The sequence below is a fragment of the Eumetopias jubatus genome, unplaced genomic scaffold, assembly GCF_037043125.1.
Source record: "Eumetopias jubatus isolate StellerSeaLion01/CBP00866 unplaced genomic scaffold, mEumJub1_p1.0 scaffold_9, whole genome shotgun sequence".
In the NCBI taxonomy this organism is placed as follows: Eukaryota; Metazoa; Chordata; class Mammalia; order Carnivora; family Otariidae; genus Eumetopias; species Eumetopias jubatus.
In genome coordinates this window covers 112,716,544-112,787,700 of record NW_028274815.1, presented here as the reverse complement: position 1 = coordinate 112,787,700, position 71,157 = coordinate 112,716,544, and the positions used below count along the sequence as shown (strand labels likewise).

General features: G+C 44.4%; 3 protein-coding genes across 4 annotated transcripts; 2 read left to right on the top strand and 1 right to left on the bottom strand.

The window, feature by feature from the left end:
- Nucleotides 1–3,125: 3,125 nt before the first annotated feature.
- TMEM74B (transmembrane protein 74B) lies at nucleotides 3,126–8,137 on the bottom strand. The gene is made up of 2 exons (XM_028118920.1): nucleotides 8,086–8,137; nucleotides 3,126–4,117 (listed from the first exon to the last, which is right to left on the bottom strand). Exon 2 carries the CDS (start codon nucleotides 4,074–4,076, stop codon nucleotides 3,375–3,377), a length of 702 nt encoding a protein of 233 aa, XP_027974721.1. The 5' UTR covers nucleotides 4,077–4,117; nucleotides 8,086–8,137; the 3' UTR covers nucleotides 3,126–3,374.
- Nucleotides 8,138–22,493: 14,356 nt separating this feature from the next.
- CUNH20orf202 (chromosome unknown C20orf202 homolog) lies at nucleotides 22,494–26,256 on the top strand. The gene is made up of 2 exons (XM_028118840.2): nucleotides 22,494–22,619; nucleotides 26,023–26,256. The coding sequence occupies exons 1-2, from the start codon at nucleotides 22,557–22,559 to the stop codon at nucleotides 26,254–26,256; spliced, it is 297 nt and encodes a 98-aa protein (XP_027974641.2). The 5' UTR covers nucleotides 22,494–22,556.
- Nucleotides 26,257–42,073: 15,817 nt separating this feature from the next.
- On the top strand, nucleotides 42,074–66,571 carry RAD21L1 (RAD21 cohesin complex component like 1). 2 transcript variants are annotated; one of them, XM_088026260.1, is made up of 13 exons: nucleotides 42,074–42,217; nucleotides 43,365–43,494; nucleotides 44,943–45,036; nucleotides 47,138–47,244; nucleotides 50,507–50,677; nucleotides 51,575–51,670; nucleotides 52,653–52,760; nucleotides 54,354–54,580; nucleotides 54,818–54,917; nucleotides 55,757–55,881; nucleotides 57,808–57,900; nucleotides 61,388–61,465; nucleotides 66,383–66,571. In XM_088026260.1, the coding sequence occupies exons 1-13, from the start codon at nucleotides 42,074–42,076 to the stop codon at nucleotides 66,569–66,571; spliced, it is 1,662 nt and encodes a 553-aa protein (XP_087882386.1). The 2 variants fall into 2 exon arrangements, with proteins under 2 accessions (XP_087882386.1, XP_027974362.1); XM_028118561.1 differs by having other exon boundaries at nucleotides 57,805–57,900.
- Nucleotides 66,572–71,157: the final 4,586 nt, after the last annotated feature.

Below are 71,157 nucleotides of genomic sequence, written 5' to 3'. Positions count from 1 at the left end.
GACACGGAACACCTACCAGGTGTCAAGCACTGTTCTAGCCCTGGGCCCTCCTGTGGCTTGCAATCCAGTGGGGGAGGTGGTGGGAGAGAGAGACAGTAAGTATAAAACACAGCAGTGGTGATGAGTGCTCTGGAGAGAGATAAAGCAGGGAAGGAAACGTGAAAATGAGGTTGAGATGAGGGAAGGGTGCAATTTTAAACAGGCGGTCAGCAGAGGAATCACTGAAAAGGTGGTATGTGAATAAAGCCCCTAAGGAGATGAGCGAGTGGGCCTTGCACATATTAAGGGGAAATGCCTTCCTGGTAGAAGGAGCAGCAAGTACAAAGGCCCTGAGGTGGGGGGTGTGCCTGGCAGGGTTGAGGAACGGCAAGGAGACAAGTGTGGCTGTAGTGAGCAGAGAGGCAAGGAAGGGGTGAGAAATAAGGTCAGAGAGCCACAGGGGCCGGATCGTGTAGGGTTTCATGGGCCACCATGGGGGACGGACCCACATCTAGGGGGACCTGAATTTATGCAATTTAAGGGGCCGTCCTTTAAAAAAAAATCAAAATTACAAATAAAATTTTGACTCAGGACTTTGGAAGGCGCCTGGGGCAAGTGAAGGGCCTCGACAGGACATCCACTTCTGGTCAGAAGGAGAATTTTGGCTTTTGCCCAGAGTAAGAGGGAGCCATAGGAGTGTTTTGAGCAGCGGAGTGACCTGACCCAATTAAATCTGTCTGGCTGCAAAGTGGGAGATGAACTGGGCACAGAGGGTGGACAGGAGAGAAATTAGAATAGCAATGTGCAATGTGGAGCAGGTAATTGTGGCCGAGGACTGGGCAGGGAGCAGATTCCTAATGTAGAACCAACCAGATGTGCTCATGGGTAGGATGAGAGGTATGAGAGAAGGCGGGCAGGATATGGGCCCCGAGGTTTCAGGTCTAATCCAGTTATCCCTAACTGAAGTGGGGAAGGAGGGATCTTAGTGACTGGACCTCATACCTCTCCCGCTTCGCAGAGAAGACAATAGAGGTGAAGCAGCTTGCCCAAGGTCACAGAGCCCGGTTTCAACGCCAGGTTTACCAACTCCAAAGTGGATATCGAACACACTAGGGAAGCAAGGTTTGGGGGGCCCCAGTAGCATGTCGGGTAGGAGAGGCAGTTCCTGCACGTGAGGCACGTTCCAGTGACCACAGGGTCCCCTGGGACCCCATCACACCTACCCCCCCAAAAAAAACCTACAAAGAAAGTTCTCGGCACCCTGCGCCATGCTCCTCCCTGATTCCTTCCTAAATCTGTTTCCGCCCCACTGGCTGGGAGAGCTCAGCTGTAGTCTTGGGGAAATGTTTTTGGCACCACTCAAGTTTTCTTAATTTACTGACAAGGTAATCACTGCCTCTAAAGGAGTTTCTGCAGGAAGATGCAAAGCAGGCTTCTCTGGCTTCGAGCAAACCTGGGATTCCCAGGGTTCCACTTCCAACAGATTTAGCCCCTAAGTACAATTCACTGCCTTTAAACTGATAGGCACCGATGGTCCCAGATGCATCTACTCAACAGTTTGGAGTCAAATGAGCCCCCGCCGTCTTGGTAGTCTATATGGCTTGGACCAGTATTTGTATTATCATCACTGTAGGGTTGGAACAGCCCATCATTTGGGATGTTCAACTCGACTTTGTGGTTTACCTAGAACGGCTCCTGTCACTCTGTGCACCCACTCCTCCTCTGGAGCACGGGTGGGGGCAAGCGACACATCAGGGAAGCCCCTGACTTGTGCATCTTTTACCCACTTGAGGCTTTGTTCTTTTCAAACCGCACCCCTTCAACGCCAGGAACGGAACCCCGCAGGCCACGCTGAACAGCCCTTGTCCCCTCCAGTCCTCCCCCAACCCCTCTGCTCCTGGTAAAACCTGCCAGGAGCAGATATTTGATCTGTCCTAGAAGCTGTGCTGTTACATTGCCCAGATGTTCAGCTCGCCGGAGCAAAGGCTCAGGTTACAGCTAATCAGGACTGCTCTAGCCTACAGACCCCATTCCCACCCTACCCTCTACCTCCAAAGAACAGTCAGGATCCAGGGCCCACCTGGCCAACTGAGATGGAGTGAGTAGGACCTGCGTGGGGTCAGGGGGCTCATGGAAATGACCCCTTTAGAGTCTTCACACCAGTGGGGCCTAGAAGGCACGTACTCTCCAAGCCCCCTAGGGCCGTTCACACTGGGCCGTTCACACTGGGCCGTTCACACTGGGCGATGCCTCCCCCAGTCCTCAAGCACCTTTATCTCCCTGCCCCCTAGGGCCCACTTCCTTTCCTTGTCAGTAGTTTGAGTCTGGACTGAGCCTACAAACATGCCACAGGAAAAAACGGAACACACAGTGGTCAATAGGAGCTTCCAGGCCACCAGAACGTGCCTGATTTCTCCCCACATACACTGGGGCTCGCTTTACTGCTAAGGGGGAGAAGGGAGATTACAAATTCAGCATTAAAAAAATTTTTTTCCTGCTACCTGAATAAGGTGAGGCCCAGAGACATAATATTGAGAAGGGGGAGGTATTGGAAGCCCACATCATGTCCACGGAAATACAACAAAGCCCTCACCCTTTCTTGTATGAAAGAGCCCTCTTGTCTGTGCACTTGACCTTGCAAGATAATGTGGACTTGAACCCAGCCTAACCAGGGGACTTAGGGGGCTCTTTGGCAGGACTGTGTGGGCTGCTACATGTATGACAGTGGGGGCCACCAGAGCCGGGCCAGAAAATGGCACCGAGAACGGTGAGCAGCTGCCGGACACCCTCCCTTCCTGTAGGAGTGGCCAGAAGCAGAGATTTACTGGGCTCCCAGTCCTAAGGCAGAACTGGAGGGGCCCCAGGGATCATCCAGTCCAACCCTCTCACTTCCCAGGCAGGGGGACTGAGGCCTGGAAAGGGGATGGTCACCTCAGTGCAGATTTCTCCTCTCGTCAGGAAGCCACCTCCCAACAGACGGTCAGGGCTGAAAGGGGGTCCCTCCAAGGTCGCCCAACACCCACACTTGGCTGATGAGGACCGCAGAGATCCCGGAATTCCCCAAGGCATGAGGAACAGGATGGGCAGCCTTTCAAAGGGCTCTCAATCCTCGGAAATGCCAAGAAGCCTCATCCTCCAAGGGCAGTGGTTTCCAAACTTTTGTATTTTCAGCAGCAGAAGCCATCCTCCAAACAAACCTTAGGCAAAACCTCAAGCTGCAAACAGATCAGGGGGCCGCTCTCCCACGTGCCACCTGGGCCTGGCCCTGGCCCTGGCCCTGGGACTCCCCCCTTCCAGCACCCACCCAAGGCTCCTTCCGCAGGGCCCTCCGCGGAGCTCAGTCTGCAACCCCAGGCTCTTGGGGGCCCAAGCAGCCACACAGGGTGGGCTCTTACTTAAGACCCTTGGAGGGTGTGGCTGGTCTCTGAGACCTGGACAACTTCGTTCTCCACCAGGGCCTGGCCCCCGTCCCCACCGAGCTGCCTCATGCGCAGGTTAATGGAGCCGTAGGTCTTCCTGGAGCCCCTGCCGGGGACGAAGGTGGGCCGGCGGTACAGCCCGCCCTCGCACAGGGAGACTGTCAGCAGCACTGACAGAAGCATGCCGCCCGCGGTGAGCAGCCCCAGGCCCGCGATGATGCACTTGTCCAGGTGGGAGCCCAGGCGGGCATAGTACATCTCTAGCCGCTCCATCTCCCGTGCTGTCACTGTGTCAGGGTTGACGCGGGCCTCACGTGGGATGGCGTATGCTGTCACCACCAGGAGGATCCCACTCACCAGAAAAACGAGAGCAGAAACAAAGCCATAATCCACTGGGCGGCTCACGGGCTCTAGGCCTGGCCCCTCTTCTGAACGCAGGGATAGATCGTCCCGCTGGGACCGGGGCCGTGAGGGGACCCCCCCTCCGGGGGGGCTGGGGGATCTGCCCAGTCTGGTGTCCCCCGGGTTCTGGAAATGGGTCTCGCGCTCCTCTGAGGAAAAGCAGACATTCTCCACACCCTCCCTGGGCAGAGCCGCCGGGCCCAGAGGAGCTGGTCTCCTTGGGATCTGGGGGCCATTGCGCAGTGTCTTCAGTTCCAGACCGGGGGGAGATGCCATTGGGAAGGAGGGCCCCCGCTCATCCCTTGGCCCCTTGGCAGCTATAAGAGAAAAGAGAAAGTCAGTCGAGTTTAACAAACCTCTACCAGGAGCCTGCTGGTGCCGGACCTCATGCTCGGCCCGGAGCGATGTGAGGGTGGCCAGGCATAGTTCCCACCTGGGGGAGCCTGCCAGATGGAGGTGGAGATAGATGGGGAATCAGACAATGACAGAGTGGTGCCATCCAATCCAGGCCAGGACCCTGCTTCACCACTGGCTGGCACACGGCTTTGGGCAATTTACTTATCCTCTCTGGCCTCAGTTTCCCTGTCTATTAAGTGACAATAACACTACTCCTCCCTACTTAATGGGACTGGCATAGGAATTGAGATCATCCATACAAAGGACTCAGAACAGTAGGTGCTCAGTAAGTTATCATTCAGACAGTGGACATCAGGTTCAAATCCCAGCTTCACCACTCGAACTTGGACAAGCGATGTGACCCCTCCAGATTCAATGTTCTCATCTGTTAAATGGGAGTAAGTGAAATGCCTCCTTCCTAGGGTTGATGCGGGGATTTCATAAAATAATGTGAGGCCGCAGCCAGTTCAATTAATGGCCACTGTCATGATGAAAGGAGGGTGACTGCGGGCACGGGGAGGGGCAGAGGTGAGGACGATGGTGTGGGGACAAAGAGGAGAAAGTCAAGGAAGTTTCTAGGAGTCGGTGGCATTTGAACCAGACCTCCGAGGATGAGTGGGAAATCCCCCAGCTGGGAGGGGCTGGGGAGGTGGGGGGCGAGGGCATTCTAGAGAGGGGTGCCTCAGAGGCCAGCGGGGACCAGCTTTCAAAGGACTCTGGAAGCCAGGCCAAGGAGCCAGGGAGGCAAGGTGTGGGCGCAGAGAGGGCTGATCTGCCTAGGTTTCAGGAAGCTCTCTCGGCCTCCTTCCGGCACGGAAGACAGGATTGGAAGGAGGAGAGCGGAGGTCAGGGGTCCAGGGAGGGATCTGCTGTGGTCAGGGGTGGAGGGATGGTGGCTGAGAGGGCAAAGAGGAAGGAGCCCATTTGAGAGCCGTGACTGAGGTCAAAGCCGAATGCCTTTATGGAAGTAGAAGATGGCGGGGGGGGGGGGGGGACCTGGATGGGAACCACGGAAGGGGAGCTGAGGCGGCAGGGGGAAGGGGGCAGTGTCTGCTCAAAGAGGAGATACCCCACCCAAGTATCCGGACACACCTACCCACACCCAGACGGCACACGTGCATTCCCGCCAGAGAATGCCAGTTTCAGCCAATGGACCATATTTGGCTTGTCGAAGTTTTGCTTTTTTGCTGTTTTTGGTCTGTTCACTTGTTTTTGAAGTAGTTGCCCAATATATAAAAAGCAAAAGATTTTACATTTTAAACTCTGGATTCCTGGCTTCGCTTGCAAAATGGAAGAATCTGGCCAACATAGGCCCTCATTCCCTCACAACCACCCTCAGCTAGAGTGGATGATGCGTCCTCCCTTTGGTAGATCCAGTGCTGCCCCCGCTCCCAGCTCCCACCTCAGGCCCCTTTCCCACCTGGCATCTAGAACTCCTGACCTTCTCTGTACACACCGACATCCTGGGGGCACACATACCCAGGGCCCAGGCACACAGACCCAAGTCCCCGTGCTTACAGAGACCCCCAGATACAGAGTGGCTCGCACACCCTGGTTATGTCTACACACACATATACAAGTGATTCTAGATGTTTCTCTGCATTCCCACACCTGAGTGTATTCTCCTGTGTTCTGTGTGTGTGCGTGCATGCGTGTGTGTGTGAGAGAGAGAGCGAGAGAAAGAATATGAGCAAATGAAGTGCAAATGAATGGAACGAATGAATGAATGAAACTCAGAGAGCCTCAGTGCAAGAAGGCACGTTCTTCAATCTTTCTGATCTTCCCTCCAACGTGGACTTTGCAGCAGATACCTCCTCTTAGCACACGCAGGGCCTTTCATGTGAGTACAAAGCCTGTTTCCACTTACAACCCATTCCTACCACCACGTCCCTCTTTCCCGAGTTCCAATTTAATAAACGTTTGCTGAGCACCCGCCCGCCCTATAGCAGGCACTTCATTCGGGAGTCTCTCCTGTAACCTTTACCAGCCCCATGAGCAGGAATTAGTATCTCTGCTTTACAAACCATGGCAGGACCCCTGGCATGCATGTGGGGGCCAGAGTTGAATACGGTTTCCCTAAGAATTGTTATCACCTACAAACCTGCAAACCCGCATTCTCTGCACCTGTGGCATCATTCCACCCTCCCTCCCTGGCTCTTCCAGCCCCCACTGGTAGACTCTACTTTGTCCCACTGTTTAAGACCACAGTGAGCAGCTTGAGGGCAGGATGTGTCTGAATTCCGTCTGGGTCCCAGACCGCTTGCTTGGAACACAGCCGGCCCTCAGGAAGGGCTTGGCAACCGGCCCAGGCAGACAATCCCTCTCCCAACCCGGGGCAGCGGGCAACCTACTCAGAGCCAGGCTCTGCCCAGGCTGTCCTCACTTTCCAGTAAATGGAGAGGAGAGGTATGGTGTGCTCTGCTGCCTGGCTTTTCTACTCGTGGCACCGAAAGCATTTTCCTGAGTGCCACCACAAACAGGGAGGGGCGGTGACCATTCCTGCCCAATGGGTGTCCAGATGTGCACCCCTCCACCCAGATCTTCAGAACCCTCCACAGAACTCAGCTCCTGGAGTGGCCCAAAGACCTCCCCTCCCAGACCAGCATGCTGATGCCTCCATATCCCAAGGAAACTCAGGACACCCAAATTCTGGGAGCAGGGCTTTCTTTCACCTAGCAGGAACCCAAAACTTTTTCTTAGGATGCCAGAGTTAGGAAAAGGGCAGAGAAAAAAGAGGCTCCCTGTCACCCAGAGTTGTGATGTCTCCACACAGATTCAGAGATCCCCACCAGTCCCCACCAGTTATACAAGGGCATGCCCAATTACCTGCCCCCCCCACACACACACACAAGCAGAAACAAACTGACAAAGACGCTGGTGTCCACTGCTCACCGCACCAGTAACACTCCAATCACTCATTTCATCTGCAGTCCAACAGGACCCGAAAGACACAGCCCAGATCCACACGCACACCCCCAGGAACCTTTACCACAGGCAGCGCCCAGACATGGGAAGCCGCGCAGTGTGACCCCAAGATCCGCAGACCACGCTGGGACTCACACCCCGGGAAGGGGCAGAGCTGGTTACGCACACACAGTGAACTACCCCCCCGCCCCGGACGACACCCACCGAGACCCGCCTGGGGCCCAGCACCCCACCCCACCCCACACCCCGCGCGCACTAACACGCGGGGAGACAGACGCACAGCGGCCGTGGGTGAAGCTTCACAAAACCCCATCCATACACACACGCACGAGTTGTACACAAAGCCTCGGGGCGCGCACAAACGCACACGCAGGTCCACGCTGTTATACCCAAAGTTCCGCGCAGAAAACCCCAGCACCCCGGCTGCCCGCCGCACCGCGCGCCCGCCTGCCCGCAGCTCACACCCCCTGTTCCTGCCCTTGACCACAAACGCGGCGGGGCCGGCCCAGGCCGGAGCCGGCCGGGCGGCGCCGGTAGCAGGGCGGCCAGGCGGCCCAGGGAGGCCCGACTCCTCGCGGACTCCCGTGCGCCCGGGTTCCCCTCGCCGCGTGTCCTTCGGCCGGGCCGCGAGGTCAGGCTAGCTCTCCCTTGCCGGCCCTCCGCGCCCGGGGCCCTCGGCCTCCTGCCGGCCCCCGCCGTTCCCGGTCCGCGTGCGTACCTGCGCGGGGCCTCCCTCCCCGTCTCCGCGCGCGGGAGACGCGGGTGCCGGCGGCCCGCGGCCCGGGGCAGGGGCGCGTCCTCCCCGGGCGCCCGCCCGCCTCCCCGCACCGGCGCCCGCCCGCCCGCCGGTGTCTCCGCTGCGGCGCAGCCCGGACGCGCGCGGGCCCGGCCGCCACCGCCTCGCCCTCCCCGGCTCCCGCCCCCTCCCCGGCCCGGCCCGGAGCCGCTGCGGAGGCGCACGTACCTGCTCGCGCCGCGCGGGGCTCTACGGCGGCGGCCGCAGGGGGCTCCGAGGAGGGAGGGGCAGGGGCGGGGGCCGGGGAGCTCCGAGCGCCGCCGATCGAGCTCCGCCCGCGGCCAGCGAGGGCGCCCAGAGAGTTAGCGCGGGGAGGGACCGGGAGGCGGGTAGCAGGCTGGGTGTCGTGCCGGCGGGGGATCGGGCTCCTGCCCCTCCCCGTCCCCGGAGGGCTTATCTGTTTCGCCAGCGCCCCAGCTCGGGGAATTGAAGCTCTGAGCCCGCGGGGCCGGGTGCAGGGGCGGGGCGCGGGGGTGGGTGCTGAGGGCGACCCCTCCCCCGCCGCCTGCCTCCCCCCCTCCCCCCCCAAATCCCCCGCTGGGATGTCCCTGCCGCACGGAGCCGCGTCGCTCCCTCCGCCCCCACCCCCTCCAACACGCACAGCCCCCAGGTGGGACCCGAGTCCTCTCCCAGGTCCTTAGATCGGGACAGTCTTCCCAGGCGCGAGCGGCTCCGTGGCTCAAGGGCGCCACCTGAAGGCTGAAAGGAAGCTTCTGACGAACACCCCCCCCTCCCTTTCCCGGCTCTTCTTTGTGGGACAGTGGGGTGTACAGTCCAAGGTGGGTGTTCTCTTGGGGAATTGCCAATGGCTGCACACATGGTCGCCCTCCAAGGCCCCGCTGCAGTGCCTCCTCCCCTGGGAAGCCTACCTCGGGCCCCTTCAGCTGGGCTGGCCCTTTGCCTGCATTATCGCTCTGATCTCTGAAAGTTATTTTCTTTGCGGGTCAGCCTCCCTCATCCGACTGGCCGCTCCTGGAGGCCAGCGCAGTGTGCGAGGATGAAAGGTGGGTAGGCGCTCACTGTTTCTTCCCTTTGCAGGGCCCAGATTAAGGTGGAATCAGGGGAGGTGCCCGGAGCGCAAAAGTGAGGGTGACACTCCGTCTCTGGAGGCCCAGGACCAGCCCCGAGAGAAGTTCGGTCCGAAGATCATGGGGTTTCCACGAAGACTTGGAGGCCAGCTCACTTGCTTGTCCTCAGCTAAGTCATCTCACCTTTGTGAGCCTCAGCGTTCACCTCTGTCGGTGGGATCATGAAAATGCGGGCCCTGGGGGGCTTTCAGAAGACCAGCCGGGTCCGGCCACCTGGAAGGGTAGGCAGAAGAGGGTGCCCTGTCCTGACTCCTCAGCCACCTCATGGGAGAGCCTGACACGTCCTGCTCCGAAGGCCTGTGCCGTCCTTGTCAACCAGGATGGCCTGGAAACCGGGTGCCTGCGCCTTTGAGGCTGGAGTGCTGGAGCCCTGGGTGGGACCTCGGGGGTGGGGAGGCTTCAGTCTCTCCCTGCCTTCAGAGGCTGGCCTCTTGCTCAGGACTTTGAGGGGAAGCTAGCTGTGACCCCAGACTCCCGTGTGCCTGCCGGCACTGCCACTCCCAGCCGTATGTCACCTGGAGCCCAGCTTCTCATCTGTGAAATGGACGTAGTAGGGGCTCCGGTGATTGGCTGAGACCTCTGTGTAAAGCGCTCCCTGTTCCCTCCGGAGTGCGCAGTCCTGCTTCAGAGCCTTTGCCTGTGCTGTTCCTTCTTCCCGGGACACTCTTCTGCCTGATATCCCCAGGGCTCGCTCCTGTCCTTCCTTCAAGTCCTTGGTCAGATGCCCCCTTCTTGGAGACACCTTCCCAGACCATCCTTTTAAAACTAGCAGTGTCCCAACACCCTTTACTCCTATTCATCCTTTGGATGAATTTTTTTCCATAGCATTTATCAAACTCCTGACATGACTGTGTATGCACACAGGTTAGTATACACATGTACATTTCCTCTGAATTTTTCTCCATAGCATTTATCAACTCCTGTGTATGCACACAGGTTAGTATACGCATGTACATTTCCTCTGAATTTTTCTCCATAGCATTTATCAACTCCTGTGTATGCACACAGGTTAGTATACGCATGTACATTTCCTCTGAATTTTTCTCCATTGCATTTATCAACTCCTGTGTATGCACACAGGTTAGTATACGCATGTACATTTCCTCTGAATTTTTCTCCATTGCATTTATCAACTCCTGTGTATGCACACAGGTTAGTATACACATGTACATTTCCTCTGAATTTTTCTCCATAGCATTTATCAACTCCTGACATGAGCTTATTTCTTTGTTTTTGTCACGCCCACTAAAAAGTAAGTACCAAGAGGCAGAAGCTTTTCCTGTCTCCCTCCCTTCTGTATCCCCAGAGACTAGAAAAGGGGCCAACCCATAGAAGGCCCTTGATAAATATTTATTAACTGGGGAATGAAGCAAATGAGCCAATATTTACTGAGCACCTGTCATACACTGGTTAACTAGGTAAACTGCAGCCCTACCTTTAAGAAGCTCGTATTCTAGTGGGAGGAAGGGGCGAGAAAATGTAACACTGCTTCCGCAGTAAAGGCCATAAAGCAAAAGTATGCAGTGCTGTGCCGAGACTGCGGCAGGGTGCTGACCTAGTCCGGGGGATGGGGATGGCTCCCCTGCCCAAGCAAGGATTGGGCTGAGGTCCAAAGGATGAATAGGGGCAGCCAGATAAAGAGGGCAGGGAAAAGAGGCCTACCCAGCAGAGGGACTGGCATGCGCAAAGACCCTGGGAGAGAAGGACTGTGTGAGGCTTGGCAGAGGTGGCTGCGTGGAGGAACATGGGAGGAGATGAGACTGGACTGTCGGCAAGCCAGGTGGCTGCAGAGCTCGCCACGGAGTTTGTTCTTACCCACAGAGCCGTGGGAGCCACTGATGCGTGTGAGTAAAGGGTTAACAAAACCTCTTCCGCTTTTGCATGAGAATTTGACCTTTGGTTAACTATCTAGCTCTGTTTCCTTGGAAACAGATAAACATATGTCCACTATGTTACTAGGCAACATTGCTATAATAAAAATGACCCCTGAGGAAGAGACTGGAATGATCCATATGGTAATTGATTAGAAGCGGAGATATCAGGGTTGCCTGGGTGGCTCAGACGGTTAAGTGGTTAAGCTGGTTAAGCGTCTGACTTCAGCTCAGGTCAAGATCTCAGGGTCCTGGGATCTAGCCCTCCACTGGGCTCCCTGCTCAGCAAGGAGTCTGCTTGTTCCTCTCCCTCCCCTTCTGCCCCTCCCCCTGCTTGTGCTCTCTCTCTCTCTCTCTCAGATAAATAAAAATCTTAAAAAAAAAAAACTGGAGATATCAGTATGAACTCATGTTTAGCTTAATTTAAATGCAGAAGATTACATACAGAAATATTTATAGATATGTGTATGCACACAGGTTAGTATACACATGTACATTTCCTTTCTCTATCAGCTCAGAGAGCCTAGACAATGATACTGGACAGCAGCAAGCACACGTGGTATCCAAACTTGGTTTCTAATACCATCCACCAACACAAGAAACCAGGGAGAAACAGCTGATTCTGGAACTGGAGCAGGACATATACAAGATGAGCATGGAGTGCCTTAGGGTTCCAGGAAGGAAGGAAGTCCTCCAATACACACACACACACACACACGCACGCACACACGCACGCACGCACACACACAGGAGGATGGAGGTGTGTCAAAGGCCATTGGGAGCACCTGAAAGAGCTTTCAAAAGCTGGACAATTTTGGGCAAATAAAATAATATTGGATTGTAACCTAAAGTATGATAAATGAAAAAGAGGGGGAGAAAAGATAAATCTCCCATGCATAATTCCAAATATATAGATACTTCATCCTCAAGGAGAGGGGAACAATAACTCCCCAGTTCTTAACAGTGGGCTGAGCATAGTGATCTTCAGGGAGCACAGTATGAAGAGGGAGTAACTTTACAAGGAGAGATACGTGACAAACCTGACTACCTCAGCCACGTGGTCAAGGTCAACATCAACAGTCAGATTATGTTGATAGCATGTACCCTTGATAGGCTATCATGAGGACGGCACTTTACCTCTGTGGTCTTCCTCCCAAAACCCACAACCCCAGTCTAATTATGAGATAAACATCAGACAAATCCCAATTGAGGGATATTATACAAAATGCCTGACCAGTTCTCCTCAAGACTGTCAAGGTCATCAAAAACAGGGCAAGTCTGAGAAACTGTCACAGCCAAGAGGAGCCTAAAGGGACGTGACAACTAAATGTAGTGTGGTATCCCCAGTGGGATCCTGGACAGAAAAAGGACATTAGGTAAATACTAAGGAACTCTGAATAAGTAGGGCTTTAGCTAATAATAATGTATCCATTTTGGTTCATTAATTGTAACAAATGTCCTGTACTAACGTAAGATGTTAATAATAGGGGAAACTGGGTGCCAGGTCTATGGGAACTCTCTGTACTACCTTCCCAATTTTTCTATAAATCTAGAATTGTTCTAAAAAATAATTTTTTAAAAAACAAGGATCGAGAGATTGGTAACCTACATCTGGACTGGAAGGAACAATAAATACCTGGTGGAAAATCATACTTTGGGCTTCCTGAGCACGGTGACTCATGTAACTGGGCAGGTCCAAAGATGTAAGCTCCCATGGGGCATGAAGCTTTTAAGCTAGGGTGGCTCCTGCACCCACTGATGGGATCCCATCTCCTTGAACCCATGCTTTACTCTGCTGGCCAGCAGGAAGGACCCCCCCCTGAGAGAAGTGCCTGGTGCTAGCATTCATTGAGGGCCATGCTAGCAAGCTAAGGTTCCTGTCCTATAGCCTTCAGAGTAGGTCAACGCCAAGTGTGGCTTATGGTCATCTGTTGAGTGTGAGTGTATAGTTGAACCTGAGGAGACCCCTCGTGCACACTGCAGTGGGTGATAAGCAGGGGAGTGATGTGATCAGATGTGCATTTTGCAAACGTTCTCTCTTTAGCTGCTCCCAGGTACAAGGGGACAAGAGAAAAACAGAGACCATTTGGGAGGTTATCGTGGTCATGTTGGCAAAAGCCACAAGCCTTCAATCAATTTCCTGCTTGTGCATCTATCCGGTGATGTCTGAGTCTGTGTGCGTGTGAGAGAGAGAGAGAGAGAGAGAGAGAGAGAGCTCATACTCTTCTAGAACATTAGAGCATCACTTAATCCAGAATTTTCCAAGAGTAATGATGCATAACATGATTTTAGTTGTTATACAGATAAATGTGCTTTGGTTATATATTGCTGCATAACACGCCACCCCAAAACTTAACAGCCTAAAAGAAAATCACCATTTATTTGCTCAGTTTGCAGTTTGGGCTGGACTCACCGGGGACAGCTCAGTTCTGCTCTCCACGGCATCAGCTGGAGTGGTCCATAGTGCTGGGAGTTGGCTGGAAAAGCTCAGACATGGCCAATGTATCTGGGACCTGGTTCTCACTGTCAGTTGTCAGCTGGGTTTTTCTGTTTTCTTCCACGTGGTCTCTAGGTAATTAGCTTGGGCTTCCTCACACAATGATGGTCTTGAGGTGGTCAGAGTCTTTATATAGCACTCAACTTTCCCCAGGATACAAAAGAAGGAGCTGTGGGAGCTTCTTAAAGCTGGGGCTTGACGGGCGCCTGGGGGGCTCAGTCAGTTAAGCATCCGACTTTTGATTTCGGCTCAGGTCATGATCTCAGGGTTGTGAGATGGAGCCCTGTGTTGGGCTCCGTGCTCATCACAGGGTCTGCTTGGGATTCTTTCTCTCCCTCTCCCTCTGACCCTCCCCCTGCTCTCTCTCTCTCTCTCTAAAATAAATAAATAAGGGGCGCCTGGGTGGTGAGGTCGTTAAGCATCTGCCTTTGGCTCAGGTCATGCTCCCAGGGTGCTGGGATCGAGCCCCACATCAGGCTCCCTGCTCAGCGGGAAGCCCGCTTCTCCCTCTCCCACTCCCCCTGCTTGTGTTCCCTCTTTTGTTGTGTCTCTCTCTGTCAAATAAATAAATAAAATCTTTTAAAAAATAAATAAAATAAAATAAATAAAATCTTTAAGAAGAAAAAAAGGCTGGGGGTTGAAACAGGCATAGTGTCACTTCTGCTGCATTCTGTTGCTTTACTGCAGGTCACAGTTCAGTCCAGATTCAAGGGGAGGGGTCTACATAAGGGTATGAACAACCAGAGGCCTGGGTCTCTGGGGACCGTAACAGTCTCCCACCCTCTAGCGTATATATACACACACACCTATATGTATATATGTATTTATTTTAATGATTATTTATTTTAATGTATTTTAGAAAAACATATAACTAGCTCGTGAAATCAGAGATATCATGGATAATATTGCTTAGAGTGAGAGAGAAAACTATATGAATCTCTATAAAGTTGGGGCAATGTAATCTGCTGGTTTCCTCTAATATTTCCTCTCCCTTTCTCCCACTGGGATAGAACACTTGATCAGTAACCTAGCACAGTGCCCTTGAAATAAGGATTCCATTTCCCAGCCTCCCTTGCAGTTAGGTGTGACCAAGTATAACAGTAAGCCGTTAGACTGACAGAGGAGGTGGTGTGTGGGCAAAATGTATTGAGTGTTCTTAAAGGAAGGGGATATGTTCTCCTTCTCTTCTTTTGTTATTCCTGCTGCCAGGATGCAGACCTGATGGCTGGAGCTTGTGCAGCCATCTTGGACCATGAGGTGGAAGCATGTTAGGATGGAGGAGCAACAAAATTGAAGGAATCTGGATCCCAGATGACCACGGGACAACCAGCTTAGGATAGTTTCCCATACTTTTATTTGTGAGAGAAATAAACTCCTATGTTATATATATATATAAGCTATTATTACTTGGGATTTTCCGTCACTCAGAGGAACTATTCCTATCTAATATGGTCAGTTTAAAGACAAACATAAGTAAATCAAAGTAGAGGTGGTAGGCAAAAATTGAGAAAGAGGTATGTGAGTGGCTGAAGTTTGAAAAATACAGATCCAATCTACCCCCCTGTATTCCAAGTGAGAAAACTCTGGAAACAGTGTGTCCAGGAGGGTGATATGAAAGAATAACCCAGGTAAGACTGAGGTTTTGCTACATGAAGGAGGATGGAGAAAGGAAAAGTGTTCCTGGAAGAGGTAACAACACTTAAACAGAGATGAAGTAATAGTAACAAATTGTGTGTTTATTTGACAAACACTTATATAAACTTCCCCATATGCCAGACACTATTCTAAGTGCTTTACCAATATCAGCCGACTTAATCACCTTAACCACCTTATCATATAGGTGCTATTAGCCCCATTTTAAGCTGAGGAAACTGAGGCACAGAGAAGTTAATTACTCGCCCACAGTCAGTATATCACAGACCTCGGATTCAAATCCAAACCTCAGGAGCACCTGGGTGGCTCAGTCGGTTGTGTCCAACTCTTGGTTCCGGCTCAGGTCATGATCTCAGGGTCATGATCTTACGGTCATGAGATCAAGCTCTCCGTCAAACTCAAGGCTCAGCACAGAATCTGCTTGAGGTTCTCTTCTCCCACCCCCTCTACTTCTCTCACCACCCCCCACCACCACCACTCTGGAGTGAGCGTGCACTCTCCTCTCTCTCTAAAATAAATAAATAAATAAATAAATAAATAAATAAATAAATAAATAAAACCTTCAAAAAAAAAAAAAATCCAAACCTCAGCTCAGCGCCCATAACCACCATGCTGGGTCCCATCATAATTTTCAAAGCACATGTAAAATTTCTGAGTTATTGACATTATTCCCATTTTTACATTTGGAAAAATTGAGTGCCAAAGAGAAAAGAGATTGATGTATGGCTACAGTGAGGGTTAGTAGAAGTGCAAGCAGAGCCAAGGGCCTTTGACTTCCAGGCTGATTCGGGGACGTCAGGCAGACCTAAATTTCCAGCGCTGATCGGCCACACGCCCGCTGTCCCCCACCCCATTCACTTTCATCTGTCTCTGGGCATCCTGCTGAGTTCTGGTGTTTGGGTATGTTCACTTGTTTTATATTTACCCTCGGGTCCCAACCTGGCTCATCTGGTTTTCCTGGCGCTCTGATGCTCTTATGGAGAGGCTCTAATGTCACAGTAACAGGACATGGTTCAGGGATTAGAGGAAATGAATTGGCACAGGGTTCCCTGGATTTAAAGCACCCCCTGGGAGATGGTGGGCGCACGAAGAAAGGAGGTGGCGGCTTGCTGGAGTCCCTCCCATGTGCCACCTCTCCCCATGCTGCACACCACGTGGGTTAGCTCCCCTACGCCCATGACAGCTTAGTCACGTGCAGCTCATCCCCCAGGGGAGGGAACTGGAGCTGCCTCAGAGTCACATCCATGTCTAACTGGGGTCCAGGACATTCTTCCCATTGTCCCATTTGGCTTCACCAGAGTCTCTACCGCCTCATCGGGGGCAGGGGCTACACCTGTCTGACCTAGGATGTAGGACTGTGTACTGGATACCTGGCCGAGGACAAGTATGTGTAGGACACCTGTGTACCACGGGGCTAGTGCACCATGGACAGGACGCTCACGTGTAGCACAGGTGGGCTCAGAAAGAGGTGCATGGGACTCGTGTGTATAGGGCACGTGAGGATAGGGCTTGTTGTAGGTTTGGTTCCCCCAGAAGTAGACGTGAGACAAGAATTTGAGGGCAAGTGGCTTTTTCGGGAGGTGGTCCCAGGAAGCACAGTAGAGGAGTGGGAAGGCGAGGCCGAAAAGGGAAGGCCTCCCACACACTGCAGGTGCACTGACGAGCATGTGACTGCTGTGGGCACCTGGGCCCCATCCTGCTGGATTCCTGAGAGCCAAGGGAAAGGAGGTATTCATTCACCCACTGGCCCCTGTTTGTCATTGCTGAGGGCTACTCCTGTGCTCCAGCCCGTCCTCTGCATGGGTCAAGTGTGTTTCCTAAGCAGAGAGTCAGATGTGCTTTGCAGTAGGAGGCCTGGACACATATGGAGAAGGTGGGTGTTGAGGGGCTATGGATGGGGCTCTCGCAGCATTCGCTACAGAATACAGGGGTATGGGGCAGGTGCTCAGGACCTACAAGTGCAGAGATGCAGGGCAGGGGAGCAGACAAGTGATTGGATTACTGGCCTTGTTGTCTGGGCTGAAGGGGGGCCTGCTGAAAGGGGATAAGCAGCCACAGAAGGAGAGGTGGTGTTGGGCCCCCCCATGCCAGCTGGACTCCATCCTTGTGCCCCCTGTGGTTGATGTGTTAGTGTGTGCTTGCACACTTACACACGGGAGGCTGGGAGGGCTCAAGCCTGTCACAATGCAGAGGCTTCTCTCTGCTAAACTTCCACCTCACTTGTATTTTGAGAAGTGGCGATGAGGGCAAAGGTGCTCAGGGTACAAGAAGGGACAGCACCAAAGGCTGGGTAGGACCCTAGACTAGGAGTCAGACATGGAGGCAGAACTAAGTGACATCTCTGAGCCCACTTGCCCCATCCAAGAGATGGGAATAACTCTGCCCATGTGCCTCAGGGCAGGTCACCTATGATTCTTGCCTCCTGGGTTCCCTCTCTGCCCAGTGAACATCATGGACATCCTGTCTCTGCTATGGACTTCACAGAGCTGTTGTGAGGAACAGATCAGGTCATGAACAAGAAAACATGTGGGAGAAAATAAAATATATGGGGGGACTGGATTACGGAAAGGGCCCGAGTGGGGAAAATCAAGGAGCCTGGCTTCTGCTGCTGGCTCTGCTGCTGTATTTTTAGGACATTGGCTTGACACCTGTAATAGAGTCCCAAAACAATAGTGTTTTCAATAAAACAGAACTTATTTCTCCCTCACGTTAAAGTATACTTGGCAGTTAAGGCTGGCGTGGTGGCTTCACCAATCACAAGAGACCCAGGTTCCTTCTATCTTGTTGCTCTGCCATCTTCCCCCTTGTGGCCCAAGATGGCTGCTCCACCTCCAGCCCTTCTGTCTATGTTCCAATCAGCAGAAGGAGGACAAGGGGAAGGGGCAGGAACCCTTCTCCTTCCTTTTAAAAGCACAACCCAGAAATTGGTCACATCACTTCCATTCATATCCCATCAGCCAGGATTTAATCACATGGCCACACCTACCTGCAAGGGAGTCTGGGAATGTAGTCTTTTGCCATGTGTGAAAGGGCGAAGAGATATTGAGGGACAACCTGCAATTTTTTCCACAGTTGCTGACTTGTGTGGGCAATTCACATCTGTAGTGGAGCCATAGTTTCTTTGTTTGCAAATTCATTCATTCATTATAATATAATATAATGTAATATAATGTAATATAATATAATATAATATAATATATAGTATATTTATATATAATATAATAATATATAAAATAATATAATAATATCATATATAATTATTTAATATATACATTATATATTATATAGTATATTTTGGCATATATATTATATAATATGACACATATATATTATATGTTTTGGCATATATATTATATAATATAACATATATTATATATATATGCCATGCTTGTAGTATAAAGAACGATCTTTGAACCACTTGATTGCTAATGGATCCTCTCACTAGCTGGACCATAGGCCCCAGAGGTCTCGTGTGAGGTTCTGTCTTGCTCACCACTGTATACCTGCAGCATCCAGTGTAGGGACTGACACGCAGAAGCCATGTTATTAGCTGCCCATGGATGATGAATGGATGGCTGTTCTGGCTTTTGTATTTGGTGAGGACATCTTTCTTCACTCAAGGGTTTAAGTTTTTCCCTTTTCAGGCCTCCTGGCTCCACCACCCCGTATCCCTGTGTGCCAAGCCTTGCTGAGCCTGTGAAGTATAAAATGTGCTGTGAGCCAGAGTCTTGAGAGTGGGATTAAAAATAAATGAAATGGCATGAAAACAAGTTAACCACAAGCAATGGCTTTCCAGGGTAATTCCAGGGTAATTAGGCATCAGTGGTAGAGGCAAGGACAGAGCGCAGACTCTAACTGCCAAGAGTTCCTATCAACACCACTACTGTGTCAGGCAGAGAATGCACTGGGCCTGGCTTGAGCCTTTCCATGACCCTCCATTCCTGGGAGACATCAAGCAAGACCGTCCCGGTCAGGGACAGGTCAGGGAGGACAGGTTCTAGTTCCAGCCCTGCTGCTCACCTGCTGGGTGGATCCTAGGAAAATCCTTGCCCCTTTGAGCCTCAGTCTCTTCATCCGTGAAAGAGGTTAATAATAGGATCTATCTATTATCAACTATCAAGCACGGAAAACAAGGGTACCCACCTTATGGGCAGAAGTAAGCACCCTTAGCATCTCTGCAATTTTTTCACAGTGTGCCAGGCTCAAAGAAATACCAGAGGGTTGGGGCGCCTGGGTGGCTCAGTCGGTTAAGTGTCTGCCTTCAATTCAGGTCATGATCCTAGGGTCCTGGGATGGAGCCCCGTGTCAGGCTCCTGGCCCAGCAGGGAGCCTGCTTCTCCCTTTCCCTCTGCCCCTCCTCTCTGCCTGTTCTCTCTCTTTCTCTCTCTCTCTCTGTCAAATAAATGAATAAAATCTTAAAAAAAAAAAAAAAGAAAGAAATATCAGAGGGTTGTTCTTTAAGCAATTAGGTTCGAACAACTTAATAGTAGTTTGCCCAGCACCCAGCATATGTCATTGTACCTCCCTCAAAATTGTAAAATATTTTGCAGTGTCTCTGTGAGTTTTCTGCAGGGCCTCGGGGGTGCCAGGGCACATGGTTTGGGAACTGCAGCCCTAAGGTTTTGAGGCTGAAACAGGGTTATGTGTGTTGGGGGCTTAGCATGATGCCTGGTCTAGAGTAGGTCAATCAATGTTGGTGGTCCTAAATTATCCTTCAACTGTCATTCTGAAATCAGCATCTCTCTCGTTCTTTCTGCGTCTCCCACCAACGCCACGGCAATTCCTTCTGCCTCGGGCTCCTGCCACCTCCTGGTTTCTGCTTGCCACCTTCCCCCTGGGCCCCTCCACACCCAGGGCCCCTCCTCACCAAACTTCCTTCCGGGTCTAGAGTTGGGGTTCCCACTTCTCCACTCCTCCCTGACTCCACATGCTGGCAGGATCTCTTTGCGGGCAGAGCGGGTGTCCCTGCCTCTTCACTTTGGGCTGGGCCATGTGATTCTCTCTGTCCAGTGGTACCTGGCAAAGTGACAGCGCGGCAGTCTTGAGTCTCGGCCGTAAGAGGCGTTGCAAGGTTTCACTTGCTCTCCCATCCTTTGCCACTGGCAAGAGAAAAACCCGCTTAGTGATTCCAGTGGCCCACGGAGCAGGCTCAGAGCTGCACCCTTGCAGACCATCCCAGTCAAGAGCGAAAAGAAGTGATTGGTGTTGGAAGGTACGGCATTTTGGAGAGCTGTGTCACACAGTGTTCCGTGACAATCTGACCTCTCCATCGGTGGCAAATTCCCCTTCTCTGAGAGAAAACCTGATTGAGTCATTTGGTCACCACGCAGGACCCAGCTCCTTTCATACCATTTCATACCTGCAAACTGTCCTGTCCTGTCCGCAGACAGCTGCCTCGGGCTGCGGCACCCACCTCTGACCCAGACAATTGCCCTGTAATTACAGGGTCATGGGACACACAGCCTGGCGACTTGCCTGGAAGAAATCATTTCTGGCCCCTGTGGTTAGGAGGTGTGTGAATGTGGCAGACAAGAGTTTCTTGGACCCTCTCTGGTTCTAAAGAGTGACCGCAGAACCAGGAGAAATTGCACCTAAAATTTTCTCTGCATGTGGCAGAATACATCTCAGGCTGTAAACCCCGGGGCACAAGAAAGGTGACATTTCTTACAACTCAATTTGGTAACTGTTTTGAGTCTCATTCTACCTAAGATGGAAAAGATGAGGCCCAAGTTCACATAGGAAGTTTGGTAGAGCTGGGGGTTAGATCCCAGGTGTCCTGGCTTCCAGTAGGGACCCCTTTTCTTGCCTGGTGGATCAGGGGCTTGCCAGGAGCCCCAGGTCCCGCCTTCAAGACAGTGGAGGCCCCCCTCCCCATCACTCAGGCTGTGTGCCTCCTCACTCCACTGAGTGCCTGCTGGGGAGAATTCTGCACAGCACTTTCCTCCCGCTGCATCCCGGTCTGCCTCCCTAGGTCCTCTACCCACCGCCCTAGCTCTGAATCCAGGACTACTCTAAAGGTACACTCTTTTTTTCTTTAATTTATAAACATTTGCTTTCATTTTTACTTCTATGAATTTGATTTAGTTCTTTTTTGAATCTGCCTTTTTTAGTAATCTTTTCTGTTTTTTATTCCTTTTTGTAATGAATTTAATTCTTTCCAAAATACTTTGTTGTTACCTTCATCTGAAGTTGTTGGGAGAAGAGGGGCCTAACCCTGCTGTTGACGGTGTCTGCTAACTCTCACTTATGGTGGCTGGTTCCCTTGTAATTCTGAATTCTGAATTCCTCTGTAGGGGAGCTTTGGCTCTGGGCAGCTTGTGCAGCCTGGGTTGAGGGCAAGTCCCTCCAAAATGGGTTGAGTTGGTTTTGCTGGTCCCCTCAGCTCTTTGTCTGGGATCACCATGTTAGTTCTTAGTTTGGGGTTCCTAGTTCATGTGGCTAGAATAAATTATTTTAAACTCCATGTGAGAATATATCTTATTTATTTCCATCATAATATTAATTTGATTATTGTTTGTTTCCATCCACTCCCATGTCCTCCAGAAAAGTGGGACCTATGTCTCTCTGATTTGGGGTCATATCCCCAGTGCCTAGAGCAGAACTTTGGCACATGGCAGACACTCAATAAGTGTTAACTGAAAGAAACAACTAAAAAATACCCACTTGATAGTGTGTTGTGAAGAATAAATGGTGTGTCTGTAAGCTTGTGTTTGCCCAATTAAAAATGAGGTTTTATTGTCTCACATAACAGGCCGATGCTGTTGGTGATGCTGTGACTCAGTGGTTTCTAATGTCTCTGCAATTTTTTTGGTCTTTGTCTTAAGGTGGCAAGATGATTACTGTAGCTCCAGGCATCACATCCACGTTCCAGGCCAAAGGAAGGAGAAGAAAGTTGGAGTTTAGGGGGAGCTTCATTGACATTTTTCCTTTTATCAGGAAGGTAAGTTTCCCTAGAAGTCTAACAGCAAATTTCTGCTTTGATCTCCTTTTCTAGAAATGGGTCGCAAGGACACCCCAGAAGCTAGGGAACCTGGAAAGTGACTCTATGGAGAGGTGAGGAAGGAGGGAGGGGATTAGGGACACAGGTGCAGTATCTGCCCCAAATGGGGTCCTATCTATGTAAGGCACTTGGAGAAAACTAAGCCTTCAGAAAGGGACAACTATTCTCATAATTATTAATTCATAATTCATAATATATTGATAATTATTATCATTGAAAGCTTTACAGTCACTATGATCCTGTTGGCATCAGACTTTGGACTCTGGAACCCCTGGGTACTGAAGTGCCCATACCCCAGTGGTCTCCCTCCCTCCCTCCTTATTCTGTTCAGAACACTGAAGCCCTTTAAAAAAAAAAAAGCCAACTACATTTTTCCAACGTAAGCCACGTCCTGCTCTCATTTACTCCATCCTCAGTGACTTAGCCAGACCCTGCTCCCTGCCGGAAGCAGGTAGGAGAGACTGTACAAATCAAAGGTCCCTCGGGCCCATCAGCAGGTTAGTGTCAACATTCCCTCCAAGGACGCTGCGATGAAAACAGAAGAGCCAACCCCAAGTCTTGGGCAGACCCTGGAGTGGCTGCGAAAGGAGCTGGTAAGGATTTGCATTTCTTTTCACCTGATGACTCCACCCCATATCTTCTCAGATTCCCTGGGACCCCCTCGCAGGAGCCCCCTGGCTGGGGCAGAGGCTGCAGCTAGGGTGTAGGTCCTGCGGGCTCCCCCCACCCACCTCTGATACCAGCCGTAAAGGGCACAATCGCTGTCTCGGGTGCCTGGATAAGTAGGTCGTGGCCTACATACGAGGAGGCTCTGGGTGCAGTGCCGGCCAGACTGGCCTTAGAATTACACCGAGTCTTGGGAGTGTGCCCAGCTCTGTACTGTGTGGCCCCTGCCAGCGACTTTACTTCTGTGAGCCTCAGTTTCCTTACCATACAATGGGGGATGATAATGGTACCAACATTGCTGGGGCTATTGTACTAGTTTGGGAAGGAGACAAGTGTAATCCACTTTGTGTCTGCTTGGCTGTCACCACTGTTGCCCAGCACACCCACTGTCCTGGCCCCGACCCTCTAGAAAGCAGAAGCCCACACAAGGATTGGGGTCCTAATGATTTATTTGGAGATGCAGCTCAGAGCAGTGAGAGCAAAGGAAACAGGGAGCGGTGGCAAAGGGCGATGCTATGTGAGATGACTCCCCTTGTCACCAAGCAGGCCACCACTTTGCAAGGGGCCTCGAGAGGCCCAGTGCTCTCTCAGCAGCTGGTTTTCTTGGCTGCAGGCTTCTCTGCAGGAGGGCAAGGGGAGCTGCACCCTGGGGGGAGGGAAGAAGTGGAACTCAGCCTGCCCAGCTCACTGCTGTCTCCTGTTTGCTGTGGTAAAGATCCACTCTGGAGGCATTAACTCTCCTGAATTTATGGATTATGTTACTTGGTCCCTTGGGGGCTGCTCAAGAAGCCAGGCCTTATGCCCCTCTTTGTGCTGTTTTCTCCAAGTCCAAAAATAGAAGGATGCCCCCAAAGTGCATGCCCCCTCTCTCAGGCAAGAGGGAGAAAGAAGTGGTTCGGGGAACCTCAAAAAGCACCCAAGGTTTGGATCCCAATAGGCCAGCTTCTCAGTCAGGGGAGAGACACATGGGATTATCCAAAAATGACCTTTCTGGGTTGCCAGGTAACAGACCAGCTGGGACCTAATCCTGTCCTCACCCTAGTGGGTAGGGCTGACCCAATAGGGCCTCTCATGGACCAGGGGACTCCAGCAGCAGGAGAGGCAGCTTCTCACGGTCCACAGGGATCCAGAGGCTGGGCAGGGGCCTTCCCTATGCCCCCCTAAACACTGGGCTCCCACACTGAGTCTGCTTGGTGCCTAAACCCAAAAGGCCAATATCCACCTGATAAGGTAACTCTCTCTCACCACATAAAGAGGGAAAACAAGGCAGGGCTGGGGGAAGCCCACCCGGGGCACAGCCTCCCAGGCCCAAGCACCTCCCTCCACATGATGCCAAGAGACGGAACTCTTGAGTCTCCATTTACGGATGCCAGACTTGTAAATTTCCCAGGCGAGCCTGTTTTATCCTTGATCACGTGGAATTTACATGACTCCAAAAGGGCACCTAAGTTCAGCCAAGAGGCTCCATTTGACGGTCAGGGAAGGATCAGTCCTGGACAGTGACTTCATGCAGCAGAAGGAACAAATTGGTAACATGACTACCATGGACAATAGTCCGGTGCTCTCCCCTCCCTTTATGGCCCTTACGTGATGAGGATCATGGAAGCCCCAAAGATCTGGTGGGATCTAAAAGAGGGGAGAGAACTGCCGCCATCTTGTGACAGGGCAAACCAGCCTGATGACCAAGGGCATTCAGAGGCAGGAAAGAGCTTTCAGTGTGGAACTTGAGCAAACTGAGCCCAGAGCATGCCTTATCACCGCAGGACCTCTCGCCCCATGAGATGGGACACCTCCCTCCTGTGGAAGCCAGTTTGCTCAGGATTCCCGGCCCTCAACTCCAAGGGCATGGAGTCTTCCACCTCCCTTACCACTGCTTCCCTGCTGGGTGCCTCACTGCGCTCTCCCGAGCATGGACCCAGAGCAGCGCTAAAGGTTGAATGATAAAAATGTGTGGGAGGAAAACCCTAAAATTGAGAACACACAGACTTAAAGTTTTCCCAAGAATTTGGGAAGGCATGGCAAGGGTGGCCCTGCTACTACTCGCACTGCAACCTGGGGAGCCCCAGTGTTCTCAGGAGGTGGTTCTCCCTCCTTCCATCTACTCTCTTGGAAGGACAGCTACTGCTGGAGTGCGGGAGTTGGGCTTTATCTTCACACCTGTGAAGTAATTAGTTTGTCATGAAAATAAAAGGCTATTCTAGCGGAGAAATAATGTTAATAATTATCTCTTAGAGAGACAGACAGATGGGAGGGGTACTGTTCCCAGTGACGCCTCTGGGGGAGCAGACTGAGTTGCGGGAGGTGGGGGATGAGATGCGGGAAACTTCCTCACATGCCCTTTTGTAGCTTCTCAATTTTGTATCATGTGTGAGAATTACCTAGTCAGAAAAGGAAAGTTTTAACGTCTTATTAAGTGAGTTATATCTACCAATGTGGACAAAGGAGAAATCTTTAGTGTTTACTTAATGCATTTAAAAAGAACAATAGTAAACTCCTTAATTGTAGAAAACTGCTGGGTTCTCCTATCTGCTTCTGCATGCAATCATATACCATATCATGCATCACGTAGCTTCTGGAAAACTCCACTGTAGGCTCATAAGAGGATGAAAGGGCAGACAATATCTTAGTATTGTAATGAAAGTCGTTTTGACCTTCCTGAACCCCTGAAAGGGTTTCTGGGATCCAAGGGTTCCCTGGACCTTACATTGAAGATCATTGTTCCAAATGGCTCCTGCCTGCCTATAGGGTGCACTCCACTTTGCTTTAATATGAAGTCACTTTCACCTTAATACCTATAAAGTGATTTGTTTGTTGCAGTGAGGATTAAAGCATACAGAGAGGTTGTAAGTAAGAATAACATTTGATAATGATGATGATGACGAAGATGATCACAGAGCTTGGTTAGTTGAGCATCTCGTATTTTAAAGATTTATTTATTTATTTGAGAGACAGAGCATGAGTATGGGGGCAGAGGGAGAGGGAGAGAAAGAATCTCAAGCAGACTTCCTGCTGAGCGCAGAGGAGGATGCAGGGCTCAATCCCTTGACTCTGAGATCATGACCTGAGCCCAAATTAAGAGTCTGAGGCCCAACTTACTGAGCCACCCAGGCGCCCCAAGCATCTCGTATGTTAGAGCACGGGCTAACTCATTCAGTCCTCCTAAGGGCCTTGAAAGGTAAGTAATTTGCTTTCCACTTGGCAGATGAAGAAACTGAGGCTTGGGTGGGCACGGCTTCTGCGAGCCTGTGGATTTGTCTCCAATGAGACAGTGATGTGGGAATAAGCTTTCTGGGGAACGCCCAGCCCCCTCACACTGATTCTCTCTCCCAGGCTGAGATGCAAGTTCAAGACCAGAGACTCCTGCTCACACTGAGGCATCTTCACAGTGTCCTGCAGGAGCTGCGCACTGAGAGTGCCCCCTGGGAGGACGCCAGGTCCAGCAGAGGGACGTCCCCGATCAGAGCTCGAGCAGGCTCGGAAAGCAGGGGCCGCCCCCCCATCTCCTCCCAGGGGCTCGCCCAGCTCCTCCAAGGGACAGACAGCAGACGAAGCTCCCTCCCTTAACTGGTCAGGCCTGACCCCGGTGCTTGAACCCTCCCACCACCTGTCCAAACTTTGTGATGTTGCTGGGGGAGAGCACTACAATGGGAGTCAGGGAGCCAGGGCTCTGGGTTCTTCTCCGCCCTCATCCGCGGCGTGTCCCTAAACCCGTCACTCGACTCCTTTTCTGCTGTTCCTCAGGGTTTTTGGTGAGGCACAAATAAGATATCAGATGCGGACATACTTCTTCAACACTGGCCTCTGGCCAGTGCCATGACAGCAATCCTGCCCTCCGGCATTTCCCTCCAGGAGATCGTCAGGACAAAGAACTCAGTGTGCGCCCAGGATGTTTCGAGTTGCTATGGTGAAAAACAGATTCCCCCGCCCCCCTCAGAGTGACTCCGCAATTCTTCTCTGTCTTCCCCGCACACCTGCCCTTTCCTCTGTCTGAAAGCCATAGGCCACCACTCTGGCGGAGGGATAACCATGTGACCAGGCCTGGCCAATAATAACTCACGATCACCCTAACAACATGATTGGCCCAATAGGGGACCACGTGACTCAACAGAGCAGCCAATCACAGCCCTTCTCTGGGATCCCTCTCTGGATTGTCTTGCCGCTGGAGTTGCAAAGCGGGGGACAGCCAAGGGCCACGTGCCCTGCCAGGTGAAGGACACCTGAGCGCAGTAGGAAAGGAAGAGAGGTAGAGGGAGGGCCACAGAGCTGTGCAGAGAGGAAGGTGCTAGCTCCTTTTAGTCCCTGGCTTCAGGCCCTAGTTTTGTGAGTTACTCCTGCATTCTTTCCATGACAGAAACCAGTAAATCCCACCACCGCCATCCTCCACCACATACACCAATTTGGTTTTGCTTAAGCTGACTTGAGGAGGGTTTCCCTCCCGGGCAACCGACGCGATCCTGAGGAACGCAATCCAGATGTTCCAAGAAGCAAAGAGGAATGCTGAAGAAAAGGGCATTTCGCTCACTCAGGGTTGGCAACAGCCAGCCCTGCGGCCGCAGACCGAGGTCTGTGATGTGGCAGAACGCTCAGTTGTACGGGGTGCTGGCCTCATCACTTTGACAGATTATATCTGCCTATAAGAAAGACTTTAAATAAGACAGCGGAAAATTTAAAAGGCCTCATGTTGAGATGGCCCAATTCTCGGGGCGCCTAGGTGGCTCAGTCGTTGGGCGTCTGCCTTCGGCTCAGGTCGTGATCCCAGGACCATGGGATCGAGCCCCGCATCGGGCTCCCTGCTCGGCGGGAAGCCTGTTTCTCCCTCTCCCACTCCCCCCGCTTGTGTTCCCTCCCTCGCTATGTCTCTCTCTGTCAAATAAATTAAAAAAAAAAAAAAAAAAAGATGGCCCAATTCTTGGTAGGACTTTTTAATTTTGGAAATCCACTTGCATGTTGTTGGAATATCATTCTTATGGCTTTGAAAAAGTAAACCTATTGTATACAGAGGCAAAGGGGGGAAAGTGTGTTATATGTACAATGTTTATAGTCAGACTAACCTGGGATCTTAATACAATATTTGATAGTATAAAAAATACTTGTCTAGCAACAGCTGAATGGGTAAACAAAATGTGGTACATACATAAAATAGAATATCGGTCAGCCTTAAAAAGGAAGGAAATTCTGGCATGTGCTACAACATGGGTGACCCTTGAAGACATGATGCTAAGTGACATGAGCCAGTTACAGAAGGACACTGTATGATTCCATTTACATGAGGCACCTGGAGTAGTCAAATCCGCAGAGACAGAGAGTAGAAGGGTGGCTGCCAGGAGCTTAGGGAGGGGGCAATGGGGTGTTAGTGTCTAAAGGGTACAGAGTTTCAGTTTTGCAAGATGAAAAAAGTTCTACGGATAAATGCTGGTGGTGGTGGTATAACAGTGTGAATATACTTGATGCCACTGAACTGCATGCTTAAAAATGGTTAAAATGGGGGCATCTGAGTGGCTCAGTCGGTTAAGCACCTGCCTTCAGCTCAGGTCATAATCTCGGGGTCCTGGGATGGAGCCCTGCTCAGTGGGAAGTCTGCTTCTCCCTCTTCCTCTGCCCCTCCCCCTGCTCATGTGCACTCTCTCTCTCTCTCTAATGAATAAATAAAATCTTTTAAAAAATGGTTAAAATGGTAACTTTTATGTTGTTATATTTTACCACAATTAAAAATAAATACTTAAAAAAATACCTGTACTGTGATGCTGGGGCTGGAACCCCGAAAACAACATTTCTGTGTTACCACCTGCTCCGGGTTCAACTTTGAGAGGCTTTGCCAACAAGCAGGGTGAGCCTGGAGGGACACCACAGGGCTAGAGCAGAGAGAACGAGCTTGCTTCTTTATCTCTGTTCTCTGCAGCTGCCCATGGGCCCCAGTTCCTGGGAGCACCAGCCAGCAGGGCTGCTTCTCACAGGAGCATTTCTCTTCTCAAGGTTCTAGGTCCCTGACCCGAGGGGCCCTTCTCCCAAAGCCAGAGACACCAGCTCCAGATGACTGGAGCCTCCTCCCCTAAAGCCCAGTTGCTGCCCCATCTGGACCTTCTTGGGTGGGTGAGACGTGAGCCCCAGCTGAGCAGAGCTCCCTTCTCAAATTTCTGAAGTTTACTCCCCAGGGCTCCTCCTCTGTTTCTAAATTTTAATAATTTTTACCCTCAGCGCTGGGAGTGGTAAATGCTTCCTGGAAGCACTACCTTCATTATATCTTAGAGTTCTTTTTATAACCCTTCAGTCACCCAGTTAACAACTTTATACCTACTTAGCAATTCTTTTTTTTTTTTTTTTTTTTAGAGAGAGTGAGGGTGCAAATATGTGGGAGCTGTGGGCAGAGAATCTCAAGCAGACTCCCCTCTGAGCATGGAACCCCAACACAGGGCTCGATCTCATGACTCTAAGGTCATGACCTGAGCCAAAACCAAGAGTTGTATGCTTAACCGACTGAGCCACCCAGGCGCCCCAGCAATTCTTTATGTTAAATTCTCTCCCTTAAATAACGGGGGTGGCTTCTGTCTCCTGCCTGTCTCTGACTGATACAGTTCTGGCTAGTCCTACCAGTGCTGCTGGAATCACTGGTGTCTAAGTCCATGGGTGCACAAGAACAAGAGTTTCTCCAGGGCGTGTAATGGAGGGTTGAATTGGAGGTAGGTGAATGCTCAAGTTTATGAGAAACCCGTTTTCCATGGTGGGCCACTTACACTCCCAAAAGCAGTGTCTCCGAGTCCCTGTTGCTCCACATTCTCACCAACACTTGGTATTATCGGTCTTCATTGTTGCCAAGAGATTGGGTGCAAAATGATATTACATCGTGATCTTAACGTGCATGCTCCTGATTACAAACATGGTTGTTAATCTGAGTTCTCATTCCAGCTCCACCATTAACTTACTTTTTTTTGTTAGGATTTTATTTATTTATTTTTGAGAGAGAGAGAGAGAGAGCATGCACAAGCAGGGGGAGTGGCAGGCAGAGGGTGAAGCAGGCTCCCCACTGATCAAGGAGTCCAATGCAGGACTCCATCCCAGGACCCCAGGATCGTGACCTGAGCTGAAGGCAGATGCTTAACTGACTGAGTCACCCAGGCGTCCCTTCTTACTTTTTTCAATTAGTTACTCAACCTCTCTGAGCCTCAGTTATCTTATCTGAAAAAAAAAAAGGATAATATCTACCTCCTAGGATGATTGTACAGATTAAATGAGATAATGCATAGAAATCACTTGACCCAGCACTGGGCATCAGAAAGGCTAATAAATGGCAACTTTGTTGTTCCTGTCTTGTGATTATGTGCTAATTCATGAAACTGTGACTATTACATTTAGACAAGCTTGTTAGCAAGCATCATGGATCGAGACATCTGCCTGGCTGTGCAAAGCAGAAGGACACTGGTCTGCCATGCCCAGTGTCAACCACCAGCACCCACTGCCCCTCCCAGCTTCCCACAGCTGGGCCCCAAGACCAAAAACCCCTGCCAAGTGTCCCTCTACCAATCTAGGAAGATAGACCCCTGGCCTGTCTTCTCTGCTGGGGTATTTGTTGTTCTCCAAGACCCCACATCTGGAACCAAGGTTCAGTTCCTGATCCCCGGTCAGAGCAAACTCAGCCCAAGCCTAGAGGCTGGGGCACGGGGACTTGGAGTATAAGTGGCATCTTCAACATGGGCTCCTAGAGGGCTGGGCTGGAAATCACTATGTCCAGAACAGACGGTACGCACCAGAGGGAGCAAGCAGTCGTGGTCTCAGAAAGGAAAATCCAGTGTTTTCTCTGCTAAAGCAGCAAAACAAGACTATACACCCAAGCCTTGCATCCAAGGGTGAGGAGAGGATGGGACAGAGATGTGAAAAAGGAAGATGAGGTTGGAAGCTAAAAAATGAGGAGCAGGAAGAAGAGCCATTCAAGATGTAATAACCAGAGTGGGTTAGGGTAGGCAGCTCAGGACTTAGACTGTGACTAATGAGAAATGATCAGAGGCTCACTTTTGCATGGCGCCAGCTTCTAGGCCTGGGCCAGGCGGGACACCTTGCAGGGCCCCCTGTTCTGGCTGTCTAGTGTGTCACAGACTGTCCCCAAACTTAAAACGACAATCATTTTACTATTGCAACCACCCATCATTATTGTAGTAGATCATATTTCCCACATTTCTGGGGATTGGCGAGGCTCAGCTGGCGGCTCTTGCTGCAGGTCCCTGAGGTGCTGCAGTCATGTGGTGGCTGTGTGTGTGGCTTATTCGTGTCTGGTAGCGGATGCTGGCTGTTGCTGGGGACCTCAGCTGAGGCTGTCACCTGCAATGCTTACAGATGCCCCCTCTGTGTGGCCTCATAGAGTGGTGGCTGGTGCCAAGAATGTAGCTTTGGAAGTCACACGGTGTCACTACACTGCATTCCATGCAGTAGAAGTCAGGCACCAAGACAGCTCATATTCAAGAGGAAGAGAATTAGACTCCACCTCTTGAGGGAGGATGTAAAGAGTTTACAGGCATGTTATAAGGCCAGCACACCAGAAGGACCAGAGATCTTTCTGGTGGGGCACATGGGCTGCGAGGAATAGGCGCTAACTCAAGCAGGGCTTGCTGCAGACAGGCAGCTTGATAAGAGAGGTAGAATGTCATCACCATCCAGGGGCAGAAACTCTTAGTGGTGAAGGACACGTCTGGATCTACAAGAGTTTACTCTGCTGTCCCAGCTTTCCAGTGTCACAACGTGGTATCGATAGGTGGGCTCAGCTCTGCTGCTGTGACAAACCCTGGCATCTCAGTGCCTCGACACAACCAAGGTCTACTTCTTGCTCACACCATGTGTGCAGGTTGGTTGGGGAATATGCTCTTGCTCAGGGACCCAGTCACCATCCAGAATGTCACCAGATGCCACAGCAGGGAAGATACATCTGGAGAGTCACTCGCTGGCTCTTTGACATGTCAGCCAAGAAGGAATGTATGTCCCTTCTGCCCCCAGCCCTTTGGCTAGACTTAGTCATGTGGTCTGTGCCAGCAAAAGGCTGGGACGGGTGGGGAGTGAATGGGGAGCACCCTCACCCCAGACACATGTCCCTTCTCTCTGCGCAGATCAGCTGTCCACCCTGTCAGAGCGGGTCCTCATCAGTCTCTCATCAGAAGCTCCTCGGGCACACATTAGAAATGCTGGCACCTGGGTACCACCCAGGCCTGCTGAATCCGAGCTGCTGGGTGAGGGCCTGGGGACCAAGTCTGCATGACCCTACCCTACCCACCCCCCCCACCCCCTGCAAGGGGAAGTCTGAGAACCAGGGCTGCAGCCTGTTCCGCATAGTCTGCCCTACCCTGCGGCTTCTGCTTCTGGTGACTATGCCTCCTGGGCTTTACGTTCTGGTCTTCTTTCTGCATCTTTTCAGTCTCCACTCCTGTGGCAAAAGGTTTTGCCCTCCTGCTATCTCTCTACATCAAAGTCTGTACAGAAGGAACCTGATGGATCCGCTCAAATTTTGACACCTGGACACACTGTAGGTTGTTAGTGTAAGGTAGGTTTATTCTCCCCTCATCCCCCTCCTCCTCTGGCTCCTCCTCCCTCCTCTCCTTCTCATTCATCATCAAATACACAGGTAATATGATGTAGAGATTAAGAGTGAGGGCTCTGACTCCAGGCTGCCTGGGTTTGAATCCCGGGTCTGCTCCTCACTAGCTCTGTGACTTGAGGCAAATCACTTTTCTTGCCTCAGTTTGCTCCAACATCAAGTGGGGTAATAACAGAAGTTACCTCATAGGACTACTGAGCAAATGAAATGAGTCAACATGATCTTGGCACATAAATTTTTTCATAATAGCTACCATATGGAGCACCTGGGTGGCTCAGTCGGTTAAGCACCTGACTCTTCATTTCAGCACAGGTCAAGATTTTAGAGTCGTGAGATTGAGCCCCACACCTCGGGCTCTGCGCTAGGTTGAAGCCTGCTTGAGATTCTTTCTCTCCCTCTGCCACTCCCCCTGCCCTCGTGTGCAAACGCGCTCTCTCTCTCGTAAATAAATAACCTTAAAAAGAAAAGTAACAGTTACCATTTTTAAAGGCAGCACAGTGTAGTGGTTGTAAGAACAGCCTGGAGCCTCACTGCCTCTGTTCAAATCCCAGTCACTAATTATGTGCCCTTGGGCCAGTCATTAGACTCTCTGTGCCTCAGTTTCACCATCTGTAGAATGGGAACAATAATATTTCCTACCTCCTGAGGTTGTGGTGAGGAACAAATGAGTTAATAGCTCCAAACGTTTACAATGTCTGTCATCTAATAAGGGCTGTGAATGAGCCACGAAAGCTATTCATTTTCATTGTTCATCACTCACCCTAACTACCAGCACCATGTGAAACACTGTCAAGATTTTATTGCACTGAACCCACTCGATGGCCCTGCAAAGTGATGTTACATCTCCATTTTATGGATGAAGGAACTGAGGTTTAGTGGAGCTAAGTTGACCGAAACAACACAATGAGTCAAGGTCAGCAGTGGCATTGAATATTTAGGCAGACGTGTCTCCTGCCGGAGCAGAGCTCTTACCGGTGGGATGATGCGCTCTTCTGATCAGCAACAGTTGCAGGAGGGCTGCCCTGGGAGAGAGGAGGCAAAAACGTTGGGCTCATGTGCCCCATCTTCCTCCTGCAAGGGCTGGGCGAGAGGGTCTGTGTGGGGGAGGGGAACTCAGACGCATCCCTAGGACAACCCCCGCCCCAGTGCAGTCGCCGCGGTTAGTAAGCTGACGCAGAATCTGGTGTTCCCAGTCAGGTACCTGTTCTCTGTCCCCAGCGTCTCTTGAGCCCCGGCTCTTAGGTGGAGTTCTGCCCTTCCTCTGCCTGTCCTGCCTCTGCCCCGTGGGCCCCAGCAAGTGTCAGCGGGCCAAAATCAAGGTGTGGGCCAGGCCTGCACTCCCTCCGGGGGCCCTAGGGGAGAGTGCGTTCCTGGCCTCTCCCAGCTCCTGGCGGCCGCCATCAAGCACTCCTTGACTTGAGGCCGCATCACTCCCATCTCTCCTCTGTCTCCACATTGTCCTCTCCTCTGTGTGAGAACTCTCCTTCCGCCTTCCTCTGACAGAGGATATATGTGAGTGCCTCTAGGGCCCACCTGGATAATCCAGGATAATCTTATCTCAAGATCCTTAACTCAGTCACATCTCTGAAGTCACGCTCCCTTTTCTTGTTTCCATGTAAAGTAACATTCACAAATGCCAGGGATTAGGGTGTGGGGGTCGCTTTTCAGCTACCACCATAGGTAATCAACAGAAGGGAATTTCCCCTCATTCCTTCTGGAAATCATACTCTGGCCAATGTGCAGGACTGAGAAGAATTCTGTATAGCTGGGGAGTGCCTTGGGCCCTGTCAGAAGGAGGACACATGCTTATTGAATATCTACTATGCACAGGCACCAAAACATATCACCTGGCTAGGGACCACATATTAATATTCCAATTTGACAGAGGAGAAAACTGAGGCTCTGTGAGATAATAGAAAATATATATTGATCTCTGCCCTTGGTTCCTGGTAGAGAGCTTCTCAGTCCCTTGTAATCTCTTCAGTGATAAGAGCACTAGGAGCATCTCTTGCTCTAATATTTATCTTTGACCCTGTCCCTGACACAGAGCACCTAAAACCCCTTGTAAATTCCTAAGTGATAAGAGCACTAAAGGCATCTTTTGTTCTAATGAGACGACTCCGGTCGGCTCCTGGATGGAGATTGGTCACCAGAAAGACTAAGCCATGAATAAAGCTCAGAATTTTCAGTGCCCTTCTCCCATCCTCCAGAGTGGGGAGAGGGGCTGGAAATGGAGCTCAAAATTGATGGTGCCTACGTGAGGAAACCTCCATGAAATCCCAGTATTAGGGGGTTGAGGGTCTTCCAGATTGGTGAACACAACCATGTACCAGAGGGTGACATACCCCAACTCCACAGGCACAGAAGCTCCTGTCCTCGGGACCCTCCCAGACCTCATCCAGTGTATCTCTTCCTCTGGCTGTTCATCTGCATCCTTTAATAAACTGGTAAAGGTAAGTAAGTGTTTCCTGACTTCTGTGAGCCATGCTACCAAATTAATTGAACCAGGGAGGGGGTAATGGGAACCTTCGATTTGTAGCCAAACCAGACGGAAGTTCTAAGGGCATCTGAAATGGGGAAGAGAAGTCTATGGGACTGAGCCCTTCACCGGTGGGATCTCCAAGTAGATAATGTCAATACTGAGTTAAATTGTAGGACACCCAGCTAGTATCATGGATAATTGCTTGGAGTGGGGAAAAAAACCACACCTTTGGTGACCAGAAGTGCCAGAAGTTCTATGTATAAATAAAGGAGAAACACACAGGTGTGGAGAACTGGGTTTTTCCCCACTCGGGAGGAAAAGACCACGTTTTTCTATCCAGGACCAAAGAGCATAGCCAAGGAAGCAAATGCAGGACAGTTGAGAGCAAATTAAAGGGGCGATTCAAAGTTTGATTTTTGACAAACGTTTTTTTGCGTTCCTTCCCAAGGACTGTTAGACTGGGGGAACTACTCTGTGCACGGGCGCCACCTGGTGTCCATGCAGAGTAATTCCTCCGGAAGCTGCCTGCTCTGGGTTGTAGGACTGGCTCCTTCACCATCTGCTTTCTTGTGCAACAGTTTACTGGGAGGCTTTCTGGTCCTCGAGCTCTGGGTTTGAATTTCAGCTCTGCCACTGACTGAGTGACCTAGGGCAAGTCACATTGCCTCTGATCTTTAACTCTGAAATGAAAATGACACCGCACCGAGCTGTGGAGAGGGTCTTGAGAAAGTGCTTTGTAAACTGGGAATAATTGGAGGCATTGGAAAGAAGCATTATCTGCAGTCGATAGGCCTGGATTCAGTTTTTAAAAATATGAATTGTGCACTTGCTATACGCCAGGCAATATTCTGGATTTGGGAATGTAGCAATGAATCAATAGACAAAATGTATGTTTTCATGTACTTAACATTCTAGCATCCCAGTTTCTGAGTCATTCATTCATCTACAGATATTTTTCGGATATTACTATGTGCCAGACACTCTCCTAAGCAGTGGGCATGGAGGGAATCCAATATGGCTAAGTACAAGCAGCAAGGGGAATGGGGTTGAACAGGGACAGGACCAGGTTTTGTGGGGCCTGAAGCTTTTAAAATCTAGGGTACTCTTTTCTTAAACAGAATACAAGCCATAAATACAGAACTAGTTTAGAAAGGGAATTTTTAAAAGAATGACAGAAGAAATAACAAATTACAGTTTATAAAGCTGACAATCATCACAAACATCATACATTCTAGAGACATTGAATATTATTTTTAAAAATCAGCTCCATGATATAGCTCTACAATAATTTTTCTCTACATTTTTTGCTGTGTATTCTTTGATCATCCAGTCATAGAACAATGATTTTTTTATCTTTCTATAAAGATAAGGAAAATAATTCAGTTTTATAAGATTGATTAACATTTTTGTGGCTAGTTTGAACAATTTTCTTTAAGTTGTAAAGCTTAATGTCATGTAAAATTTTCAGAATATTGTCAAATTTGGGAAAACTTCTAAATTTCTTTTATGTATGAGCTGTGAGTCTTCTTATGTACAGTAGGGACTAATTAATGTTAAGTTGACAGCACCTTAACCATTTGGTCGGAATCAACCCCCAAAAGATGAAATCTTTATCCATGTCAGTATTTCATGTCAAATAAGGGAGAAATTTTAATCTTTTCCCAATGAATTTTCTAATTCACTCCTTTAAATTAACTAGACTATTAAACAATCCAAGTCTATTTATTACTTTGATTTGAAATAATGTACCTGCTATTCTTAATGAATCACTGCTTTTGTGATGATCTGCAGGCCATTTTATCAGTAAGCGCCAGACATTGCTAGGACAGAAATGCTAAGAAAGACATGACATGATACAATGAGGTCATGAAACATGCGACTTCCCAGACAAATGTACTAGCTGTTTGTAATCCTGCCAAGTGTTTGCCACATGGCCTATAAACCCAGGACTCCAATATTTCTAGTTTGTGCAAGTCCTATTAGAAAGGAAGAAAAAACATGCAGTGCATTTTTAATTGCATATGCTGCACTGCCCAATATATTTCTGCCGGGCAAGAACGTCTGCTTTAACTAAGCTTTGGGCTGAGAACCAAATCTTCTGCTTATAGTTTAATATGTCTGATGATTGCGAGCATTATTTGTAGACTGGCTTCTGGCTCTGTATGTTTCAAATCTTATTTCCCACCCACTATGTACTTACTCTTGATGCTGGGCCCTAAATATGACGGATGGCTTGCACCTTCATGTCAAAGAGCAGGATGAGTCAGCAGTGGGCAGTAGGAATATTCCTGGGAGAATTCCCACACTCACATGGACAGCAGTGACCTTACTATAGAGGAAAACAACTGTGAACCATATAAATGGATCCCTCTTGCCTTAGTCTTTTGGGGTTGTTATAACAAACTACCACAGACTGGGTGGCTTAATCAACAAACATTTGTTTCTCACACTTCTAGAGGCTGGGAAGTCCAAGATTCAGGTGCTAACACATTCCACATCTGGTGAGACCCTGCTTCATAGACACCTCTTCTTGATGTGTCCCCACTTGGTGGAAGGGGTGAGGGAGCTCAGCAGGGTCTCTTTTATAAGGACACTAATCTCATTCATGAGGACTCCACCCTCATGACCTAATCAACTCCCAAAGCCCCACCTCCTAATACCATCACACTGGGGGTTAAGATTTCAACCTATGAATTTGGGGGGGACACAAACATTCAGTCCAAAACATCTCTGAACCAAAATTAGATGTACGCCCAACTCAACTCTGCCTTAGTTGTGTGAAAATTAATAACAGGGAACCTCACTAAAATGGAGTGGGTAGGTTTTGGCAGGAGCTCTCACACCCTACTATTCATAGTCAATTGCAGACCCAGCAGGAAAAGCCAGACTTGACCTTTCACGAACTTGACCTTGGACGTGGATACTAATCTACTCTTCCAGCGGGAGGAAGAGATGATGTTTTTTTTCCCCTTATCTCCCCAGCAACGGCTCAGCCAATAAAAAGCCACCATACTTCAAACTCCCAGTTTACTCCAATGGACTTTTAGTTCATAACAGCCTTCCCAACTTAACCCCTTTCTCCTTAAAAAAGCGTGCCCCTCACCTGTTCCCCGGCACACCTACAGTTCTGCTGCAGCTTATTCATTCTGGATTGCAATTTTCTTTTATTCCCTAATAAACCCATCTTTGGCGGGTAAAATTACTGGCAGTTTTTATTTTTAAGGTTAAGAGCTACATTCTTCAGGTACTCCACTGCCACCACCATGCTGTGATGGATAAGGAGCTGGGGTGGAAGGAGACATCAACCTTAAAAGGATTACATGTCTTACTTGTGCAATGTTTTCAAAAACATACACCCAGATGAACACATTGCTATGTTTCATCCAGGCCCTTGGGGGGACCCATGCAAGCACAAGGGCCATGAACCTGAAGATTCACTCTTGTCAAGATAAATCCACCTGCATGAAATGAAGCGAGAATAATAAGTAAGGGGGAGACTATGCAGGACCCTGCAGTTGTTAGGAGGGAGTTTGGATTTTATTTTAAGAGCAACAGGAAAACTAAAGGGCTTTAAGGGAGGAAGACAGGGTGTAATGTGATTTGATTTATATTTTTCAAAGACTGATCTGGCTTCGGTGTGGACAGTGGGCTTAAGGGAGGCAAGTGACATGAGGGACACTGCTGAGGAAGCCGGGGGGGGCCTTCTCCAGGAGGGAGGTGGCTTAGACTAGGGTGGGTTGGGGAGGTGGTGAGAAGTGGTAGTGTGAAGGTGAGTGAGTGGTGGGCTTGCTGATGGACTGACATTAAGCAGAGGTGAGGTGGGCATCAAGGCTGTCTCCCAGATATTCTCTTGAGTGCTGGCAGTGACACCACCCTGAGGTGGGAAAATGGGAGCTAGTCCTGAGTTTGAATACTGTCTCTACTATTCCCAGCTCTGTGACCCAGGACAGGTCACTAGTTCTCTTTGGGTCATCTTCTTATTGCAAACTGGGGAAAACTAACAACTACTTTGTGAGGTTGTTTAAAGAGAGAGAGTATTAAAAAGAAAACCACAGGCCCAAAATGATGTCACTTAGGCCGAGTCCCCAAATTGGGGCTTAATACATAAGCTAAGTGCAGTTCAACGTCCCCCAGAAATGTAGTCTTAACTGGTCAGTCAGGAATTTTCTGATGGGCACCAATGAGTCAGCCACAGGGGCCCTCTCTAATCCCCCCAAAAGATGAGTTAATCTGCACAGTAAGACCCCTTGCTCTTGCCCCTAAGTGAAAGCAAGCTTGCCTGAAACAATCCTTTTCTTTTACTAACTCTCATGCCACGCTGCTCTTCCATAAAAACCTACTTTGTACTTTTCCCTCTACTTCCTAGATGGGGTACCGCCTGATTCACTAATCCTTTAATAAAGACAATTAGATCTTTAAAATATACCTGGTTGAATATGTGTTATTTAACATGAGTAAATGAAGAGCCTGGGACCTTATCAATAACCTACATATTGGATGCCATTGTTCTTCCAGGGTTTATTAGCATTTACTATGAATCTCAAGGGGGGAAACCAGCCTTGGATCCTTATTCTGTGGAAGGATTTTTCTTAGGTTCTAGCAATTGGGTCTTTGGCTATTCAAAGCTGTGATGTTCCCAGGCAGGAAAATAATTGCTGTCCCCAAAGGTTGATTCAATGTGATTGATCTTTTTAATACTGACAGTAATAAGAGCTAATGTTTCTTGAGCATTTATTATTGCCAGGTTCTTTACATGCTTTGTCTCATTTCTCTCTTACAATACCTATGGCACAGGTACTTTTATTAGAATCATTTCCATTTCACAGATGAGAAAACCTGAGGTTCAAGTGATTAAATAACTTCTCCAGGGACCCCTTAGGTAGTTAGCGGAAGAGAGAATCGCAGGGGGGTCAGATTACCTTTCACAATTGTTCTGCAGGACCCGGACCCGCCCCTGTCATACTCTTTTTAGGCCCGGTTCGCCCCCACCCCCGCACCACTCACTGCTTAAGTCCTGGGTTAGAGCTCTGACGGCGCAAGCACCACGCCGAGACTGCAAGCCAGGACGCCCCGCCTCCGCCCTACTGCCCCGCCCCTCTCTCCGCCCCATCCCTGCCGCCCCGCCCATCGCCCCACCCCATCCCCGGTCAACTGCCCCGCCCCGTCCCCTGCAGCCCCGCCCATCGCTCCGCCACGCACCCCTGACGCCTGGCAGCCCCGGGAGCGAGGCGCGTCTGACTCCACGCGTGGACCCCGGCGACTAGTCTTCCAGCCCCTGCTCCGGCACGCCTCTCCTCACACCCGGCGCCGAAAGTAGGGCGCAGCCTGAGGGGCTGGGCGGGACCCGGGGGCTGAAGGCGGCCTAAGAGATGGGGGCGGAGGCCACTCACATCCCCACACTCGCCCCGCCAGCTTCTCAGCGGCGCGAGCCCGGCGGACCACGCCTGAGGGAGGAATGCAGCCGCCCTCAGCCCTCCGAGGCTGGAGGCGCGACCCGGCGCACTTTCCCTTCTCGGGGAGGAACGGGCGCCTGCGGTCACGTCTCTGGCTTTAGTTACCCTCTCTGAACAGGCGGCCTTGAAGTCTGAGCAATCGTTTGTGGAGGAAGCCCCTGGCGTCCTTGCCCTGCGTTCGCCGTCTTTCCCTCACAGCCGCGGACCCCCCCACCCCGCCTCCCGCGCCTGTTCCTTCTCGCCCCTCACCCGGTTTTGCCCTCCTGAAGGAGCCCTCTGGCTCTCCCCACGCCCCTGCCCCGGAGCGGCCCGCCCGCTCGGCTGTGCGCCCCTCACTCCCCGCTGCCGGCGGCCGGCCTCCCCCTCCCCCTCCTCCCTCCCCCAAACCCCCCGCCCCCCTTGCCGGGGGCCCTCTCCCAGCAGCGGCCCCTCCTTGACTCCCGGCTCCCGGTTCTCGTCCTCTCCGCTTTGCGCGAAGCCAGTCCAATCTAGAAATACCCGGAGGGACTTGGGGGATGGGGGGGCCTTGGGGGGGTGGGGGAGGGGGGGCTTGGGGGGTGGGGGAGGGGGGCTTGGGGGGGTGGGGGAGGGGGGCTTGGGGGGGTGGGGGAGGGTGGAATATATGCTCGGGAAAATCAGTGTCTCAGGAAAATTAAATCACAGAGTTGTTGTTTTTCCTTAAAATACAATCAATAACCATATACCTGGGAGCAATTTTGTAAGATAAATTGGAATTTATTCCAAGATACCAAACACGAAACAGAAAAGAAGAAAGTGGAACCAGGGCAGGCACAGGCCATAAACATTAAAATCTCCTGCTCTCTTACTGGGGAATGTGTTTTGGTAGATTGCCTAAGTTTTAATTTGGGGCACAGTGATTTGATTTTGGGGGTGGAAATAGGCATTGATCAAAGTTCACCTAAATTTTGAATCCTGTGGCTGATTTTGTTTTTGTGTTCATTTTGGCTTTTCCCTTTTGATCAGAACTTTAAGTAGAAAAGAAGCAAAAAAGCTTTTATAGTGGCAGCTTAAAATACTACTTATATGTGAGCAATAACTTGATTCTTCTCTAGAAGTGAAAGTATAATATCCCTTTGCTTAAAGTGGAGCCTTATTGATATGATATTCTCAAGGATAGTACAGTAGGTAGAAATGTGCATAAATTGTTTTTGTTGTGAGTTAAGGTTTTCGTTCACCATTCTTGTTTGGAAACATTTAAATTTGATTCTTGTTTCCTTTCTTGCTTTGTGATTCTTTTCCTGTGATTTCTTGTTTTCTTCATTTTTCTACTTTATAATCCTTTGGAGTTCCATTATTTTAACTTCAAAGGTTAATACATTGTTGAATAAACCAGAGTATCTTGCAGAAAACAAAGAAATTCAACACCTGGTTACAAGCCAGTGATCCAACAGTTCTCAAATTCCTAAGTTTTAGAAAAGAGGTGACATGTGTTCACTTTTCTTAGTTTTGTCCACCTTTCCTGTTGTTTTTTCCCTATTTCCATCTCCTATTTTTCCCAAGCTTTCCCCTCTTTTTATTTGACCGTATTAATAAGAGAACTCAAATCCTTTGCAAGATAAAATAAGCAGAATGTAAGAAGCCATCAGTGATCAGAATACAGTTAAACCAGGTGTGGGTCACAGTCTAACAGAGCTCTTGTTAGTTTATAATTTTGTATTTTAAGTAACGGTTTCTTCTTTAAAGAAAATAATTTGAATAATGCCTTGAATTGGAAGATAGTCAGTGTTATTTTATAGAACTAATAAAAAGTGTTTTTGCTATAAAATAGCACTGAAATGTTTTTGTAATCAAATTTTAAATCTTTTAATGTTCCTTATAGTTTGTTAAATACAGCTAAGGAATACAGACAACATGTTCTACACACATGTGCTTATGAGTAAGCGAGGGCCATTGGCCAAAATCTGGCTTGCAGCTCACTGGGAGAAGAAACTTACAAAGGCTCATGTATTTGAATGTAATCTAGAGATAACCATTGAAAAAATTCTTTCACCTAAGGTATGTTGTTGATTAAAATTATAGATTAAAATTATAAATAAATAAAATTAAATTAAAATTATAGAACTTCCAAGGAAGGTTTACTTCTGAAATGGTCTTCTCTCTTTTAATTCCTATAACATTTATTACCTGAGCTTAAACATATGTCAGTTTTTGTTGGTAATTACTATTTTCATGTGTTTATCATGAACAGATTGGGCTCTGAAAGAGAACGGTCATGTTTTACACATGTTTTGTAATCCTTTCTTATTCCCTTAACAAAATACCGTGTAAGTCATAGGAACCAAATAAGTACTTCTTAGAAAAATAGTGAGCGAATGAATATGGAGAGTAGAAAAAAAGGATTGAGTATAAATCAAAATATATATGAAAATACTTCATAAAGTACTATGTTCATTATAAAACACTATAATAATATATTAGAATTTGCATTAAAATATTGTTTTTGTATTTTTTTAGGTTAAGTATTTTTCTGCTTAAAAGAAGGATGAATGATAATTGAAAACGTATGTGTCAGGCACTGGGCTAGGCTTTATGTTCATTAGATTATTTAATCTTCACAACAACCCTATGAAATGGGTTTCTTTTAGCCTCAGTGAAGTGTGGTAGTTAAGAGCACGAACTTTTGGGTTAGTCGAATTTAAGTTTAATTCCTACTCCATTAATAGTTGTGTTACGTCAGGCATGCTACCTAACATTTCTGAGTCTCAGGTTTGTTTGTTTGTTTTTCTGTAAAAAGAGGATGTTTTCAAAATTAATAAATGAGCTCTTAAGACAATGCCTGGCACAAAATAAGTGTATAATAAGTTATAGCCATTATTAATAAACTGAAGTTCAAGATGGTTGAATGACAGCCTCAGTAACTGAGCCAAGACTTGAACCCGAGTCTGCCTGACTGCAGAGTTTATATTCTCATGAAATCAATATTAACATATTTTACTTAAATGGTGCATGAGATTATCTTCATTGAATAAGTACAAAAGTTCATCATTTTACAAGATGAGGTAAAAGTTAAGTAATTTACTTTAAGTAAGAATAAGCAAAATGTTTGCTTTATAAAGAGAAGAAATTCTATGATTTTATATTTTTCAAATAGGGTTTATGAGTCTGATTCTTAACATTCTAATACTTTAAAAATTATTGAAAGGTGAAAATTGCACTTCGAACTTCAGGACACCTTCTTTTGGGAGTTGTACGAATCTATAACAGGAAGGCAAAATATCTTTTGGCAGATTGCAGTGAAGCATTGCTTAAAATGAAGATGACATTTCGCCCAGGTATACTTGCAGTGTTGATTTGTCTCACTTATCTTGGTCCCCTTTTGCATTTTTATTTTGGGTGGCCTCTTTTAATTGGTGGTGCTCTGTAATTTCCAGGGTGTATAGTGAATATAAACTTCCTTTTCACTGATTCTAAGTTTCCATGGTTAAGGACAAATTATATTCTTTCCCTTGCTCTTTTCCTGTGTTTGCAGGAAAAGGTTATACTTTGAAAAACTTGTAAGGGTTCCTGCATATTTACGTAAAAAATATACGTAAAGCTACCACACTTAGGTAAGAAATTCTGATATCAGTTTTAATGGATTGCTTAGCTTGCTGTATCTGTTTTTGCCTTTATGCGATGTGTTAGAAATAGTATAATTGACAAAACCCGGATATCATAATTGTCATTGTTTTCAGAATTCTCAGGACTCTAAGCAGCATGCTATTATGAAATATTATAGAAAATGTCTAGGCATTCCAAAGTGCTAGAGGTTTACATGCATCATAAATATAGCCTTTAAATTTAATATAAAGACATTCATCAATTCTACCTTTTATTATGGCTATTTAGGTACAGACCTTGCCTCTCACACTAGTTCGCAAGATCTTTGAAGGCAACATCTTTGTCATATTTATTTTCTGAATCTGTTATAGTACTTGTCTTAGTGCCTTGAACATACTATTCCCTCAATTAATATTGTCGAATTGGGGTTGACAGGGTTTTTTGTCTTTATTTAAAATAAAATATTTGTAGAATCTCTACATAAGTTTATACTCAATCAAATATGGTTAATTTGTTCATTATTTCATTCATATAATCCACAGATATTTATTGATCCCATATTTTGTGCCAAACACTATTTTAGGCTCTGGGATACAAGGACAAACAAGGCAAATAAGGTCCCTTTCAGTTTGGTGAGGAAATCAGATAATGAAAAAGTTTTTTAAAATTACTACAATAATTATAGATTGTGATTGTACTATGCAGGAATATAAACAGGGTATTACAACAAAAAATAACAGAAAACTTTACTTGAGTTAGGCTGATTGGGAAAAGTCTTTCAGAGAGGATAGAATTTAAGGTCAAACTTGAAGAATGAGAAGTACCCAGCCATGTAAAAAAATCCCTGAGGGAATAGCATTCCAGGCAGAGGGAGCTGTGAGAGCAAAGGTCTGGAGGAACAAAAAGGCCAGTATGGTTGGAGTCTAGTGAATGAGGGAAAGATGATGCTGATAGGTTTGTAGGGCTGCAGAGGCCCTGATTAGAAATTTGGGTTTTATTTAAATGCACTGGGAAAGTCACTAAATCATTTTAAGCACAGGAGTGAGCTGATCTGGTTGCTTTTTAAATATTTTTAATATCACTCTGGCTGTTTGTTGAGAAGGGACTGAAGAAGGGCAGGGGTTGGGAGTTTCTTATATAGCATTATTGCTCACTGAATGTGGTTTTTGATTCTTTTCAGGACTGGTTGACCTTCCAAAAGAGAATTTTGAAGCTGCTTACAGTGCTATCACATTGCCAGAAGAATTTCATGATTTTGACACCCAGAATGTGAAGTAAATTTTTTTATTTATTTTCCTTCAGTTTGATTTTCTTGATATTTTGTTTTTTTCACCTTCATATTTCATGAACACAAGTGGAATCTAGTTAACAACTAAAATACACATGCAGTTGACTAAGACTTGAATTCAGTGTGAAATTTTGAAATACAATGCCAAAAATGTATCATTTTATTTGCTGAATGTAGTTTGCAATATTGACAGTATGTTCATCCATTCATTCAGTAAATATTTAACGGGTGCCTTCCATATGCCAGGCACTGCTCTAAGCACTAAGGAGATAGCAGTAAACAACAGCTCCTGTCTGCATGAATCTTACATTTTAGACAAACAATAAACAAATAAATAAATATACAGTATGCTAGGAAATGATCAGCAATATGAAAAGAAATAGAAAATAACGTAAATAAATGACAGGATGGTCAGGAAAGGCTTTTTTTTTTAAGGTCAGAACTGAAACCTGAAGGAGGTGTAGAAACAAATCATTCAGTAATGTGGGGAAGAATGGTCCAGGTAGAGCAAGTGGGAAGGCCCTAAGGCAGAACATATTGGACATTTTCAGGGAACAGCAGGGAGGCAAGTGAGATGGGAGTGCTATAAATGAGCATCTGAGTGGTAGGACGTGAGGTCAGAGAGGTAGCTGGGGGTGTAAATGATGTAGGGTGTTGTGGGCCACATTAAGGACTTTTATTTTACTCTGATAGGAAGCATAGGAGAGTGGATCTGACTTGATTTCAACATGCCTCCTCAGGCTACTTATTATAAGGGGGAAAGGGAGGAAGCAGAGAGCTTATGAGAAGATTATTTCAGTAAAAAGTCCAGATGACCCTCCCCACCCCAACACCTAGCCCAGGGCCCCTGCCATCAGGGGCTGCAAGGGAAACTCCACCCCACCTCTTAACCGGGAGCTGAGTAGATCCTAGCACTGAGAGGGTCTCACCCACACCAGGCCATATCCTCACCCCCCATTGATCTGAAAGTGAAGGCCCAGGGGACATGGGGGGAGGAGGGGATTGGTGGTTGAAAAGAGTTCGTGCCTTGGGGGGGGGATGCCAGAGCTCATGACTGGGATGGGCAGGAAGGGGACATGACAACCCCACCCTGTCTGTGGGAGCCTGAGAGCCCAACTGGGGTACGTGCCCTCCCCACAAATGTGGGGTCAGGATGCCTGGCCTCTGTGTCCTAGAAGGGTCCTTCCTGTGGTCTTTGTCTTGTTCTTCCTTAATAAACAGTACTATCCCCACCAAAAAAAAAAAAAAAAAAGAAGTCTGAGGGAGAAATGATAGTGTCTGTGATCACTTCACTTCTCAATCTTCATGTTATCAAGGTGCCAACAGAGCCAACAGGATTTCCTGAAGAATTGGATATGGCTTTAAGGGAAGGAGAGAGGCCTATATGATTTGGGCATGAGAATGGAGTTAACCACCTAATGAGATGAGGATAACTAGGGAATGGCAGGTTTAAGAGGGGCAGGGTAAAGGCTAAATTAGGCTTTATAAATTTTATAAATTTTGAGATGATTGTTGCACATCCAAAGGGAGTAGGCAGGTAGTCGAATATCTTTGTCTGAAATTCAGGAAAGAGGTCTGGATTGGGATATATAAATTTGAAAGTTGTGAGTATATAGTTGGCGCTTCACCCATGAGTCATAAGAGACCTCCAGGGAATGTGTGTAATTTTTTAAAGAGAGATCTGAGAACAGAGTGTTGGGTCATTCCTAGTAGCTAATAGTCTGATGAGGTAGAACTAATAAAGGAGATGGAAAAAGAGCAGCCAATGAGGTAGGAAAAAGATAAGGAGAAAGTAGGCCAAGAGAAGACTGTTCCATGAGGGAGTGAACATCTGTTTCAAATGCAGTTGGTTAGGGTAAGTAAGATAATGACTGAGAATCGACCACTGGATTTGGCAACCTAGAGATCATTTGTATATATGCATGTACAATAAACTAGTGTTTGTAAATAATACTATTGAGGAAATAAAAGTATTTTTATAATAAAACTTGTTTTTTGTTTTAGGGGTTTTGGTTTTTTTTTTCAGGATACTGCAAAATCCTTGGGTTCTGTTCCCATGTTTTTCTCAATCTTCTGTTTCTCCATAGTGCTATTGATGTTTCAGAACACTTTACTCAGAACCAAAGCAGACCAGAGGAAATCACACTTACAGAAGATTATGGTAATGATCTACTTTTCCAAGCTGGAAGCTTTGGTAAGAATATTTGAGAAATTAAAATTACAAGCTATAATCAATTGTACTTGCATTTTTGTACTGAAACAATGTCAATAGAAATAGCTATCTCTACGCCAGTAGAAATATCTTTAGAATGAATCTCTTGTTGTGTAAATGCAACTGTCAGTAAGTTTGCCCTTACCTTTTTCTAAAGAGGTGTCAATGCCAAGACTCAGTCTTAGGCTATAAACTTCCCTTCTTAGTGTACAAGCATTTATTGAATACTTACTATACGTAGGTACCATCATAGGCATAGGCAGTACAAAGTTTGCAGAAGCATTTCCTGAAGGAGCTTCAGGCTGTGAGAGAGACATGAAAATAAACATTTGCTGTAGTAACATATATATAAGGTTGTGTGCTGCATATAGTGTACCTTCAAATATGATAATTCCTCCAGTATATGATGATATCAATTGTAAAAAAAAATAGATTTTAACATGGCTTGGGACTGAGGAGGAAATACACATGCTAAATACATACTCACTGATTGTGAAACAGAAACTGTTGAGTGTATTTTAGAATTGAAGCCATATAGTATTTGTTCTTTTTATGGCATTTACCTCTGTCTTGCACCATGATATTATATACATCCTGTGTTGGTCTGAGAATTCCAAGATGATAAGATCTGTGTCATATTCATCTTTGACTGTCTTATAGGTGGGGAGGTGGGGAGGTGAGGAGCAGAGAGGGAGGAAGGGGGAGGTGGAAAGAATCTCAAGCAGACTCTGCGCTCAACGTGGAGCCCCATGTGGGGCTTGATCCCACAACCCCGAGATCGTGACCAAAACCAAGAGTCGGATGCTTAACCGACTGAGCCACCCAGGTGCCCCACTAGGATCACTTTTATCTACACTTTCTGTAAGCTTCATACCAGTGCTGATTTACAACAACAACAAAAAATTGGAAATGCCTTTTAGGTCTTCTTTCTATTTCCCTAGCCACCTATATAGTTCACCAGTAGTGGGGTGCCTATATGGCTCAGTTGATTAAGTGTCTGACTCTTGACCTCAGCTCAGGTTGATCTCAGGGTCATGAGTTCAAGTCCCACATTGGGCTCCATGCTGGGCATGGAGTCTACTTAAAAAAAAAAAGTGTGTGTGTGTGTGTGTGTGTGTGTGTGTGTGTGTGTGTGTGTGTATACTATATGTATATATAGTGTGTGTGTATATATACATATAGTTCAAAAGTACTAAAGGCCTGGAGTACTATAATACCCTCCTACACATTTCCCAGTCTCTTCCCACATTTTATATATCTCTGCAAGAACAATTGTCCTTAAATTCCTTTTTTTTTTATATCACATTCCTCTACTTAAGTATTTTGGATTCCTATGACTTACTTTAGACACCCCTGCCTATCTTCAAGGCCCTATACCAGTTTATCATCTTCTTTGTTTTATCAACTTTGTTTTATTCTCACTACAGAATTTTTGCTCTAAATGTCTTACCAGCCAACCAATACAATTTAACTGTTCTCAGTCTGTGTCTCCTACAATTCAAAAAAGGGGAAGAACATGTCTTAGTACAGCAACAGACCTGAGTTTGAATCAGCTTTCTCTATTGCCTTGCTGTGTGATATTGGGCAAATTACCTAGCTTCTCTGAGCCTTACTAACCTTTTTGTAAAATTGAGATACTACTAGCATCATCAGAGTGTTATTTCCCTTTCAGTCCTTTTCACCAATAAGTGATTTTTCTCTCCTTCAAAAACTAGCTCAAACATAATGTTTTCTGAGAAATGTTTAATATTAATCCATACTATTCTGAACTACAATATAAGATTGAAAACAATGATTATTTTTTTAATTTTTTTAAGTAACCTTGGTATCGTGATGCTAGTGTTCAGAATATAGTGTCTGTTCATAAATGTTATTATCTTATTAACCAAGTCTGGTTTCTCTTTTGGGAGCTTTCAAGCTGCTTCTGGAAGATATGAGCATATTTTTGGTTTGGGGAGGGGGGTTTGGTTTGTTTGTTTTTAAGTCAGTCTTCTATTGAGCACATCTTTAATCCAGTGCAATGAAGGCTGCCTTTTTCTTTTTTTTTTTTAAAGATTTTATGTATTTATTCATGAGAGACACAGAGAGAAGCAGAGGGAGAAGCAGGCTCCCCGCTGAGCAGGGAGCCCGATGTGGGACTCGATCCCCCAGGACCCCGGGATCATGACCCGAGCTGAAGGCCTTTTTCAACTCTTCCTTTCTAGGAGATGTAGGCCTATAGAAGAATCTTAATATAAGTGATACTTCATTATTTTCTCAACTGACTAACACTAATTAACATGGGTTATTAAAGAGAGGGAAGAGAAGACCAACCTCTGTCTGACCGCTGGTTTCAGACTCCTGGACCTAGAGACTGAAACCCAAGAAAGGGAAAAATATACATGTGCCGATGGCCAGTCTGGAAGCAAGTCAGTTTGAAGCAAAGCATTCATTTTATCTGCTGCTGTGGAGTCTTAGGAGTTTGCTCTCATAAGTTGCTATTTTACAAAATATTTTACCAGTGAAATTCTAACAGATATGGTCCTGTCTCTACTAGGTTCAGATCCTGGCTTTGTCATTTGTTAGGGTATGCCTGTGTGCAAATTATAAAACCTTTCTATGGACATGTTTCCTTGTCTGTACAATAGGATTATAATAGTATCTTCTGTTACATAATATAATACACATAATAAATACTCAGTTGATGTTAGCTTCGTTTAATGTTAGCTGACCGGGTTTTGTCTTTTTGACTGCCATATCTCCCAACACCTAGCAGATTGCCTAATACCCAGTCCTTCAATAAATGTTTATTGAATGAGTGTTATAAGCCCATTCTTTAATATTTTACCTACCTTTCCATTCCTAAGAAGAGAGATATGCTTCTTATTTTCCAAACCTCCATTATGGATAAACAACACAAGCAATTGTACTTGGAATAATATGAAATAATGCTTATCAAGCAGGACATGACCTATCTAATGTAGAAGAAATCATTCCACTGCCAATAATAATCCTCTGGGAAATTATTAAACTGAACTACAACTAAAAACTCTATCCGAATGTATTTTCCTATTGCTTTAGAAATCCACTCTCCACTGATTAACTGAGTGACATTAGTTGAACAATTCAAATAAGTTTTTTAGCTCTCATTTTTCTTATCTGTAAAATGGGAGGGGCTATACAAGAAGATATCTGAATTTCCATCTAACCCTAAAACTCTATCTTTCTATGGCTAACTCAGTATTAATGATATATATTTATTTAGGGGAGGAATCAGAAATTCTCAGAAGACATAGCCTCTTTGATGACAACATATTGCTGAATTCCAGTGGTCCTTTAGTTGAACATAGTTCTGGAAGCCTTGCCGGAGAAAAATCTCTGTTCTATGACAGTGCAGATGGATTTGGAGATGAAGGGGCTGCAGGAGAGATGATTGGTATGCTATCTGGTTATATAGAAATTGGATATTTCAGTCATACTAGAATGTATTAATAGACTTATTAGATCAAACTAAAATTTCAGGTGTGCCCCTGTGTCATATAAATCAATATGTTTTTTACACAAGTTTTCAAAATCTATGGTGTATTTAAACATTTGGGCTAGGTCTCAGTGTATAGCCACCTATTTAAACACATTTTTCATATAGGTTATAAAATACTACTTGTTTCTATTTTTTACAAATTCCTAATTTTTAAAGGGGAAGGAGTGGAGGTAATATATTCCTCACAAAATATATTAGATCATATATTAGAAAACATTGTTTTCCTTGATAGAAATTGTGAAACAGCTATTCTAAAGGATCTGTCCAACATTTTATAATTTTATATTTATATTATGATGTTATTATAAAATAATCATAGAAATAGGGTAAACAAAAACTGGGAAATCTAAATACACATATTTTAAAGGTATTGATGGCTAAATAAATGTTTTTTTTAATTCTCTAGTTTACTTTAAAGGGCTGGTTATGGCAAATTTTTTGAAATTTCAAAATTATGAAAAAACAGTGGTTCTACCTTAAATCTCTACCAAAGAATTTTGAAAGCTTTTACTTCTTGATTAAAACCAAACATGGCTGTGTAATAAGGTTACTATCTTGCTATTAGTTTAGTAAATATCTTCTGAAATTAAACATCTATTTAATAAAGGAAAGGAAATGATATATATAAATTTTTATATTATCCTGCTTGAAATATGATAGTCTTTGTAACAAATCAAACCTACTTAAGTAGGGTTGTACTTTATAATCCTGTATACAATAATGTCAATAAATGTTTAGTGACCAAATGACAGTCAACTCTGTATGACAAAAGTATTTATTGTGTTTTTTAAGACAACCTACTGCAAGATGATCAAAATGTCCTGTTAGAAGATATGCATTTGAGCAGAGAAATTTCTCTGCCTCCTGAGCCTCCTGATACTATAGTGGGTATGATGAAATTATCCTTTGTGTAGAAAGTGAACAGATACTAATATTTAGATTAAGCCTTATAACTACACAGTTTAAGTAGCAATATAGTATAGTGAATGATAGTAAAGAATGTCGTCCCTCAAACTCTCTTGAGTCTGACCCTAGACAATATGGAATAGGAAACTAGGCTCCGAGAAATGTACAACAATGTTATTTAACCAGGATTGGGTTTTTTCGGTATGAGAGCACATTTAAACACTCTGCCAAAATACTATGCTTTTGAATCATTAAAATAATATGTGCTACATGTTCAAAACATCATTAATGTTTGACATTAATGTGGTTGTTAATTATTAATATTGTTAATTATTAATATTAATACCATATTGGCATTAATATAATTGGACAATCTATATACAATTTGAGAAAAATTACAGATGTGGGGATATTTTCTACTTGAAATTCATGTGAAGGTAACTCAGATTATTTAAAGTCTTTCTGTCTGATTTTTCCTGAGAATTAAAACCATAAATAACCCCATTTTGATTCTTCACTCTTTTTGATGTTACATTTCCCTCCTAACACATAGTAGAAATTTAAAATGTAAAAAGAGAGGCGATATAAGTTTACTTATGGTTCTTTATGGGTCAACTAATAAGTGATTTAACAGAATACAAGTTTTTTAGCGGACATATAATCAAATTTATGTCGGTCATTTACTGTGGTTGCTACCACTGTTTCTACTAAGTCTAACCTTAGATGTTACATGTGCAGAAGAAGGTGATGATACTTGACTCACCTAGACATTGGGCCCCAGACCATATAATCTCTGTGTCTCTTCAACTCAATTAAGTACATGATTCTAAAAATCAGGTTTGGTTCCAGTTAGCAATATAAATCTTCAATTATCATTATCTTTTGCTTTCATTCTCATACAAGCATCTAACTTATAACATAACCATTATTTTTTTAATAATTCCTTTTATGGTGATGTTATTAGTGGAACCAGATAATCCAGAGTATATATGTCTACCTGAGAATGGAAAAATGGATGAAACATTATCAAATGAAGAACAAGGATTTACCCTTGACCCAATTGATGCTGCAGGTCAGACTCATTCATGTTTTTGTTTTTATTTTTTATTTTTAAAATTTTTTTAAAGATTTATTTATTTGAGGGGGGAGGGGCAAAGGGAGAGGGAGAGAGAGAATCCACAAGAAGACTCCCCACTGAGTGTGGAGCCTGATATAGGGCTCGATCATCACTACGCTGAGATCATGACCTGAGCCGAAATCAAGAGAGTTGGCTGCTTAATCGACTAAGCTGCCCAGGCCCCCCTTTGTTTTTTTGATACACTATCTTATTTACTGTGAGATAATCTGTGAAATATTGGAGGTAGTCAACCCAGTAATAACATTTGCAATATGATAGGGAAAGAGTATGGAGGAAATTTGAGGTGATCCTTTCATTATTTCAGTCGTGGTCAAGCCATATACCCAGTTAGGGAAATTGGAAAATCTAAAACTGAGTTCAATGCCAGTAGTTACAGAACCATTACTCTCTGTTGGGCGGAGAAATGAAGAAGACATAGTACCTGCTTTTAAAAGGCTTACAATCTGATTGGGAAGATAGATAAACATGAAAATAAATATAAAATAAGGCAGAATAAAAGGATCAGAAGAGAGGCCTATGCCCTCTAACATTTAACCTCATGCATATTTTTAGAAATAAAAGATAAATATTAATCTAATATATAACTTGACCTTGTAAGGACATCATAGGTTTAAGTAGTATAATTGATATGAATTTCAGTTATAAACTCAGGCATGCAAGGAATAAAGCACTCAAGTTTTTTTCCTTGCTGTATGCAACTCTGAGCTTCTATCTCACTGGGTTGGCAAAAATTTCAATCTGTACAGTTCCCCTGTGTGCCCTAAGCCATGTAGTGTCAAAATTTGGGGGAGGGGTGTGGCAGGTGGAAAGGAAACTCAGGTCATCAGCCACAACAATTTGTGGTACCCACTGTCCCAGTCTATATAGCCTCTGGGGTCATCACACAGCAGCCCTTCTGGGAACTTGTCGCGTTCCCAGGATTTTACTAAGGCACGTTAGCAGGCAGGTTACTTTTCCATCTGGCTCCTTCTGATCTCAGATCTTCACCCATTCTGGGAAATCTAATCTTCCCTTTTTGCATCTTTACTAAGGAAAAGTGTAACTTCTGCTTTCTTTCTACCTGGTAAAATTATCTAAAGGAGTGAAATCCCATGGGCCTAGCTAACTACTTGGAATTTGTGTATGAATTTCAATGGAGGAGGGAAAAATATACTGGACAAATACAAATTAATGTTTCAAAATATCCTATTATATGGATATTTTAGGGAATTTCAAAATTGAGCAACTTCCCTCATTATATCCTCTGCTCCAAATTTCCTCAGTTGTCTTCCTGCTAGGTCAAGAGAGTCCCTCCTAAGCACTTTGAAGGAACACTTTACAAAATGCATCAACTGTTGGCTACTCAGGTACTTTAGCTGTGCAGAAACCTTGTGAAGCGTAATTTTTCAGTAGAGAGAAAGGGATTTTCTTCCCATGGCAACTCTGTAGGTTGCACTGTGGTAGATGTTTCTTAGATATGCAGTGCCTAGAATATCATTTTACAAAGCTGTACAACCAATCACATTTGTGCCTATTTCTTATATTTAGACATTGCCGAGAAGAGAAAAGGCAGAAAGAGGAAATTGCTCATAGATCCAATCAAGGAGATCAGTAACAAAATTATGCATAAACAACTTACTTCCTTTACGGACACACTTATGGTTTTGGAACTTGCACCTCCTACCCAAAGATTAATGATGTGGAAGAAGAAGGGAGGAGTGGACACACTTCTGTCAACTGCTGCCCAGGATTTGACTCATGTTGAACTGAAAATGGTAATAGTTTTCATCTTTTTATGTAGGTGCAGTGTTTGGTTATAAATAAATAAATGCATATTTACATTCATGTATACAACAGAATATAAACTTGTAAAAAATACCCCTTACTTTTGAGTTAATTTGCTTGATGTGTGTGCTTGAGTTATAGTTTTCATTTTTTAGCACATGTGCTTGTATTTTATTGAACTGTTTTACTTGTTCAAAAACAAAAAATAAAAATGTATGTTTTTACAGTTGTTTACAAAATGCTTTCTGTCCTCTGGCTTTAAACTTGGAAGAAAATTGGTACAGAAGGAATCAGTAAGGGAAGAAGTGGAAAGCAAAAACATGATAGGTGAGACATCCTAACTGTTGTGTTGAAGGGAATGTTATAGAAACAAAAATGTCATTTTATATTTCAAATGAAAATGGGATCCAGTTCCATATTCCCATGTATAAATGCTATCTCTTTAGAAGAGTATTTCAACTTAAAAGAAATTGTTATATCAGCATTGCCTGCAGATTAATTTTTGCCCAACAAGCTACATTAAAAAGATGAGGTATATATACTATGTGGATTCTTCCTAATCCCACTCCTCCCTGTCTCCCCCATCCCTACAGGCAGTACTCTAAACCTTCAACAGATAAAACTATTTTTATCTAGGATGGTAATGTTTCACTTTAAGACAACTAACATGAAAAGTCACCTCGTGATAAGAATAGCATTTACACCATACAATTAACCTGAGACATAGATACTTCCATCCACCTAGAGGATACATGGAGTATTAATAATTACTGATTATTATTGTGACTATTATAAAGGAATAATAAAACCAGCTTTGGTAGTGAATGAATCTCTGCTTCCTGATCACCTGTCCTGAAGGCATAAAATCTACTGAACCATACACCAAGATGGGCTTGAACTATCCATGTTGTCTTGTGAGTGCATGTGTTGGAGTGAGTGTGGAGGAGATAGTTGATGGAGGATGGGGAGTGGAGGTGGTAAGAAGCAGACAAGGGGAAAGAGAAGATAAATATACATGAGACTTGGGAAACTATAAGAAAGTTTGTACACCCTTTGCTTAAATTCTTGGATTCCAGGTTTTCTGTTAGAAGCTTTCTTTTTTAACAACCATATTCCAATTTAAGTTTGAAAGATATTTTGGTGAAATCTTTACTCTCATAATTCAGAGACCTCCATGATGGAAGAACAAAATTCCCAGCAAGACTTAAATCAATCCAAAACTTGGAAGGACGTGATTGATGGATCTAAGTGTAGCTCTCATGAGGATATCAATAAAAATATTAATTCTGAGGTAAGTTAATCAAAGAAAATCATAAAAATATTATTTTTCTGACACGGAGTGAAGGAAACTTGAGACTCTGATATGTCTTCTTACATTTATAGTTTATATTTCATCTTATTCTGTAATTTGTTTCATAAGTGGCAGTAGTATGTAAAGCATGATTTTCATCTACAGAACAGAATTTTCTGAAGCTTGGGTAGTAAATTACAAGATAAGTAGTTTCATACTGTAACATTTTGCATGGTACATCAAATAGATGAGTGTACTTGAATCCAGTTATATCCCGAGAATGCTACTGGGCCCCACATTCAATATCATGGAATTTTTTAGGACTCTAGACAGTGCACCTATGTTTTGTTTCTGATCATAAATTCACTCTTCTCACCTCTAAGACTATGTTTTAGACCTATAATTACCTTAACCTTGAATCCAAAAGGCTATCTAAAATCCATGACCAAACAAAATTTTTTAAAAATTTTATTTGAAGATGTAATTTTTATTCAAAAAAGTAGTTATTTAAAAGCATCATTGGAAACGATGTGCTTTAAAATATATTCCCCATTGTCACTTTAGTGGTTGTACAAATATAAATATTATAGCCAAACCAGATAAAAATAAAACTAGTGCTTTTCTGGTTTGTTTCATCATCACTGTATTTTGATAACCACTCAGGGAATTCAAAGTCAATCCACATTGGAACTGAATGCCCTTGCAAGGAAAGACAATTTTGTAATGCATTAAAGCAATGTATTTTACTAAAGATTTGATAGTATACTAGATATTGAGATACTGGGTTGCCAGTAGTACTGTCTTCCTTATTTGGGCTCAGGCATTTCTTCGAGTGCACCTACTGAAAATTATGATCAGGCAAGTTTGTTTAGTTCATGATTTTTTAACATAGTAACAAAACAGATTTTCCCAAGTGCTTGAAGAGATTGATATAGGAGTTCTCTTGACCTTCTTAACTCCTTTACTCTACACTTATGCTTTAATTTTCAATTCCATTCTTATTCTGCTTCTAAAAATAGTGAACAGATGTGAAATATAATCAGGAATGGGAACACATCGACAGAACAGAAAAATATTGATTCTGATTAATCATTTTCAAATTTTCATAGAACATTTTTATGTAAAGTAACTACAAAATTGAGAGTACCTAAAATGTAGAATATTCATAGAAATTAAAAGAGAAAAAAAATAAGTCCCCACAAACATGTAGATTAAAAAATAAAATGCAACTCCTTATATTCACTAAAAATTTTAAAAGCTGGAATGAAAAATCAAGTACCCTTTGTTGTAGGAGGCTCCTAACTTGAAGACTGGTTAAAGATGAAAAAGGTGCCGCCTGTTTCTATAGCAGTGAAAAAAGGAGATGATAAGGAATGGAGAATTTCTGGCTTTCTCTTGTTCCTTCTTCCTTTATGCCTTTGTTCCCCTTCCAGAGGACACAGGTTTTCTTCCCTTTTGCCAATGACAGCTCCAGCAGCGGTGGCAAGAATCTTGCCATGGCCCTAGGTGGGGATATTAATATCCCTTCCCCCATTTTCAGCCCTCTGTTTATAGTTCTCCTTCCTCTGCCACCTGGTACTGGCATGAGGATAGAGGTAGGGGCTGGGGCTAGACAAAATGCTTCAAAGGAAAGTGGTCTCAGCCACACAGCTATGAAGGTGTTTGATATGAGGTGTGCAGTGGTGAAGGAAGTAGGAGTAGAAAGGATGGGCAGCACAGAGGGCAGGGATGTGCCAGTTTTTCATTTGTGGAGGCATATGGAAAACTGGGCAGCCTATCTAGGATATTTCAGAAATAATATTTTGTGAATGCAGGTAGTATTTTAAATTAGTTTTAGAAATGAGCATTCATTAACAAAATAAAATTGTTCCTGTGATTACTACTACTGTGACGACTTACCTGTCTTTCCCTAATTTGCTTTAGCAGGATATTGTTGGAATGGTAACTTCAGCTACTGAGGAATCCTCTTTAATGAATGCCGTCTTAGGACAAGAAATTGAGAATTGTACAGTGGAGTTGGTAAATATATGCATAGTCTTGAGAATATTCTTAAAAACTTTGTTCCTGGGGCGCCTGGGTGGCTCAGTCAGTTAACCCTGTGCCGTCGGCTAAGGTCATGATCCCAGGGTCCTGGATCAAGCCCTGCTTCTCCTTCTCCCTCTGCCTGCTGCTTCCCTTGCTTGCGCGCTCTCTCTCTCTAATGAATAAATAAAATCTTCAAAAAAACAAAAACAAAAAACTTTGTTCCTAAATAGTTACCACGTTATTGGCCTGAAAATTGGTTTTAGAGCTGTCATGTTACTGTCTAGAATTATTATTTAGTCATCTCAACAAAGAGGTATGTCAGTAGTTTGATAAAACATACTCAGAATTGCTTTGACCTTTTTCCTTTCTTTAACGTATTTTTTTTAAAGATTTATTTATTTATTTTGAGAGAGTGAGAATGAGAGAGAGAGAGAGTACATGAGAGCGGGGAGGGTCAGAGGGAGAAGCAGGCCCCTCGCCGAGCAGGGAGCCCGATGCGGGACTCGATTCCAGGACTCCAGGATCATGACCTGAGCCGAAGGCAGCCGCTTAACCAACTGAGCCACCCAGGTGCCCCTCTTTAACTTACTTTGAAATTTCAAATAATTTTAAAGAAAATTGTGAGATTTTTATGTTATCAAAGGTAGTCATAGGTTAAAAATATTGAGAATCACTGTTTTAACTTAAAACAGTTTTAAAGAAGCAGAGCTATAATAGAGGTACATCTTAGGGCATTTGAAATTTTACTTTATTTATAAATGAAAAATTAAAAAACAAGAAACAAGCATGGCATTTTTTTTTTCCCAAAACATTATACGGGTCAAGGCCTATATCTGTCCAAGATTTCTAGAAGTCAAAAAAAGAAAGTGGTCTGCTCAAAGGGCCACAATTCAATAGCAAAGCCAGAAGTAATAGCTGACTCACCTGGCTCCGTACGTATCGTTCTTATTTCTGCAGTCTTTGTACCACAGTGCTGAAGCATTTTTAAGATTGTAATGAATTTTAGCAAAAGTTTCTTACTGAATAATATCAAAATAGCTATTAGTGCCAGATGCTAGTTTGTTCTTAAATAAATTATCTTTATAATGAGTTCCAAGACTACTAGATTGCTTTTTCATATATGGAAAACAGACTGAATTCTCTAGATAATCTAGGACAGGATAGATACCTGAACTTTTTTTTTTTGTAAATTTTTTTTCATTCTTTAAATTTTTTTATTGTTATGTTAATCACCATACATTACATCATTCGTTTTGGATGTAGTGTTCCATGATTCATTGTTTGTGCATAACACCCAGTGCTCCACGCAGAACGTGCCCTCTTTAATACCCATCACCAGGCTAACCCATCCCCCCACCCCCTCCCCTCTAGAACCCTCAGTTTGTTTCTCAGAGTCCATCATCTCTCATGGTTCGTCTCCCCCTCCAACTTACTCCCCTTTATTCTTCCCCTCCTGCTATCTTCTTCTTCTTTTTTTTTTTTCTTAACTATATTACATTATTTGTTTCAGAGGCACAGATCTGTGATTCAACAGTCTTGCACAATTCACAGCGCTCACCATAGCCCATACCCTCCCCAATGTCTATCACCCAGCCACCCCATCCCTCCCACCCCCTGCCACTCCAGCAACCCTCAGTTTGTTTCCTGAGATTAAGAATTCCTCATATCAGTGAGGTCATATGATACATGTCTTTCTCTGATTGACTTATTTCACTCAGCATAACACCCTCCAGTTCCATCCACGTCATTGCAAATGGCAAGATCTCATTCCTTTTGATGGCTGCATAATATTCCATTGTGTATATATACCACATCTTCTTTATCCATTCATCTGTCGATGGACATCTTGGCTCTTTCCACAGTTTGGCTATTGTGGACATTGCTGCTATAAACCTCGGGGTGCACGTACCTCTTCAGATCCCTGCATTTGTATCTTTGTGATACCTGAACTTTTTACCAGAAACATCCAAACAGCTCGGCCAGAAGTGGGTTGATTCATTTTCACCTTTCTCTTTGCTTCTGTAGACACAGGTTATTTTCATACATGGTCAAGCAAACCACAACACAGCACAAGTTCAGCTGTTTTAATAATCCACTGGGCTTTCCACACAGTGGATTCAGCAGTAAGGTGTCCAGATAGATCAAGTAGACAGGCTTCAGCAAAGCGCAGACTATTTTTTCTGAGCATTTTCCTGGTTAGTTTAGTTGTGCAGTTATAGGTGAAGCTGCAGTCTCATGGATCTTTAACAAAGAGTTGGTCCACTGCTTTTTATATTTGAAAAACGACATTTGTGTATTTAACTATATAATAAACACCAGTAATTGGGTGAACTCATTTATCCCAGGGCAGACCAGAAAGAAATAAAAGTAAATTGTACCTGGAGGGATTTGGAAAACTCTTCAGGATAAAGTGACCATATTTTCAGGTCATTCCCACTGGAATGTAAGAAAGGAAGCTATATAGGCAGGACCAGGAAGGCAGTATAACTGGTAGGAATGAGGACTCTGCAGTGCCCTTAATTTCAAGTGATTCAAAATAGCATCCAGAATATTCTGGAACTTTCTGAAATCATTTTGGAGTCTGTGAAATTGAAAACAGATAGGAAGTGTCTGGGCTCCAAAGGTACCCATGAAGTGACACTTGACAAACAGTGCACCTGTGGTAAGGATGATTGCTTGGTCAGAGCTGACCTAGGAAAAATTATAAAGTAGGTCAGTTCTGTGCCACCTTTCTCCCCCCCCAGCCCCCCACCCCCTGCACTTTGTAGACTTGCTCTTTTGTCAGATTCATCAGCACCTTTCCTATGTCCAGTTCTGTTCTTAGCTCATAAAGTGTTAATTGATAAGAACTTAGAGTGAGTTCCTGTGAAGGGATTTCAACCTGACAATTGTTAAATATTGAGGTGTTTCTGAAGGTGGCTAAATTTTAAAGACTGAAAAGAGTGAATATATTCAGATAATATGACAGGAAGTGGGTTGATCTTTTTTGGACAAGTTACCCTTGAAATCAAAAAGGTTCTAATCCAATTGTACACAGATTGCTAAATATCACTTACTAATTAGACTGTCTATATCACCAGGTAAGTTCACATAAAGGCCTTTACAAGGCAGTTTTTTATAGCTTTATGTTTATTCCTGTCAACTCAGTTCAAATTGACCAGAGTTGGGATAGTCCTAACCAAAAGTCACTGCTGATTTTACTTTTGAAAGTAAGGACATAGTCCTCTTGGATGCATTACCAATACAGCTGCAGAATCTCCTACTCTGGAGCCTCTCGTTGCCTAGGTAGCATAGATATAATCCTGCAAAGATTGATATATATTTGTATGTTTCCTATTCTCTTTATCATCAGACTATAAACTATTTAGCAGGACCCAGTGTTATAGTTGGGTTTCTTGTAGCAGCTAACACTATGCTTGCCAAATAGAAAACATGCGGTAAAATTTGTTTAAATGAAATATTTTATCAATCATTCCAACAGGAGTCATCAGGGAATGAACAAAATATTGAGACAGAGAGATGGAATCGAAGAATTCTTCAGATGTTAAATAGTTTGCAGGTAAGATGGTAGGGTTTGTCAATCCTATTTTTGTTTTTAAAAATAAAATGTTGATGTCAATCTTCTAGATATAATAAAAATGAATTCGTCTTCATTATTTTTTTGTTGAGACCAAATTCCACTAGAATGAAATGATTTTGAGCAGTATACCCAGGGCCAGCTGTGGGAGTTTGCTTTTGGTGCCTGCATATTCTAACCAATTTCTTCCCTATACTCATGCTCCTAAGACATCTAGTGTATGTCCCATTCTTGTGCCTAGCAGGCTACCAGCTATTTCTCTCTATGAAACTAAGTTTATAACAGTTTAAAACAGATCATTTTAAAATTTAACTTATATTTTGGGGCACCTGGGTGACTCAGTAAGTTCAGTATCTGACTCTCGATTTTGGCTCAGGTCATGATCTCAGGGTCATGAGATAGAGCCCCGAGTTGGGCTCTGTGCTGGGCATGGAGCCTGCTTGAAATTCTCCCTCTCCCTCTGCCCCTCCCACCTCCTTCCCTGCTCTCACTCTCTCAAAAAAAATTAACATATTTTAATCAAAATAATACATGTATATAATTTGTAAAGTTCAATAGTTCTATGCTATAAGGCTAAGAAGGAAACAGAAGTTTTTTGTCCTACCTTCCTTATTTCCTAAGTCCTACTCACCAGAGGCAACTATATTAAGCTGTTTCATTTAGTATTTATATTTCTAATTACATATTCTTACTGTTCTTTCTTGATATTTCAGCTTTAAATTTTATCTGTTGACTTCTTTCAATGTAAAATGAAAATTTAGCGTAGTTATAGCTTTCTCACCGCAGTCTGTTTTTAGCACAGTATTCAGTGTTTACAGTGTTATAATTGTAATAGTTATCATGTAGGTTTGATTTTGACAAAGAGTCAAAATATCAGTGGTTTAAAAAGATAAAGTATAATCTGGTATAGCCGCTATGCTCACCAAGTTGTCAGAGACCCAGGTTACCTTTATCTCATTTTCTTTATTCTCAGAATCAAAAATGGCTAAGTACCCACCATGTCTGCATTCCGTTCAGCAGCAAAATTTCCTTTAAGGGTACAACAAGAAATCGTGTGTATCACTTTTCACATTTCATTGCCCAGCACTTGGTCACCTTGCCACATCTCTCTGGGAAATGTAGTCCTTATCTGGCAACCTTGGGCCCAGCTAATTATTCTATTGCTATGAAAGAAGACAAGAATGGATGTTAAGGGACAATCAGCAGTCACTGCTACAAAGACTATGTGAAAATTTGTGTAATTACATTTCTTTTCTTGTCAACTTTATAGTGGTTTTTTTGGAGTTAATCATTGCCTCATTTTTCCCATTTGCTTAGTGTCTATATACTCATCCTTAATTCTTTTCTCAAACTCTCTGACAATATAATGAAACCCCTTTTAATATGCTCAAATGTGTCAATTGATTCATCAGTTCCAGTATGTTTTCTTGAAGATATTCCTTCCAGAGCTTATCATCCTCTTGTTCTAATTGGACTAGCTGCTCTCTAGGTCTTTTCCCCAGTTTTTATCTTGGGACATTCCTTAATCATAATACGGGAATTCCTTTGTCTCTTTCCTATATTAGTTTCTCTATTTCTCAATGCTTTGATCTTCTTTTACCTTGAATTTTTTGGTGGTTAACATCCTTTCGTAATTTCCTGAGATAAAGAGTGCATAGGAGGTAGACACCCTATGTACAAGTCTGAAAATTTATTTCTTTTACCTTTAACTTGATTTGGTGTCTCTAAATATAGTTTGAAAATAATATCTTTCAGATGTTGAAGACTTTGAACATATCTAGGCTTCTTGTGTTGTTACTGAGAAGTTAGATGCTGCTTGGTTGGCAGTCCTCGTGTAGGTGACCTTTATTTTCTCTCTGGAATGTTTAGGTCTTTTCTTTACTCCTAGTGGTCTGAAATTTCATGATGATGTGTTTTGATATGGGTCTTTTTTCATTTATTGTGCTGAGCAGGTAATGGGTTCTTTATTCGGAAAGTTCATGTCCTTGAATTCTAGGAAATTTTATTGTATTTCTTAGATTTCCTTCGTGTTATTAATCTGTTCTATCTTTCTGGATTGCCTACAGGTCAGATGTTGGATCCCCTGAGTTACACCTTTAATTTTTAAAAAATCTTTTATCCCCTTATATTAATTCCCCTTGTCTTTTTATTTTTTTCTACCCTCTAGAAAATGTCTTCAACTTTATCTTCCAGTTTTTATTGAATTTTATTTCTACTTTCACTTTTTTTGTTTTCCAGGAGTTTTTTTCTTAGTTATTAATTATTCTTTTGTTTTGTAGCATCCTAACCTTTTCATTTATTTATTTAGTTTTTTAACAGCTTTATTGAGGTATTATTAACATACAATAAACCATACCTATTTAAAGTATACAGTAGATAAGTTTTGGCATTATGTGTGTATCTGTGAAACCATCACCACAATCAAGATAGTGAACATATATATATCTACAACCCCAGAAAGTTTCCTGTGCCTCTTGATAATCCTTTGTCCCATCTCTCCCACTGGTCCCCCTCCCCCCTCCTCAAGCAACAACTAATCTGCTTTCTTTCAATAATCATCCTCATGTTTTTTGGATACAGAGTCTTCTCTTTCATAGGTTATAGTTTTCTTCTGGTCCCTACATTGTCTGTGTTTGCTTAGTGATTCTCTTGAATGTTAGTGATGCTCTTGAATGTTAGAAATTAAACTCAAATGTCTGGTAGATCTTTGGTTATCTGTTCTTATTTAAAAGTGAGACAGCAGAGGGGTGCCTCAGTGGCGAAGCTGGTTGAGCATCAGACTCTTGGTTTCGGCTCAGGTTGTAATCTCAGGGTTGTGAGATCAATGCCAACCTCGGCTTTGTGCTCAGCCAGAAGGCTTGAGATTCTCTCTCCCTCTCTCTCTGCCCTTCCTGCTCATGCTCTCTCTCTTTCTCTCTCTAAAATAAATAAGTAAATCTTAAAAAAAAAAAAGAGTAAGCCAGCAAAAATTAGATTGGAAGTTATATAAACAAGGGTGGGGCTTGTAGACTTATGGTCTTAATAGTGAGATAATTGGGCAGTGCCTCACACACACACACACACACTTGCACACACACAGGCGCCATTATCTGTAGTCCTCCTAACCCCCAGGCCCCCCTGGTCAGTTTTCCGAGCTAAATCTTCAAATCTACTGGCCAGGAGATAAAGCATGATGCTGCTGGTTCAGGAACCAGCAATGAGACAATGACTGTCTCATTGTTTAACTTGTAGAATTTCACTTAACCCCTAGCTTGTGGTATGACACTTCTCCACCATCCACAGTGCTTGGTATTCCAACTCTAGAGCCTCAGCGGTTGGAATCTCTAGAAAAGCAACTTCCTGCCTCCTGGCAGGGTATTGGAGTCATGGTCTCCTGGTTCAGTGAAGTGGTTGAATGGACCTGAGGGTCTGACTACTCCCAAGTAGACTTCTGAGGAATTTTTATCTCCCTCTTATACCGTTGCCTGCAATTCCTGAGCTTTTCCAAGATTCTATAGCTCACACTGGCTTGTTTTCTGTTGGCTTTCCTCCCTGCTGGCACTTAGGTTTTAACTTTCTCTACTCTGCTAAGTCAGTCAGTCTTTCACTTTGTCTTTATCTCCTTCCTTTGTCACCTTTTATTCTTTTACCTTCGTTTTAGAGAGGTTTCTGGAGGGAACAGAATAAATAAGCATGTGTGTTCAGCTTGCATATTGGGGTATTTTTCAAAAGGATTATTGAAATTGAAAAGGGTGTCCCTCTTCTCTCCCAGGGGAAAAAGTCAGTCAATCCACATCTTGTCTCCTCAAGAGCAAATAAGCAAAGTTTTGGCATGCCATCTCTGAAAGGCGGCTGATACCTGTCCACTCCTTTTGTTGAGATAAAGTATGATAAAGTATTTAATTTATTAGTTTGCTAAATGTTGTGGACTAGCAAAAAAAAAAAAAAAACAACTGTATATGATATTTCTAAAAATACTTCACAGCTATCAAAGGAATAAGAAGCTCAAGGGATACTGACCAGTATTTCTAACTAAAAAAACTATACTGTACTTGTATTTTAGAACTCTGATTCCAAGTACTAGTCTTCATAAAATGAGTTACCTTTATCCATAATTAAATACTTTATTGTATCTCAATTTTTTCTAGTAGGTTCATAGGTGCCCTATGGTGAATCTAACATCTTTTTAATCTGTGCCAAGAAACTGGGAGATGTTTATATAGTCATATTCCTCTGCCACTAAGATATAAATATAATTTTACATTTATCATTATAGTTGTTTATAGTCACCCCCACCTCCCAGTACCTTTAAGGAAAGGAGACCTGATAGGGCTGATAATTTTCATTGTATTTGAAGCCTCCCAAAGTCCTATGGATTGTTTTCTGCCTGCAAGTCTAAACTGACCTCACTTTCCACAAGAGCCCATTTATGTTAACATCAAATTTTTTTTTAATATTTTATTTATTTATTTGACAGAGAGAGACACAGCAAGAGAGGGAACACAAGCAGGGGGAGTGGGAGAGGGAGAAGCAGGCTTCCCGCAGAGCAGGGAGCCCAATGCGGGGCTCGATCCCAGGACTCTGGGATCATGACCTGAGCCGAAGGCAGACGCTTAACAACTGAGCCACCCAGGCACCCCAACATCAAATTTTTAAAAGGTCTAACATTTGTATAACACATCAGAAATTTGTATAACACTTTAAGAGTTCTTTTGCATGCATTTTCTCAGTGAACCAAGCTTATACTCAATGACCTATAATGTTTTTTAAGTTTACTAATGAGTCATTTGCATTTCTCCATTTTAGGATTTCACGCTCACTTACCAAAAATATCAATATTTTATTCATTATGCATCCACAGCCTGCTGTACTTTTAATGATGTTTCTCTTTCCTTTCTTCTTTCCTAATTATTTTCCCAGGAATCCAACAAGATGGGAATGCAGTACTTTAGTCTGATGAAGCTCTGCAGAAATAGTGACCGAAAACAAGCTGCTGCCAAATTTTATAGCTTTCTTGTCCTAAAAAAACATCAGGCTATTGAGCTGAGCCAGAGTGTTCCCTATGCAGATATTATAGCTACAGTGGGACCAATGTTCTATAAAATGTGAAGGAAATCCAGAACATACAGATTTATGTAATCATTGGAATTTCTGTATAGATTGTTCAGTTTAATGCAGAAGCTGTCTGGAAGCAGCTAAAGGTCTGATCCATTTCATATATAGTCTACTCCTATTTCCTCTTTGTAAATTCAGAATAATCATAGCCAAATTGGAAACCTATATGCTTACAGAAATACTTAATTGTAGCTAAGTAATATTTTTAACTTATTTAACTTGAATGTATAGTATTTACCACTTCCCTGACTTGAATGTTGCATTTAGAATACATTTTTAAAATACTATGTGCCTTCAAGAAACATTTAAGGATATTTTTTAAAAGCCATTTTACATTGGATTATTTACTTAAATTTCTTGGGAGTAATTAATAATTAATACTTCCTTACTTCCCCACAGACAATAATTAATTTGATTCTAATGCGGATCCTCCTTGATTGGACCTAACACTATGGTTTTTAATCTAATATCTTAATTTAAAGGTTCTAAAATGCATCTTTGTTTTAAATTATCTGAGTGTCTTTTAGCCTATTTATAGGTCATTTAACATTTTTATTTATTATTTAATGATTATTATAACTACCATTCATATGTCAACAAAATTTAATCTGCTTATGTTAAAAAATTAGCAGACACTTATTCAGCATGTTGTCTGCAGCTACAATTCAAGTAAAGGTCATTAAAATAAATGTTCTTTTACTTGGTGTTTACCGAGCATTTTTGACATTAAAACTATTGTTTTTCTTTTTTCTCAGTTGAAGTTTGAGTTAGGAAATTTTCATATAATGCTCTGTGAGCTCCATAGTATACTATAAAGTGAAGCCTATAGTACTCTCTTCAACCCCCTTGGATCTGGAATTATGCTGGAAGTGAAATTCTAAATGGCCTCTTTGAATTTATTTATTTTTTAAAGATTTTATTTATTTATTCATGAGAGACAGAGAGAGGGAGAGAAGCAGAGGGAGAAGCGGGCTCCCAAGGAGCAGGGAGCCCGATGGTGGGACTCGATCCCAGGACCCTGGGATCATGACCTGAGCCGAAGGCAGACGCTTAACCATCTGAGCCACCCAGGCACCCGGCCTCTTTGAATTTATTAATTATATAAGATGGAAATGTCAAAATTGTCTTTTTAAAAATGTCTTTTATTTTTTGAAAGATACATGATTTAGAGTCTCCAAAAAAGTCTTTTTTTTTTTAAATTAACATACAGAAAAATTGACTTTTTCATTTTGGCACACAGTTCTGTGAATTTTAACACACATCTAGATTCCTTTGACCACCACTACATTCGGGATACCAACAGTAACATCACCCAAAAAACTCCCCTGTGTTATCACTTTGTAATCACTGCCTTCCCCACCCTACCTCCTAGCAACCACTCTTTTACATGACTATACTTTTCTTTTTTTAAGAATGTCATATACACGGAATCAAATAATATGGCTTCTTTCACTCAGTATGCCTTTGAGATTTGTCCAAGTGGTTGCACTTATCAGCGGTTTGATACTATTAATTGCTGAATAGTATTCTGTAGTCTGGATATACCACAGTTTATTTATCCATTTACCCCCTGGAGGACATTGAAGTTGTTTCCAGTTTTGGACAGTTATAAATGGAGCTGCTGCATACACTCGTGTACAGTTTTTGTGTGAATAACAGTTTATTTCTCTAGGGTAAATATCTAGCAGTGGGATTGCTAGCTCATATGGTAAGTGCATGTTTAACTTGATAAGAAATTATCAGATCATTTCCCAGAGTGGATGTACCTTTTGCACTCACACTAACAGTATGAGAGTTACAACTGACCTTTTGTTACTTTTTATTTTGAAATAATTGTAGGACTCCATGCCATTGCAAAAAATAACACAGAAAGATCCTGTATACCCTTCCCCCAGTTCCCCCGATGGTAATGTTTTACATAATTATAGTACAATAGCACAGGAAATTGACATTGATACAGTCTATTCACCTTATTTATATTTCACCAGTTCTACATGCACTCATTTGTGTGTATTTAGTTCTGTGCAATTTTATTACATATGTAGCTTCATGTGACCACCACAGTCAAGAAACAAGAGCTCCATCACAAGGATCACTTGTCGTACCCTTTTGAATCCACAGCTACCTCCCTCTGTACCCTCCTCCCTACTTCCTGACAACCACTAATCTGTTCTCCATCTCTGTAATTTTGTCATTCATGCAATTGACTTTTGTGGATGAATTTTGTATTCTGTGACCTTGCTAAACTTAAAAATTAGTTCCAGGAGTTTGTTTTTTTTGTAGAGTCCTTGGGATTTTCTACATAGACAATCACGTTGTCTACAAGAAAGGACAGTTTCATTTCTTCCTTGTCAGTCTGTTCCCAGTGTGAGAAGGAAAGCGTTCACCTTCACTATTCTGTATGATATTAGCTATAACTTGTTTGGGGGGGAGGAATAATTTTTGTCAGGTTGAGGATATTCCTTTTATTCTTAGTTTGCTGAGAGTTGGTTTTGTGTGTGTGTGTGAATGGGTGTTAATTTTGTTAAACACTTTCTGAATTGATTGTTTCATGAGGTTTTTCTTTACCCTGTTAATATGGTGGATTTCACCAATTGATTTTTGAATTTTTTAATCAGTTTTGCCTTTCCAGGATAAACTCTACTTGGGTATGATACATTTCCAGGATAAACTCTATTTGATCTCCAGATTCAATTTGCTAATTTATTTTAACAGGTTTATTGAGGCATAATTTACATACCATAGAATTCATCCCTTTTAAAGTGTTCACTTCATGTTTTTAGTATATTCACAGTATTATGCAACTAGTCCCATTATCTAATTTTAGAATATTTTTATCACTCAAAAAGAAACCCCATACTTATTACAGTCACTCCCAACTCCATTTTCCCCACAGCTCCAGGCAACCACTAATGCACCTTTTGACTCTCATACAGTCTATGTCTTGTGTCTGACTTTCTTCACTTAGCGTAACATTTTCAAGGTTTACCCACATTGTACAATGTATCTGTACTTCATTCTGTTTAATGGCCAAATTAATATCCCATTATATGGATATACACTTTGTTTATCCATTCATCAGTTGGTAGACATGTAGTTGCTCCAACTTTTTGACTATTATGAATAATGCTGCTGTGAACATTAGTATTTAAGTTTTTGTGTATGCATGTTTTCACCTTTCTTGGATATATACCTAGGAGTGGAATTGCTGGGTCCTATGATAACTCCACGTTTAACTTTTTGAGGAACTGTCAAGATGTCTTCCAAAGTAGCTGTGCCATTTTACATTTCTATCAGCAATGTATGAGAGTTCCAATTTCTTTTTTTTTTTAAAGATTTTATTTATTTATTTGACAGAGAGAGAGCACAAGTAGGCAGAGTGGCAGGCAGAGGGAAAGGGAGAAGCAGGCTCTCTGCTGAGCAGGGAGCCAGACGGGCTCAATCTCAGGACCCCAGGATCATGACCTGAGCCGAAGGCAGTCGCTTAAACCAACTGAGCCACCCAGACACCCTGAGAGTTCTAATTTCTTTACATCCTTGTCAGTGCTTGTTATTGTTCCTTTTTAAAATTATAGCTATCTTAGTGAATGTGAAATACCTCATAGTTTTGATTTGCATTTTCCTAATAACTAATGATGTTGAACATGTTTTCATATGGATTTGGTGTTTTGTTTTTGTTTAGGATTTTTGCATGTGTGTTCATGAGGGATATTAGTTCATGAGGGTATTTGTCTTTTCCTATATTATTTTCTTCTGGTTTTGGTATCAAGATAATACTGACTTCATAAAATAACTTGGAATGTGTTTCCTCCTCTTATTTTTCTGGAAGAGACTATGTAGAATTACTGTTATTTCTTATTTAAATGTTTGGTAGAATTTACACATGAAACAATCTGGATCTGAGGATTTATATTTAGGAAGGTTTTAAAACTATGAATTCCATTTTTAACATAGTTGTAGGGCTATTCAGGTATCTTTTTCATTTTGAGTGACTTTTGATAGTTTCCAGTTTTCGAGGGAATTGTTCCATTTCATCTAAATTGCTGACTGTGTGTAGAGTCGTTTGGAATATTCCCTTATTATCCTTTTAAGGTCTGCAAGGTCAATAGTAATAACCCCTCTTTCATTCCAGTTACTGTTAATCTGTGTCTTCTCTCTTTCTCTTTTCAGTCATACTAGAGATTTATTAATTTTATTAGTCTTTTCAAAGAACCAGCTTTTGGTTTCATGGATTTTCTCCTTTTTCTTTTTTCACTTGCATTAATTTTTGCTTTGATATTTATTATTTCTTTCCTTTGGCTTGCTTGGAGTTTATTTTGCTAAAATGGAAGTTTAATTGATTTGAGGCCTTCTTTTTTTTTTTAAGATTTTATTTATTTATTTGACAGAGCACAAGCAGGGGGAGAGGCAGAGGGAGAAGCAGACTGGGAGCCCAATGTGGGGCTCGATCCCAGGACCCTGGGATCATGACCTGAGCCGAAGGCAGATGCTTAACCGTCTGAGCCACCCAGGTGCCCCGAAACCTTTCTTCTTTTCTAATTTAAACTCTTAATGTTATGTATTTCCCTTCAAGTACTGCT

What these genes read in the sequence shown, in the direction of transcription:
- TMEM74B (XM_028118920.1), bottom strand. Translation starts at nt 4,076, where the DNA reads ATGGCATCTCCCCCCGGTCTGGAACTGAAGACACTGCGCAATGGCCCC.
- RAD21L1 (XM_028118561.1), top strand. Translation starts at nt 42,074, where the DNA reads ATGTTCTACACACATGTGCTTATGAGTAAGCGAGGGCCATTGGCCAAA. An exon ending in GGCTGCAGGAGAGATGATTG is followed by an intron (nt 50,678 to 51,574) that starts GTATGCTATCTG and finishes GTGTTTTTTAAG; the next exon opens with ACAACCTACTGCAAGATGAT. An exon ending in ATAAAAATATTAATTCTGAG is followed by an intron (nt 55,882 to 57,804) that starts GTAAGTTAATCA and finishes AATTTGCTTTAG; the next exon opens with CAGGATATTGTTGGAATGGT.
- CUNH20orf202 (XM_028118840.2), top strand. Translation starts at nt 22,557, where the DNA reads ATGAAAACAGAAGAGCCAACCCCAAGTCTTGGGCAGACCCTGGAGTGG. An exon ending in AGTGGCTGCGAAAGGAGCTG is followed by an intron (nt 22,620 to 26,022) that starts GTAAGGATTTGC and finishes TCTCTCTCCCAG; the next exon opens with GCTGAGATGCAAGTTCAAGA.